The following is a 69,628-nucleotide window of genomic DNA, read 5'->3' as shown; positions in this document are numbered from 1 at the left end:
CACAGGCATGCAAGTCCCAGTTACCATTATGCATCTCTGAGTTAAACTGTTTACAGCAAGAGCTGTTTTACGTGGATGGGGAGTGGGAGGTGCTTTATGGCCAACAGGGAATCTCAAAGCCTGGGCTTCTGCTAAATGTGCCAGGGGGCTAAAAAAGGGGTGTAGTTCCCAAATGGTCAGTTCAGCACCATTCCTGAGCTTGACAGTCACTTTAAATTAGCATGCAATTTAAAAATAAGTATTACACATGACGGTTATCTCACAAGGAACATGTAATTTACATTTTGAAACTCACACTCTTGGTTTTGATGTAACCCGTAAAGTCCCTGCTCTGCGAGGCCAGTGGACATTCCTTACTGCCTTTAACTCATTCACCTCTACCTGTTTCCAGGTGATCTTTTTTATCCTTCATCATATTTTGGAAAAGCAATTCCACAGGACAAGAGCTCATAGTAAATCTCTGGTGCTCGTGCCAAGGAGGACATGATAGACCTGACAAGTTGTGGGATCCCTTTCAGCAACCAGGAGTTGTATCATTCATCCAGAGACCCCTGACAGTCATCTCGAACATTACGTGCCCTCGCGCTGCTTTTTAAATCCTATAGATGTTTAAAGAAATGCTTTTATCTTCTTTGATCTTCTGCAACCATGCAAGTATTAACATACACAATGCTCACAGAAAGACACTGGATAAAATGGTTATTTTTAGAATTTCCTCACTTCATAAAACAGTACAAGAGCTATGATGCCACAAAGAACTCTCTATGAATTCTTCTTATAAGCAAACAGAGGAAGTGTAAGTTTAGGAAGAGACAAGGAGTTCAGAAGAGGCAATTCATTAAAATACTAGATTTAGTAGTGTAAGTAAAAATATATCCATAAATACTGGTTTTGCTTTGAGTCAGCGAGAACAGAAACTAGATTTTATGCCACAGGTCAGTCTTAAACTTGGGCAGAAATGCCTAACACTTCATAACCATCTATGAGTCCAAGTTTCATTTGAGATAAAAAGCAACAAAGGCAGTGAACTATTCAATTCATGACCAACTTTCTGGCTTCTGGAAAGATTTGTTTATGCTGTTACAAAAGCAGGGTTTAGTTGAGTAATGTATTCTTTGTTTGAGATTCCCACTATATTATTTTGTGGGTTTAGGAACATTTCAGCTTCTCTCTTTTCAGTATTACCTATTCTGCCAGTGAGGAAGCAATGAAGTCACAGCAGAGTTTAAAACCACTGGCCAGAAGTTGTCCTTGTGTGCTTTTCCCCAGTTCCTAGGACATGTTGAAGAACTTTCTTATGAAATGGAGTGTCAGCCATCTGACTGCAGCTGGCTTGGGATGGGACCTAATGACCACGAAATGCAGTGGACAAAATAAGTGTGTTGGAAATGGTTTCTGAAGGACTATCAGGAATTTGTTTGGGGGCTTTCTGGAAGCATTGCCATGTTGAGTTCTGTTGCTGTGTGTTTGAGGAGTAACTTCAGCTCTCTGTAGATCACCACCCTTCCTTGGCCTGCCTTCCACTGAATACTCCCAGTTCTCTTAGGGATAGGGATCCATAAGAGGAAACCCAATAAAATGGACAAGCAGCTTCTAATTTCCCTCTGGCTAGATTTTACAAGATGTATTTGGAGACGTTTAATAAGCCACAATCAGAGATTCTCAGACTGACTTGTGTCCCAACACTGTGACTTTATAGGCGCTTTTTGACGGACTCCAACCTACCTGTAGTGCTGCAGTTGTGATTCCAGCTGCTGAACGTGTATTTGCAGATGTGGCACCTCGTTAGCTTTCTCTTCCAGCTCCTTCACTTTGCCAAGACTGTTGAGGACGGCGTGTCTGGCCTCTTCCACCTTCCTCCTCATCTCCGCCTGCTCCCTCTTCAGGTTACAGTTGCAGTCTTCCAGGCTGACCAGAGCTTCCTGAGAGCTCTTCAGCTCCCTCTCCAGCACCTGATTGAACTTGAATGCTCCTTCAATCTGCCCATCCCTGGAGCTCCGGGTGAGCTCCATTTCCTTCAGGACACTTTGGAGGCACTTGGTCTGGGAGTGCTTCTGTGTTGATGGTCTCTTACTCCCTACGAAACAGGTTCCCTCCTCTTTATGGCTGGCATGGCTCTTCCACAGTCCCACCTGTAATGACCAGGAGCAGAAAGCAGGGAGAAATTGATGTGTTTTAAAGCAACTGACATTTTAATAAAGACTGAAAATGGCTGGATCGTGCTTTGTTGGGGTTTTTTTTGAATCACATACAGTTGATCAGCAGCTAAAGCTACTTGACCTTTGCCAAACACAGAGACAAGGAAAAGATCTCTGGAAAGTAGTTTTTAATACCTAACTATACATTTAGTATTCAAACTACTCGCTATTATGTTATTGCACAAGTTCCTGTATAGCTTTAATGTCATTACTGTGGTCTGTACTCAGAAGTCAAGTAGTGTGCTGAAAAAGATATTTCCCATGAAGTTGTGTTCAGAAGAAGAGAGCAGGGAGCAGCTGGGGGGTGTTCTGGAGCTCTCCTCTTTGTCCTTTTGATTCTTCCTGGGGCCTCAGACTCGTGACTTCATGTTTGCTTCAGATTTCCTTTCCCCTTTCAGATGAAAATGGTAAAAGTGGCTTTGACCTGCCATGATGGACGTTGTGAAGAGAAGCAGCCAGCTAACGCAAGTGGCAGTGTCACACATGGAGCAGTTCTGTGAGTCCTGTGTTAGTACCAAATCAGACCTGATCAGACCTGCCAGAACAACTGGTCCATGCTGCCCTTCACTGCCCTGCCTGTTCCACGCTATTTCATGGCAGAGTAAATTAACTGCTGTTAAGTGTGTATGTGTTTCACTCGAGCCAGTACAGCAGAACCAACAGAAACCAGCCCCAGAATTAATGGGGCTCTGCAGAGGAGCCCAAGACTGTTCATCAGCCTGCCCACAGAACTGAAATCTTGTGACCACGCTCTGAAGAAAATGTACTTCTAAGGTTTCTGAGGCACTTATGACTGAGGCACTGTACGTGCTTGTACAGCTAAGACTCCAGAAGTTCTTTCCCACTTCAGGAAAAAGCCTGCAGTGGTGCATATCCAGTATATGGTATCAGCACATCCTGACTGAAAGTGCAATAGAAGCAGCAGCTCTGTACGCTTGGGTCTGTTAAGCTGAACTCCCCTACACTTTTAACAGAGTGCTCATCAGCCTGTCCCATAGCTACATACAAGGGCACACTGGTGAAGATACGTTTCTCCTTAAAGCCTCCCTGCAACTAAACTTTGCTAAAAAGTTAATGCCGAGGATGAACGAGCAACTTGGGTCTCAGTCTGGAGGTGGAGGGGTTTTTAACACTGACTTTCCGAGAGCAGCATCTTTCCTGAAGTACTTGGGGCCACCCGAGCCGCCTCCGGGAGGCCGGTGCAGAAGCCGCCCCGGACTCACCTGCAGCGCCAGGCACCGCGCGTCGCTGCTCTGCAGGGCGGCCCGCGTGTCCTCCACCAGCTCCCGCAGGCTGCCGTTCTCCTCTTCCAGCTTGGCCATGCGGTCCTCGGCCTGCTCCAGCGCCACGATCTCCTCGTAGCACTCTCGGGAGCAGGGCCCCGGCGGCCGCCGCTCGGCGCTGCCCGCGGCTCCGCGGCTGGCGGGGTCGGCGCGGCGGCGGCGGGGGCTGCGCAGGCGGATCTGGGTCTCGATGTGCTCTCTCTCCCGGCCCGGCGGCAGCCGCGGCCCCGCGCCGCCCACGCGGGTGCTGAAGTGGCCGCAGAGCCGCGCGTGGAACTGGCGGAAGGTGAGCTCGGCCGAGAGCCCGTCCCACAGCCCCGCGCACTCCTCGGGGTCCGCCGCCTCCTCCAGCCCCAGCACCTGGCACAGCGTGCGGAAGTCCTCGCCGGGGATGCGGCCCGCCCCGGCGCAGTCCAGGTGGTGGAAGATCTCCTGCAGGTACTGGTCCAGGCCGGTGGCCAGCACGACGACCTCGTTCTCCACGCCGCGGTCCAGCCCGTAGTGGTAGGCGAGGGCGCTGGGGCGCTGACCAGCCACTGCGTGCGCCGGGCCGGCCACCCGTAGGGGTCCCAGCCCTCAGGCGGCTCCATCGCGCCCGCCCGTCCCGCGGAGCTGCCCGACCATCCCGAGCGCCCGCCCGCCCCAGAGCTCGGCCCCGGCCCCGGCCCGCGGCGGGGTGGGATGGGATGGGCGGGACGGGTGGGGCGGGGCCGCCGCTGCCCCGGTGCTGCTCCAGCACTGCTCACGGAGTGCCCAGCTCGCCCCGCAGCAGAGTTGCCATCCCCTTTGTCCGTCAGGAAAACGGATTCAGGCAAAGCGGGCAGGTGCCACCCTGCTTGGTTTGTGTGCCAAGCCTGCGCCCCAAGCTTGTTTCTGATTTCTTAAGTAATTTCTCCCTGCTTCCTCTTTAACAGCAGCAAGACAATAGCATCGCACAATCCAGTTTGACAAGTGAGGCTTGTGAACAAGTGAGTGCTTCCACGAAATTAAAAACCCAATGCGCCTGAAAGTCGACCTTCTGTTCGCTCAGGCTTCCTTACCTCTGTAGATGAGGTGACTTTATGGTGTAGGTATGTGGGTTTTAAATTGTCTGTGATAGAGATGAGTAAGTGCTAAACCTGTTCAAATGCTGAGCTGCCCAAAGCAGTGATTTTAGTCTCTCTTTGGCTGGGGAGTAGGACCGGCGTTGTTGAACGCAGGGAGCAGCACAAGCAGGGCTCCTCCAGCAGCAGGGACACACCACGAGCCAGAGGGGACCGTGGCACCAGAGGGGACCGTGGCACCAGCCGTGCCCAAGGTCTGAACAGGGTGGCAAAGTCATGTGGTGCTAAGAGGCTGCATTAACAGCCCAGGCAAGGCATGGGCCTGGGCTGGGGACCATTCAAGGAGTCCTGTCAAGAGTAAACCATTCTAAGATTCTCTCTAGGACAAAAAAAGGAGAAAACCAATCCAGCTGATACGTGAGGAAAGAGAATTCAAGCTCATTTGAAACACTGGTTAATACAGGCTTGGGTTTCTTTTGAGTGAACTGACGCTAATAAATGTTTGCTCACATGTGGTGGGGTTTCTCTGCAAATAGGCTTTGATGATTCATCTGATCACATTCGGCTTTGCTCTTTAAGATAAATTGAGCACCTGAGTAGCTATTGTTGAGGAATGGAGACTTGTTTGTAGCTTAGTATTTTCTCAGGATGAGCCGTACATTTTAGCAGAGCAGGAAGGTAAAGGAAAGGTTTAAAAGCTTTCCCTCCTGAAGTGACACACTTTCAGAGGAGCCTGCAGAGGAGAAGTCCTCTCAGCCACTGCCAGGGCTCTTTGCCTCCTCTGCAGGCTCAGTATTCTGGGAGTTCCATGAGCCTCAGCTGCCACACTATTTCCTCAGAATATTTCTTGCTGTGCAGTACACAGGAAGAATATTCTGTGCTAGATTGTCCTCTGGGCTTTGAGGTAAATCTCAGGAATTCTGGTGATTTTCGTGTCCAGATGAACTTTTTTTAGCTAGTAAGGAAAAGGGAAGAGGTGCCATCGAAAATTAATTGCTCAAAATTTGAGTGGCCCAACCACACTACAAATGAAGTCTAAACTGAAGAATTTTTTATTTTTTTTCTGCTTACAGGTGGGGTAAAACATGCAGTGCTATTGCAAATAAAGTTCTTCGAAGAGATTCAGCCAGCACTCAGCGGCATGAAAATCAAAGCAGCAAAGGATGAGACAGGGCACGGGAAGTGTCTTCAGCCCTTCCTGTTGTAGGTACAACAGTCGGAGAACTGACTCTAGCAGATGCCCTCTTATGATCCACTAATGCAAGCGGGGGTCGTGATGGTTCATTTATCGATCTCAGAGTGTAAAAGGACACCAGAGATTTCAGTTTTAACCAAAACAGTGCACCTTTATTAAGTGCCCACAACACAGTAATGTGATAGAAGAGAGAAAGAGAGAGAGAGAGAAAGAAACACAAAGTAGAGAGGAAGAAAGAGAGAGGGGGGCAATAGCTACCAATGGATGCGACGAAGTCCTCGTGGTCTTCCACCAATAGATTCGTCTTCTTTCCGTGGGGAGATCTCCGACTTGGTTATTTCAGAAAGTCCCTTTATAGTCCTTTTCAGAAGCGAGGGGCAGCTGGCCAAGAGGTGGGGAAATCTACAGCTATTGTTATGGGGTCCGTTGTTTTGGGAAAACAGGTACAGGACAAACACACAGGACAGGTGTGCAGGACAGGTGTGCAGGACAGGTGTACAGGACAGGTCGTTCCTTTCCGCTTCAGCGCAGTCCTTCCCACCTGGGCAGCAAGAACGGCGCAGTCCATTGCGACCTGCACTAATTTTCCTCAGGAATGCGTCCCAGTTCCCAGCGGGCACACCCGTAGGCAACACTTGGCAGACATCCCACCTCAGCCAGGCCAGGACTCCTGTGTTCAGTCTCTGTTCTCGGCGATGATCGTGAGGCAGATGAGGGATCTTCGGACCGTCTCTTACACCACCCCGTGACTCACGATTGTCGTCAGGAGAGCTCTATCTGCACGATTTTGTAGTGTCATGAAGTCTTCAGGACTCGTCAATGTTGGTAGCATATCCCGGAAAAGGGGTAGAGAAGATAAGAAAGGAAGGGAAAGAAAAGGAAAGAAAAGGAAAGAAAAGGAAAGAAAAGGGAAGGGAAGGGAAGGGAAGGGAAGGGAAGGGAAGGGAAGGGAAGGGAAGGGAAGGGAAGGGAAGGGAAGGGAAGGGAAGGGAAGGGAAGGGAAGGGAAGGGAAGGGAAGGGAAGGGAAGGGAAGGGAAGGGAAGGGAAGGGAAGGGAAGGGAAGGGAAGGGAAGGGAAGGGAAGGGAAGGGAAGGGAAGGGAAGGGAAGGGAAGGGAAGGGAAGGGAAGGGAAGGGAAGGGAAGGGAAGGGAAGGGAAGGGAAGGGAAGGGAAGGGAAGGGAAGGGAAGGGAAGGGAAGGGAAGGAAAGGAAAGGAAAGGAAAGGAAAGGAAAGGAAAGGAAAGGAAAGGAAAGGAAAGGAAAGGAAAGGAAAGGAAAGGAAAGGAAAGGAAAGGAAAGGAAAGGAAAGGAAAGGAAAGGAAAGGAAAGGAAAGGAAAGGAAAGGAAAGGAAAGGAAAGGAAAGGAAAGGAAAGGAACAAAAAAGAAGGAAATAAATAATTTTTTAATCAGAATACACATGTAATTTTTTAATCAAAATACCTCTAATTTCTTATCACATCTTATTTTAATACTTGTGTAATTCGTCTCATGTCAATAACCTTGGATGTGTCTACAGTGGACGGGGTATTGGCTAAATTATGGACATCTATTATAGATGTCAGCTGTGTTAACCGTTTCATCATTCTCCATGATGTATAAGACTGCTGATAAAGCAAAACCAATCAAAACCAAAATCAAGAGAACAATGATGGGATGACACAATTTGTTCAGGACACCTGTAGCAGTAGGTGACCACCCAAAAAGAGTATCCCACCACCTGTGTTCAGCATCTTTCTTTACCCTTTCTAGAACACGATGTATTTCTTTCACATTGTGATGAACAGTTACCAAGATTTTCTGTCCATTTTTCTTGATCTTTTCTAAAATTTCAATTAAATCTTGGTGAAGCAACAATTGCTTTACCAAAGTAAGGTTCATCCCAATGGGGGTAGGCAATAATTGGTGGATCAGTGTGTAATTGGACTGTAAAAGGTGATAAGAAGTAACTGGGGCTAAATATGAAAAATCACATCCTATGATTTTAGTAAAGTTACAAACACAAAAATTTGAATGATTTTTTGTATCTACTACTAAATTTTCTACAAATACTTTATCACAAGCAGTTCTTAAGCATGCACATCCATTACCTATATAGACAAGCACTGTTTCAGGAATCTCGTTAGGATGAATTTCAAAATGACAGATATTTTGTTCTGTATCTAAACAAATGTCTTGAGCTCTAATTGCATTACTTTCACAGATGAACCCTTGTTGTTCTCGGACAATACAAGTTTCTAAATTAACAGTTTGCCACTTCTCACCAATTTGACGGGCCCATTCTCTATGCTCGAAAGGATAGAGAACAGCTCCATCATGGTTCAGCCCTAGTGCAATGACAGGGAATACCAAATGCACTGAAGCATTGCGTATGGTCAGTACAAAGGCTGTGGCTGTGTTTGTGATGGGATTGTAGGTAAAATTTACTAAGTTCCACCAGGATTGGAATTCTCTTTCAAAATCAGTGGCACTGTCCCAGATTATTTTCCAAATTTCAGTAGGAAAAGTGCCTTCTTTGCCTTCTCTTATAATTGAGGCAGCAACTGACTGCATCCATAATTGAGCCTGGATGCAGCTGAGAGCCAAAGAAATGTTGTTTTGTGTAGCACCGAGTGCATCAATTATCAATTTGTGGTCATTCACATTTACCTTTTCCCAATTTGGTAATATGTTTGATAACAACCACTGATGGCTTCCCAAGGCTAATAGGGATGACTGCAGTGGTTGTTGTATTTTAGTCAAATCTGTAGTTGTGGCAGCCAATTTATTCATTAGTACTTCTGAATCAATACTATTTAAGATTCCCAGTCCTGTTCCCACAACACCGCTTATGTCTCTTTGCGTTCGTTTCTTTGAAGGGTTTCACTTTCACAACCAGGTTGTCCACCCCTCGAAGGAAGTTTGCAGAAAAGGTGAACAAGCTGGCTGAACTTCTGAGACATTGTTTTGCATCAGCAATTTGACTTGTTTAAGGGACCATGCCGGATTCTTCATGTCCCTCGGAGTTCTTCTGTGAAATGCAAACACAAACAGAGCCTGCCACCAAAGGCAGAAAATTAGAATGATGGAATTATCCAGCGTGTATGTATCACCAGCTTGGGCACTGCCTTCCCCCTCTGTGATAATTCCTTCACCTGAGGAGGTGTGCAGGGCTACAGCCTTGTATTTCCACACCTTTCCTTCTCGCTTGGCAGAAGCATCCATAAACCAAGAATTTGCTGAATTTGTTCGGGGGAAAAAGGAGGGGCTACTTTAATGACTGAGGCAGGTTTGTCTTGGCTGCTACCCAAGTTTTCAGTCTGTTGGATTGCCAGATCTTTTACAGCTCCTTCAGTTACTGAGAAGACGCTACAATAATGTTCAATCTGAGCATACCACTCCCTTCCTGAGGCCCTCTGGGCCACCCCGTCAGGTGGGGGGGTCCCAGTAGAGACTGCCTTAATAACTTTGAAAAGGCCTCTCAAAACAACTGGTTGTTGTTGTGCAATCTTCTCCACTTCTAGGAGAGCTAAGCTAACCACAAGCAATCCTTTCTCCCCGGTAGTGTATCTTTTTTCAGCATCTTTGAAGCCACGGGAGCAAAAACCTACAGGCCTCGTCGGACCCTCAGGACCCCGCTGCCATATGTGTACTGACAGCCCTGAGGAGGCAAATCCCCATTCCACCTGGAAAGGATCTGTAGGGTGAATAGGGCCCAGGGCTTGGTGAGCTGTTGCTTCAAAAACCAACAATTGCAATGCTTCTTCTTGAGAAGCACTCCATTCCCATTTTACCCTTTTCTCAACAAGTTATAAAGAGGTCTGGCAATTATGGAAAAATCTGAGATGTGTTTTCTCCAGAACACTAATAATCCTAAAGCATGTTGGAGATCTTTTTTGGATTCAGGCATTTTAATCTGATCTAAAGAGGTTAGGGTATCAGGTGGGATACATGTCATACCTCCTTTCCACCAAATTCCCCAAAATTTCACTTCATGTGAAGGGTTTTGGATTTTTTCGGAGGTAATTTGCAAATCAAGGCTTTCTAAGTGGGAGATTATTTTCTGTTTGGTATCTCTCACTCCTTCTATTTCATCTCCCACAAGGATATCATCAATGTATTGATAAACAGCCACATTGTCAGCTTTGGGTACTTTTTCTGACTCTTGGGCTGAAGCGTGATGAGCCAGGGTGGGGGAATGTTTGTACCCTTGGGGAAGCCTAGTAAAAGTGTATTGCTGTCCTTCCCATGTGAAAGCAGAACGGTCCATATCTTCTGGCTGTAAAGGTATCATAAAAAACATGTCTTGGACATCTATAGGTGCCATGATTGAATGAGCCTTTTCTTGAATCAATGTTATGATTTCTGCCAGATTTGGGACGGCTGCTGTAAGAGGGTCTGCGTTGGCATTTAGCCTGCGAAAATCTATTGTCAGCCTCCACTTCCCATTAGGCTTTGGCACTGGCCACACCGGAGAATTGAAAGGAGAATGAGTATGAACTATTCCTCCTTGTTCTCGCAGCTCCTGTATCACTGGCTTGATACCCTCTTTGGCACCCAGGGGAGGGGGTATTGTTTCACATCAGTTACTTTGCTGAATGGTAGGGAGGGTGCGGCTTGGAGCAGTCTGACGTTAAAACGTGGTGTGCCAAAAGACCACAGGAGACCCTCTGAGTCCTCCCACTGCCTCCCAGGAAGGGCATTCATCCCTAATAAATTGGTTGGAATATCTCCAATCATCATATGAATAGAGAGTTGGTTTTCCTCTCCAGGCAAAGTGAGCTTGACTAAGGCCACATCCATAGATTCTGTCGTTCCCAAGGCATTTAAAACACAATATGGGTTCTTTGTTGGGACAATTGCACACCTCTGGGCATCTTTCTTTGTCAGCGCAGAAATTTGTGCCCCAGTGTCAATCAGAAAAGTTACAGGTGCCCGTTTAGGGCCTGTAATAGTTGTGACCATTATATCGCCTGTTTTATTTCTAGTCAGCATTCTCAGGTATACCCATGCTCTGTCTCTTCGCCCACTGACAGGAGATGGAGGGTCTGGTTTCCCCGGTTTTGATCACTGGTTAGAATCACTTTGTTGCTTTTGTACTTGAAGACAGAGGAATGCACTGCCTGAGGAGAAAAGGGCAGACAGCCCCGTTTCTTTAGATGTGAAATCACAGAGTACATGAAATCATGAAATGTTCTCGGGTTTGGTTTTTTAACAAAGTGTCTTGTTTTAAAAGTCACCTGTCTGCTAAGGAAGGCGGGAACCTTCCTGGAATGGCAAGAAGACTGCTCTCTCCAAATCATGATAACTTCGAAAATGATGGGGCTGAAAAAATGCAGGCAAGGAGTAGCAGTTCTTTAGTACAGAACATGCCCGGAACAAAGCCCAGCACAAACCCAGGGAGGTTCCCCCGCCGAGGGCCGTGGTTGCCCTTTGCTGTAGTTCCGGCCACGCCCGGCAGGGGCCGCTGGCGGCTGCGGCGGGCGCGGGGCGGGGCCGGGATCCCGCGCGGCCGGCGGGGGGCGGGGCTAAGGCCGCTGCGGCCGGCGGGGGGCGGGGCCAGGGGCACGCGCGGCCGGCAGGGGGCGCTCCGCTGCACGCTCGGACCCTCAGCGGGGCGGGGGCAGCGGCGGCTCGGACACAACGGAGCCGAGGGAGCGATTCCCCGGGCACTCAGGGCACGGCGGGCACAGCCCGGCTCCAGGCGGAACACCGTGCACCGTCTGTGCGTTCCCGAGCGACAGGGAGGCAGGGAAAGCAGGCACATTCGTTCACATTGCCGAATTGCAGCCTAGCAAAGTCCCGAAGCCGAATGCACAAAAGCTCCCGCAGCAACCACGCAAGCGACTGCCCCGATCGGCCGGCGGAAGGGAAGCAGGCAGTTTTACACCGCAGTCACTGAATTCCAGGATTGCCGTAAGTCTCACCCAGAGCGTACACCTTTTGCACGATGTGCGGCTGCCTGGGCAGCCTTTAAAAACACGTGCCCTAAAGCAAAGCCCTTCATCCTCCCCAAGGTTTCCTGGCTGCCAAACCTAAAGATACAGTGACAATCTTTTTGGTGCAAAAGATCATGGGATAGATACCTTGTGGTTAGGAACCCCCCCAAGCCGGTGTCCTTCCAGGGAGTTGGAGAGAGAGGGAAGGTCCTCCCCGAGCCTCCTTTTCTCCAGGCTGAGCCCCCCCATCTCCCTCAGCCGCTTCTCCTCAGACTTGTGCTCCAGAGCCTGCCCCAGCTCAGTTCCCTTGTCTGGACATGCTCCAGCACCTCAAAGTCTTTCTTGCAGTGAGGGACCCAAAACTGACCCCACGATTCGAGTGGGGCCTCAGCGGTGCCCAAAACAGCAGGACAGTCACTGCCCTGGTCCTGCTGGCCGCACTGTTGCTGACCCCGGCCAGGATGCCAATGATAGAAGCGAAATGGCCAATCAAAATTTATAAAGAAATGACATTTATTATGCGACCGAAATATCGGTTTCAAAAGCCACTCCGAGCCCGGCGTTGGAGCTGGGTGAACACGCATAGATGTGATCTCTATCGCACCAGACATCCCAAGTTCACGCCTGCTGCTTTGGCTGGTCCCTTCTTATACAGTTTTTGGGTGAAGTCCGAATTAATTCTATTCTTCTCGTATTCATGAAGTTTTCCTGTCCCGGAGTTGGGCTGCACAAAGCCTTTCCTGGGTCTGATGAATCGTCCATCCTGGGTGATGAGTGGGTCATTTCTGCTGATGGATGGGCCATCTCTGGTTCCTGGAACAGTTATTTTTAGTTCCCGGAATGTCCAATTCCTTATCAGTTGAGATGTAGATACCAGAAGGTGTTGATCAAATCGTCATAGTGCAAATGTCCCGGTGATAAGATCCAACCCCACCTAGGTCGAATCCTCACTTATTGTGAGAGAACTTCTTTTGGTGGTGTGAAATTTTTCTCTCAGCCAAGCTGGTGGGGAGGGGTTAAAACTTTGTCTCTACATGGTCTGATTACATTCTAGTTTTATATGTAACAGCACGAATTACATACTTTATTTATAACACCAATGTCCTTCTTGGCCACCTGGGCACACCTGGGCTCGTGTTCAGCAGCTCTTGGCCAGAACCCCCAGATCTTTTTCTGCGGGGCCATTGGAAATTGCACAGAACGGTCAGTGCAATGTGGGGAGTTTAGTAACAACTGCAGGCAGCCCAGTCTGATTTAGGGACTCTGTGGCCGCTTTGCTAACAAGTCAAGGCGGCCCAGTTCCCCTGAAGGGCTCTGTGGCAGCCTAAAGAAACCAGCCCGTAGCGCTGCAGGGGGATGTTGTGAGCCAAGTGCAGGTGTAAACGATGTCCTTGGACACCGATTCCCGCTCTTGCAGAACGTTTGGGTTTCTGCAGCGATCCCTCCTGGCCGGCCGTGCTGGCGGCGCAGCCCCGGAGGAGCGGCCGCTCCGCGCGGGCCCCGCGGCCGCCGCTCCCCAGGGCCCGGCCGAGCGCTCGGCGCGCGCAGCGGGACAGGGGGCGGAGCCTGCGCCGCTCGCGCCGCTCGGGCCACGGGCGCAGCGCGCGCCACCAATGGGGAGCCGCGGGACGGGCGGGGCTCGGCGGGGATTGAGCGGGGCCGCGGGGCGGGGGCGGGGCCCGGAGGGGCCGGGGCCGCTGAGGGGCCGCGGGTGCGGCAGAGCGGGAGCGGCGGCGGCGGGGCGGGCGCGGGCAGCGGGCTGCGGTGGGGGAGTGACCCCCGGCGAGGGAGTGACCGAGCCCCGGCGGGGGACTGACAGAGCCCCGGGGAGGGAGTGACCGAGCCCCGGCGGGGGAGTGACCGGCCCCCGGCGGGGGACTGACAGAGCCCTGGGGAGGGAGTGACCGGCCCCCGGCAGGGGACTGACAGAGCCCCGGGGAGGAGCGGCCCCGGGCGTGTGGGTGGGTGCGTTCCTTCCTTGCCGGGGGTGGGATTGGGCCTGGAAGGAAGCCAGCCGCGTGGGCAAAGGGGAGCGGCGAGCCGCCTTCCCGTCACATGGCTTCTGCAGAGAAGCCTAGGGACTACTAGAGGGAGTGGCCTTCAAATGAGACAGTGGGGATTGGGATGACACATTCAGGTTGTTTTTTCGCTGTTGGGGTGGTCAGGCGTTGGCACAGGTTGCCCAGGGAGGTGGTGGTTGCAGAGGGTACGGTCAGGCTCAGTCAATGTGCAGAGAATGGATCAGGGTGGCGGCCATGAGGGAAGTCAGTGCGTAGTTCAGACTATAGGATGGTGATCTTTACCATAAGAAGTGTTTGATCAGAGCAAAAGAAAGCTGTAGTGCATGTTGCACAGAGAGAATCAGGTGTTGCCGAGTAAGTCACTCTCCATTCCCACTGATTTTTGCTGGGATGGGATTCTATCTTGTTTTCTGTGGTGTAAATGACATCTATGGAGCAAGGAGTCTGGGCAAAAGCATCCAATTGACAAGGTGCAGTACAGGTAATGTTATAGCAGTAGCAACTTGTCAAATTAAGAAAGGCAGTTAAGTTTACAGGATTTTATTTCCAGAGGTTTATGAGAATGTGGTGAAACTTGTTTTTTCCTTTTGCCTGTATGTGTAAGTAATGAGCTGTATATTATCTATGCATCTTAAAAGAAATTTCCAGTTAGCAGGAAGTTTAAGGGATTACTTTGATATCATTGCAGTGCTCCAAGCAGTGTCCCACTAATGTCACCCTTGAAAACTGGAATGTGAAGGACCAACAGCTTGCTCATCTTCATGCCTGGGTCCCTTTGTTGCATGCATGGCAGTGCTGTTAAATTTGTTTCTTCCAGAATTAAAAAAAAAAAAAAAAAATTGGAGGATTGTTGGGGGTGTGTATTGGATTAACTTTTGTCCTGATATTTCCTATTTATTGCTACTCTGTGGTCAATGTCACCTCTCAAGTTTGAAGATCCCCTCTCAAATCTCTGTAGTATGCTGGGAATTTCAAATATAGAAGTGTCAATATTTGCAAAAGATTGGGTTAACTAAAATCGAATGGGAAAACACAGCCAAAGCTTCCGGTAATTACTTGGAGCAGTAACCAAGTTGTTTGGTTGGATGATTGTAGGAAGAAAAGTTACAAATGCTCCCTTGAGGAGGGCACAAGAGGCTGAGCAACTCCCAGACTGCCTTAGATCTGCCTAAGGAAAAGAATCCATGCCAGTGCTGTGGTGTATAACCATTGTGGATTGTCAGCATTCCATTTCCGGATGGAATGGAGTGGGGAGAGGGGAACTTGCAATACCTCTGGGAAGGGAGGATGCCTTCCCACCTGGGAAAGCTCTGTCACAAATGGCATTTCTGAGCTCAGGGCTCCATCTCTGCAGCATAAGGGTGGTTGCAAAGGAATGGGATTGCTCGGTTCCAGTTTCACTCTGACCGTGAGAATGTCAACAGGAGAATGTGCTGTTGCCTCGTGGTGGCAGCCAAACTATTTGCTGCTCTTCCTTAGCAGTCTGAGGTTCTGATCATGTGTTAACCGAGAGCTGCACTGCCTCAATTGGTTCTATTCAATAATGCAGAGCCTTCACTCAAGGTTAGAAGTGATGTGCAGTTGAAGATCAAACTGTAAGAGCATCTTGTCTCGGTTTGAAAGACAGGTGTCTGCTAAGGAAGGCAGAAGCCTCCCTTGAAGTGGCAGATGTAACCCCTTTCCCTCTGAGTTATTATGATTTTGAAATCAAGGGTCTTTAGGCAAAGATGTGGGAAATAGGAATAACAGTTCTTTACTATATATATAGAGAGAGAGAGATAGATATATAACCAGTCGAACAAAACAACAACAACTATGACAGTAACAGCAAACACAAACCCAGTCCCAGCCTTCTCGGCTGTCAGGCTATTTCCCCTCGGGTGCAGTTCCGCTCGCAGCCGGCAGGGGCGCTGGCGGCTCCTGGTGAGCAGGGCAGGTGCGATGGTTCCCCCACGGCTGCAGGGGGCGCTCCGGAGGGAGCTCAGGGAGCACGCAGCTGCTCTGGTGCCCTGGGATCCCGGGGAAGGATGGAACAAAGGCTTCACAAACCCTGGGCAGCCGGTCCTGGACTCCCGGAACAGCAGGCTGGAATGGCAGGCCGGAGCGGCAGGCACAAACACAAATCCCGGGTGGCAGACGAGATGTATCCAAAAGGGGAACCCCCCGGGGCTCCAGGCAGGCAGGGTGAGCACGGCTACAGCGCAGCGAAGGCTCGAAACAGCAGCGATGCAGGGCGGCCACAGCCCCAGCCTCCAGCAGGGCAGGGAAAGCAGCCTTGGGATCCCGGTGTTGTTTCCAGCAGAAAGGAAAGACACTGAAAAACAGGAACCAGCAGCTCCTCTCTCTGCAGCTTCTCCCCCCAGATGCTGAGAGCGAACTGCCCCACACCCAGGTGAAAACAAAGGAGTCACCAGGCCCATCTCACCCCTGAGGGCAGCTGTTTTGTCTTTCTTAAGTACAGTCATTTGTGCCCTAGCAACATGCATATGGGAGAAAATTCCTCTAACAGAAAAAAAAACTAGGACTAAACTAAAACGCCAACACATCTTTTTTCTGCTTTATTTCCTACAGGATAAAGTCTCAATGTGTGTATCAAATCAAAAGCTGGCTTTACTTTTAAATGATGGATACAGATATATGTTATCACTAGTGGGCAGGTAATGAAACTATTTATTTTAAATTATGCTATCCAAACTTTAAAAATATATTTTCCATTAAAAATGCAAAAAATTTTTGCCGTCCAAGGAAATGTAAAATGTGTGTTTTATCATCTTCCTGTAGTATAAATCAAACCAACAAAAACTATCTAGTGTCTGTTGCACCAGCTACATCTCTATAAAGTAGCCTGGAAAGATTGGAGAATCAGTACAAGAATAAACCAAAGGAAAGGTCTTCTGAGAAGACAGGAAACAGATGAGTTCCGAAGGGAAAAGTATAAAAGAGAGAAACAATTGCCAATGTTTTTGCAAAAATAAAAAAGCACAAAGATGTGTGGTTACATCTTGTAGCTAGAGGATCTGGAGAATTGTATTGTATATTTTAAAATTCTAATCTGGACAGAGACAATGTGTAATCCAGGTTATGAACTAATAAGAGTTGTAAGAGTTATGAGGCATAGTCACGATAAAAGTTGTGAGAATGAGCTGAAACAAACTCTGTGTCCACTGTAAAAGAGTTCCAGAAGAGATGATGAACTCATGGCTGGCACAGAGCAGTCGAGTTACGAAGCCTTTCTTGTTTCAGCAGGATAGAGAAAAGAGGAGGCCTCCAGTAAGGCGCTCCCAGAAGCCAGAGGCAGAGCAGCGATTGTCCTGGAGCTGCCAGTTCCCTGACCAAGGTTCCAAGAAGGATGGGGCGGTACCAGAGGAGAAGACTTTGGGTGTGGTGCTGGACAAAAGCCTCCAGCAGCAAAGGCAGATGTACCCATCTGCAGGGCACTTAGAGCCATCAGCAATGGAGAAGAAGGATGAGGATGAATTGCACAGGTCGGATCCTCCTGACAGGAGATTTGACCATAGCCAGTACCCTGTGAGAGCTGCAGGACTGGAGACAGAGGAAGCCCTTTGGACAGGACTGGCTGCTCCCTCAGAGCTGCAGCTCTCAGCAGAAGCGGCTCATTGCTGAGGATGCACCTGGCCAGGAAGAGGCTTGCAGAGGAGTAGGAGTCCAGCTCATTGCAGTCAGGGAATGGCTGAGGGATGTTTGCCAGCAGCAACTTTGCTGGAGGTGCCAGTTCCAGTCCGTGACTTGCAGGATGCTGTGGCGCTGCCATAGGAGAAGGCCTTTGGCCAACTCCATGGTGCTAGAGAAGGTCCTCGCGCAGCAAAGGCGGGTGTTTGCAGCTGCAGGGAATTCCCTGATGTCAGCAGTGGAGGAGCAGGATGAGGAGGATCTCCACACTTAGGATACTTGTGGCAGGAGCCTCCATCCCTGCCAGAGGCCCGGTGAGAACTGCCGGAGCACAGACGGAGGAAGGCCTTTGGACAGGTGCAAGGTAAGAATGATGCACGGTCCCCAGTCGTGGTGTGAGCAGGAACATTTCTTCCAAGCATCTCTGGCTTTTAGAATAGTTTCACTCTCAGGTTTGAATAGCGTGAGCCTGGAAAGCCAATAGTCTAAATGTTCAGATGTCTGCTACCCAATACTAGACATGAACTCAAGTCTCTCCTAGCAACATCAGGCTTTTTCCCTAAGCCAAGTGCTGGGAGGAGAATTTCTTCTGCAAAACTCCTGTGCTTCTGCTGCTTGTTCCATTTTAGAAAGTTTCTCCATCGGCCCTGCCTTGATTGAATAGTCCTTTCTCTTCTAACTAGAAGCTGCAGGTTCTCTTCTTACAAGTTGTCTTTGTTTTGTTTGCCCAGAGACAGGAGTCCCTGCTCCCCCAGAGGCACGGCGATGTAAAGAAGCGGCTCGTGGCTGAGGATGCAGATGGGCAGGAAAGGGCTGGAAGTAAGAACTGGAGCCAGGCCGTGTCCAAGAAGATTTCCCCAGAGAAAAGCATCCCAGCAGCAAGTGACCTGGAGCTGCCAGTTGCCAGTCCATGACTCCAAGGATGCTGTGGCGCTGCCAAAAGTGAAGAGCCTGAGAGAGCTGCCAGACAAGATCCTGCAGCAGGAAAGGCAGATGTTGGCAGCTGCAGGGAATTCCCTGACGTCAGCAGTGGAGGAGCAGGATGAGGAAGATCTCCAACCTTAACCCTCCTCCTCCTCGTCCTCCAGCACCTCGTCCACCGCCTCCTCCTCCTCATCCTGCTCCTCCTTGTCCTCCTCCTTGTCCTCCTCCTAATCCTCATCCACCTCCTCCTCCTCCTCATTCTCCTCGTCCTCCTCGTCCTCCTCCTCGTCCTCGTCCTCCTCCTCTTCCTCCTCGTCCTCCTCCTCTTCCTCCTCGTCCTCCTTCTCGTCCTCCTCGTCCTCCTTCTCGTCCTCCTCGTCCTCCTCGTCCTCCTCGTCCTCCTCGTCCTCCTCGTCCTCCTCGTCCTCCTCGTCCTCCTCGTCCTTGTCCTCCTCGTCCTCCTCGTCCTCCTCATCCTCCTCGTCCTCATTCTCCTCCTCGTCCTCCTCCTCCTCCACCTCCTCCTCCTCCTCCTCCTCCTCCTCCTCCTCCTCCTCCTCTTTAACCGCCTCCTCTTCGTCCTCGTCCTCCTCCTCCTCCTCCTTGTCCTCTGCGAAGGACGAGGGAAGATGCGGACAATCAATATGATTGGTAGGCAAGCTTCGTTTATTAGTGATTCAGCGGTTACATTTATAGCGGGCTTTATTAGCTAATCATAGTTGTCTTTAGTTGATTGGATAATTCTTAAAGGTTAAATTTTCGTAGCTCTGCCCAGCTGTGGTTAGGGCTGTAACTCACATCTGTGTTTGCCTAACTGCAAGATCCTGTCATTGTCTAGAAGGCAGACTCACGGTCCTGCTGACCATGCTCATTCTTGTGGTTAGCTGCCGAGCTTGCAGCAGCTCTCTGCAGTTCTTAGGTTTCATGCCCTCTTTATTGCAGCCATCCTTCCACACGCTGTGTCACAATGGCCGCTGGCTTCCACGAGTCCCTGCAGTGTCCCAGTGGGCCCGTGGCTTTAGGAGTGGGTGGCTAGGAGTTGGTGCCAGCGGCTGGGGGAGAAGCAGCAGGGACTGTGTGCGGACAGTGCCATGGCCACTTGTGTGGCCACTGGTGTCTCTGTGCCAGGCACAGCCGTGGTGTGTAACACCGGCTCTGGGTCCTTTGGCTGTGCAGGTGGCAGTCACGGCCTGGAGCAGGGCTGCTCCCGGGGGACAGCCTGGGGCAGGAGGCTGCTGGAGATTCATTCCCCACATGCTGCAGCTCCTTGTCATGAGGTGCTCGGAGTGATTGGAAAGGCTGTTGCCAGCAGGCAGTTCTCTGGGTTCGAGCTGTGGAGCTGTCAGCGGGAATGCAAAGGCCAAGCTGGTGAGCCTTTTTTCCTGGTGCCTTTAGTGTGTGAGCAGTCCCTGGTGCCGTTGTCTTTGGATCCTGAGTGTGGGAGAGGCAAGGCTTAGGATGGTGCGTAGAGCTGAGAAGGGAAGTGCCGAGAGCAGCGTGTGTGCTACTGCTTTGAGGGGTGCAGTTGAAGTTGTAGGCAGCAAGAGCTTTCTCAGCTGGCCCTTTTGTGAGCTCTGCTTTTGCCAGATGACTTCCATCTTACCCTCTTACCATCTTAGCCTCTCATTTTTGCATATCCCAAACCCCCTTCCAAACATCCAGCAGCTGCTTGTAAAGAAGAAGTCCAAGAACAAAAAGCCAGTGCTGCCTCTCATAGCCCCTTTGCTGTCTATGAACTAGAGGAAAGAAGCTAGTGAGACGCACTTTCTTTCTCAACTCCATAGAGCACATCCTTCTCTCAAGGTGGCAGAGTCCTTGGCGGAAGTGAAGCATCTGCAGCTGCAGTTCAGACTGAGAGATGTGCCAGGACAGGAAACATTTGCTGACCTTCCCTGTTCCCTGTGCAACATGATTCTCGCATCCCAGTCACTTTCACACACCTTCGGTATCCCTGAGTCCAAGCAGCTAAAGCTCACAGAGACAGAAGTGTCAGGAAGGAAAACGTTCCAAAAGCACCCCCTTCTCTTATCAGCATATAAATTGTGCACAACAGGCTGCGGCACCGAACCTTCCTTCTCAGATAGACATGCCATCACACTTTTCACTCTTGCAGCTCGGTTGAAAAGCTCCAGCAGCTGCTCCCGCAATAGCAAAAGGTTCTAGAAGTGAAAGCCAGTTTGGGGCTGCACCTTCTCCTTGCCGCATGTAAGCCACACCAAACTCCCTGATGCACTCTGTCCTCCCCTTCTCAAAGGAGTAGACGGTGGCATCAGGACACACCTGTGTCCCAGCAGCTGGGTGCCCAGCCGGGAGCGGGAGCAGGGCTGGGGCTGCTCCCAAAGTTGCCCCGCCCCAATGCCAGAGCCGGACATGGGCTGAGGGGGGGCGGGATCAGGCTTTATTGTCCAGCTGCATGCCAGGAGTGAGCACAAAATCTACCTGCATTCTCTGCAGCATGCCATCCTGGAGCAGAGCCATTCCCAAAGGAGGCCGCTGGGATGTGGGGGAATGCTGAGGGCAGGACAGGGGGCTGACAGTGCCCAGACTTGCTGGGGCTGTGCCCAGGAGGCCCCAGAGCCTCAGGACAAGGTGTCTCGTCTAAGCCCTTGGTGGAAGAGACGCTGCCATGACCCTGGGCACCAAGTCTTGGCTTCTCCTGGGCACTGCCAGCCCTGCCAGGGCCCTTGGCCATGTCCAGCACAGCTTGTCCTGCGCTGTCCCACCGCTGCTGCTGTGTCCCTGCAGGCTGCACACTCCCATCTCGCTGCCCCACCACCAGCTCTGCCCTGCCACCTCCAGCCCTGGCCTGAGCTGTGCCCAGCCTCACCCTCTGTGCCTTGGGCACACACACATGCCCTGAGCTCATCCTCCCTCTGGGTGCTTCTGCCCCCACGCTGCCCTGGGAGGGACATTTCCTCCTCCTCATGCCCAGTGTCCCCCTGCCCAGCTGCTCTGTGGGGCAGTGCGTGTCTCTCCTGCTGTTCCCTGCCTCCCAGGAAAGCTGTACCATGTGGGGCACGGCCCTTCCAGCAGCCTCCCAGCCCTTCAGCCTTGTTGGACCCTTTCCCCTGAGCAGACAGCAGCAGCATCTCCGTGCTCTGCCCAGCGTGCTCCTTTCGTCACCAAACTGCGGGAAAATAGAAACTGTCCTACACCATCTCTGAAGTGTTAGAGAATCAGGCCCTGTGGAACCAACGAGCCCTTGGGACACAGGAGGATCTCATGTAACCAAGGGTCAGTTCTGACACTGCAGATCCAAGGAGATCCTTGTGACACTCTGGGGCCTTGTGGAACCCTTCTGCCCTGGTCTCTGCACCAGGGAGACCCTTGTGCCACTACGGGACCTTGTGCAGCCAAGGAGAGCATTGTGAGAGTGCGGGGCCATGGAATCAAGGGACCATTGTGACCTTGTGGGGCCTCATGGACTCAAGGGACCATTGCCACACTGTGGGGCCTCATGGAATGAAGGGTCCATTGTGACACTGCAGAACCAAGGACACCATGGTTACACTGTGGGGCCCATGGAACCAAGGCACCATTGGGACACCCCGTGGCCTCATCCTCTTGAATTTCAACAGATCTGAGGGATGGCAGGACCTGCAGGCAGCACTGAAGGATTCTGGGAAGAACCTTTGATCCCTGCTCCAAAGGAAATCAGAGAAAGACCCCTGGTAAGATAAAGGCACCTTTTCCTTTCCTGCTGTAAACTGTTGACCTGCCTGTAAGGTGCAGCAAAAGCTTTGCAGGGTTTGGTTCAAGGTACCCAAGGTTGGAACAGGGAAGTGTTTGAGTCCCTTCTAAGAGAAGGGTTGGAGTCTTTGTGCTATGGCTGCCTGGGATCCATGGAACAAGTGTGTTCTGGCAGACTCTGGGACCTCGAGAGCAATCCCATCCAGGAGCCAGCACTGGACCTGCACCCTGGTGGGAGCAGCGTGGTACGGCTGGAAAACGGGCAGCTGGGTGTGCAGTGGGAACCTCAACCCAGGTCATAGAAGCCCAGGCTTTAGCTTTGAACACAGCAGCACAAAAAGCAGAATGAATGACCTTTCCTAGAAATCACTGAAGGAAAAAGGGTGAACATATGGACTGATTTGAACTATGGGTTTGGAATAATAGACGCCCAGGGAGCCACATGGAAGGAAAGGGCACAGAGGTCTCCAGTGAGTACAAAAATAAATCAGTCACCTACTGCAGAGTGTGCCAAAGCCAAAAGAAGTGGCCCTGATGCCCTTGTAAAGCCCATGGGTTTGGAGACTCCCCAGTTAATCCAGGGACTCCATTGGCTGACCAAACAGCTCAAGAGGGTGCTGAAAAAGCTCTCCTTGCACTAATACCTAGCAAAAACTTGAATGTTCTGCAACAAAAGCCAGATTCCAGTGATCAGGACAGGCAGTCAGCCCCATCAGCAGCAGCTACGGAAAATCCCAGCAGGTGATTGGTAACCCCGTGTGGGCAGGTAATTGGAGCTCCACAATTAATGTATAATGGAACTAAAACATCAGGAAACACATTAGGAAATGGAGAATATGGTGGCCAGTTTACAAAGGCATCTAGTAAGCACAAAAATGGCAAAAAATAATAGATCAGTTGTTGAGAAAGATGTGATTGGTTTTGAAGGAAGAAGGCTGCCTCCAGGGTTCGTTACCTGGGAATCACCAGGTGATTTTGGCCAACTGGTTTTGCAGAACTGCCCAGGCAGAAGGGGGACTGGCACATTTTGGTATTGGTGGATCCTTTTTCTGGATGGCCAGAAGCTTTCCCATGTGGCACCAACAAGACAAGGGAAGTCTCAGAAGTTTTGCTGAAATGAATATTTAATAGCACTGGGACTAACTCTTGTAAGCCTTAAAAGGTGCATGGTTCTCAACAGATCATTGGGGCTGGACTCGCCTGTACATCCTTTCCAACCAGGAGATGCGGTGTACATCAGAACCTGGAATTTTAGAACAATCCAGCCAAAGTGGAAGGGACCATCTCAAGTCCTCCTGGTAACCTACCCTGCACTCAAGGTAGAAGGAATCAAACTCAGGGTTCATCACATGCGGGTAAAACCAGCAAGCACACATTAAACACAGCAGAAACAAGACTGTCTGACACCATGGACTTTGGGGTTTTACATCAATCCTATTGTTTTAGATGTTGAATAGGATTTTCTAAGGGGATACTCTTTATTGGATCTAGATGATCAATTATTGTGTAACTATAATAAAAATAGAAACGATGTTCCTGACTTCTGGGAAGGGAAATGCGGTTTTCAAAGTCAGTGCAAGATGTTGGCAGATGACAGAATGTGACCCCTGTAACAGCTTGTTTGCCAACACCAACCTGTGCAGAAAATCCAGTTCCGTGGGGAGCTTCAGTCAGCAATTTGACAAAAATCTGGGAACACTTGTGGAAGGAAATAGCACCCAGGGCACCTGGACAGGGATGGAAGGAGAATATTCCTTACCATGGACACATAAGACCGATACTGCTGAGAATTGTAACATTTCCAAACTGGATCTGGAAATTACCTCAGGAAATATTGATCAGCTGACAGATTGCACTGATAGCCCCTGGGGCTGTCAAATTCCAGCAGTATGGAATCACCCTCAGACAGGACAATGGGAATGTTTCCAGCCAGTTCAGGGGTGTCTGGGCTGGGAAGGGAGCCCAGGCCTTCCACGGGACCCCTTACAGGTGGGTATAAAATATCCTGATTTAACAAGGTCAAGGCCAAAGGATCCCAGGACAAAGGAAAAGTGGGATTGCCCTGGGACAGACACTTGAGCTGTTTGGAATCCTGAGGTGCAGCAGCTCCTGGCTGTGGCCCAGGCTCTGAGGCTAGGCTGTGTTTGTAGGAATGATTCTGCCTTTCTCAGTGACACCTGGGCTCAGCCAAAAAACAGCGAGCCTTGGAGAGGCACAGAGTGTCAGCAGGATGCGGTCAGATCCTTAGGAGCCCCAGGATGGGTGGGAAGTGATGGAATTTGGAGCACACGTTTGGCCCTGGGAGAATCAGGAGCACCATGGACACTGGGGGTATTAACGTTCCGTCCCTCGTGCAAGGAGTCACCACCGGGAACCCAACTGTGGGGAAAGGTTAAAGGGGATGGAACTTGGAAACATCCCAGTGCGGGAACTACAGCGGGATGGATTTTAGAATTCATCTCTGCTCCGCAGAGATCTGCCTTTAGGAACAGAGCAGCCACACACCATTGGGCTCTGCAGATGGAAACTTGAGTGAATGCAGCTCCTTTGGGGCTTGCTGAAATAAAGGAACAATTGCCAGCCACAGCTAAAATGACTTTACAGAGCAGATTGGCTTTAGCCCTATTGCTGTTACATGGACAGGGAGTATGTGGATTCTTGAACTGAAACAGCAACACTTGTGTGCACATTCCAAATGTGATGCTGGATTGGATGATCGGGTAGAGAGGATAAAATCAGTTGCTGCATCCAGCAGGGAATTAAGGGGAGGATTAGACAGTAACTGGATAAAATATTTCAAGGACTTGGATTTTCTCTGACTGATGGTTGGCCTGACTTTTGCAAAGTCTAACTGGGATCCCAGCAATACTTGTGCTTGTGACACTTGCTTTGAGCTGTGTAAAGAACATGGTTGTGAAAGCAGCTGAGGAACTCGTGGGATGTGAGTAAAGGAGCAGAGTGAGGCTTACGAAGGCTTGAAGGGAAGAGAAGCTTCCCAACCCTCCAAGGGGGGAAATTTGCCAGATGAAAAACCGTTTGCACCTGGTGGGTTCATACAATGCTTCTTCTCCAAAAGCCACTGGCCATGGAACCACACAAGGCTGATTCTGTAGGCAGCAACCAGCCCAGGTGTGCCAACTTTCACCAGTTTACCGGGCAGTCAGGGCTGGCTTTGGGGTCACCAACCACCAGGGACCCCCAAAGAGAGCCCCAGGGCAGAAGAACGGATGTGCAAAGGGGTGGGGGAAATATGCAATGATTTTGGGGAAATGATTGTCGTGTGTGTGTTTATTGTGGGACAATCTGGGAATGAGTCTGTGAAACACAGTCTGCAAACAGGAACATTCCTGACCTCGGCACACATGACTTTGGGAGGGGCTCTCCCCTCGTGCATCCGGCCCAATAAAGAATGCTGCTGCTTCGTGCTGCGCTGGTGCTGAGGAGGTTTTGTTTCCCTGAAGTTTTGGTAACACCTCTGTGCCTGTGTCACAGAGCCACAGAGCAGCTGTGATGTCAGAAAGGGGCTGTGTGACATCACAGGGTGGCTGTATGACATCATAGAGTCTACGGCGACATCATGGAGCAGCTCTGTGACATCAGAGAGTGGTGCTGTGACATCATAGAGTTGGCTGTGACATCACAGATTGGGCTCTGACATCACAGTGCAGAGTTGTGACATCACAGAGATGGCTGTGACATCACAGGGTGCTGGTGTGACATCACAGTGCAGAGTTGTGACATCACAGATAGGACTGTGACATCACAGGGTGCTTGTGTGACATCACAGAGTGGTTGTGTGACATCACAGGGGAGCTGTATGACATCATAGAGTCTGCTGTGACATCACAGAGCTATCACAGTGATATCACAGAGAGGACTGTGACATCACAGATGGGTGGCATGACATCACTGAGTGTCTATGACATCACAGGGTGTCTATGACATCACAGGGTGGCTATGTGACATCGCAGAATGAGTTGTGACATCCCAGGTTGGCTATGGGACATCCCAGGGTGGCTGTGTGACATCCCAGGGGGTTGGATGCCATGGCAACCCTCATCAGTTCCAGTTCCCTTGGAAACCCCCCCAGGACCCATTGCTGCACTCAGGGTCCGTGGCCACTTGCCCGCAGACCTGTGGCTGCCCTCGGCTGCCATGGCAGCCCTCAGGACAGAGCGGTGCCGGGACTGGTGCCAGCTACAATTGCACTGACACTCGCTGATGCCACGGCAGCGGCCACAGGGACCCGTTCCTCACTTTGGTGCCACGGACACCAACGCTTGGCCCCGCTGCCATGGGGATTGGCACGGTCACCTGCACTCAGGGCCCGTGGCCGGGCACTGCTGCCATGGACACGGGCACTGACCCCTGGGCCACAGTCGGCTGCCGTGGCCACCAGCCCAAGGTCCCATGGCCAGGGCCGGGGGCATGGAAAGGAACCCGTGGAGCCGTGGTGATGGTGGATGGCCATGGGGTGCTGCTGTGGGCTGGGGCAGAGGGAATTTCCTTGCCAGGCCTTTCTCTGGGGCTGTGTTTGGCTCTGTGCTGAGCACAGCGTTGCTCACACGGAGATGGTTTTGTTCTTGCTGAGCTTGCACAGAGCCAAGGCCTTTCCTGCCCCTCGTCCGGCCACGCTGGGGAGGGGCTGGGGGTGAGGGGGAGCTTGGCAGGGGTCACAGCCAGGACAGGTGACCCCAACTGACCCCAGGGATATCCCAGACCACAGGACATCATGGCCAGTGTATAAAGTGGGGGGAACAAGGAGGAAGGGGGGGACATTTGGAGTGAGGGTTTTTGTCTTCCCAGGTAACACTCAGGCAGGATGGGGCCCTGTTTTGCCAGTGGGCAGGGTCAGCACCAAAGACACAGACCCTACTGAAGGTATCGTGCAATTTATAAAATGCAAATCTGCAAAGAATTACAAAAGCATAAGCTCAGCAAAGCACATAATCATTAGCAAAGAATCACAGCAGGAACAGCTCAGCAATGCCCCCAGTCATCAGTGCCAAAGATTGCCTGCAGTGATTAACCAAGATCCAGCCCCAGTGACCCTCAGACTTTACCATCACCCAGAGCCACCCATCAGCTGGGGGAAGCTGTCCCAGCCAAGGACTGGAGAGCCACTCCCGGACACTGGGAATTCCTGCAGCTGCCTCCAGCCACAGCTGAGGCTCCAACCCCGCTGGGAGAGGGCCCAGCTTTGACAGTGCTGGAGAAACAAACTGACAGCACTTCTAGTGCGGGAACATCTGCTTTCATCCTCCTCTTGGCTTCCTCCTAAGCCTGGCCAGGGCTCAAGGAGGAGCCAAGGGAGTTGACTTTGACCATACAGCCCCAAACAAAGCCAAATGGGGCCTTGTCTGGCTTCTAAATTCAGAGAGGTCAATCCACATTTCACCCATGAACAGACACATGGACATATCGCTAATAAGATTTTATTTATGAGTGTTGGGGTTTTAAGAGATCTAGTTGTTTTTTCTGTTAAAGGAATTTTCCCCCATTCTGTTACTAAGATACAAATCGCTGGGTGCTTCAGAGAAGACAAAAGACCTGGCTACTCTTTTGTTTCACCTGGGTGTGGGGTCAGTTCGCTTTCAGGGTCTGCAGAGAGAAGCTGCAGAGAAAGGAGCTGCTGGTTCTTTTTTCGGCCGTTTTTCTTTCTGCTGGAAACAACGCCGGGATCCCAAAGCTGCTTTCCCTGCCCTGCTGGAGGCTGGGCTCTGGCCGCCCTGCCCCGCTGCTGTTTCGAGCCTTCGCTGCGCTGTAGCCGTGCTCACCCTGCCTGCCCGACCTCCAGGGGGGTTCCTCGTTTGGATACATCTCATCTGTCCTCTGGGATTTGTGCTCGTCCCTGCCACTCCAGCCTGCCACTCCAGCCTGCTGTTCCTGAGAGTCCGGCCGGACACTGGGATCGGCTGCCCAGCGGTTTGTGAAGCCTTTGTTCCATCCTTCCCCGGGATCCCAGGGCACCAGAGCAGCTGCGTGCTCCCCGAGCTCGCTCCGGAGCGCCCCCTGCAGCCGCGGGGGAACCATCGCACCTGCCCTGCTCACCAGGAGCCGCCAGCGCCCCTGCCGGCTGCGAGCGGAACTGCACCCGAGGGGAAAGGGCCTGGCAGCTGAGAAGGCTGGGACTGGGTTTGTGATTGTTTGCTGTTACTGCCACAGTTATTGTTGTTTGTTTGACTGGTTATATACAGAATAGTAAAGAACTGTTATTCCTATTTTCCCACATCTTTGCCTAAAAGCCCTTGATTTCAAAATTATAACTCAGAGGGAAAGGGGTTACATCTGCCATTCCAAGGGAGGCTTCTGCCTTCCCTAGCAGACACCTGTCTTTCAAACCAAGACAATGAGCGGATACAAATAAAAGTTTTGACTGGAAGGTTCATCAAGAGGTCAGCTTCCGGTCAGGGCCTGTTGTTCAGGCCTCACTTAGGGCCTGGTGTTCAGGCCTTGGAACTTCAATTGCTCCTTTGACCTAGAGATGAATTACAAGTTCAAATAATTCTTTCAATTACAGAGTCTGAGATTTAGCTATTAGGCATAAAGACATCGCCTCTTGTTCTCCAATTAAGTGGAGTTCAAGTTCATCACTCAGAGCTACAATTCACATTCCTTTTAAAACATGACTAATTAGTTGCTATTCTCTGTTATTTATCAAATCCCCCTTTTTTCTTGAGACCGTGTCTCTTTTTAGACAAGTCTCAGTGCTCCATTTCCCAGCACAAAGTGTCACAACAGCTCTGACATGGAATCATAACACACCAAGTGCTCACACTGCAGTGATGACAGTGACTGCCACAAATGCATTTCGCAGCAGCCTCCAGTTTGGCAGCCCCAAAGCCAATCCCTGCAAGAAGAATTTTCTTCTTTCTGCCACTCTTCCACTGCTCTTTCCATTGAGGTGATTCCTGACTGTTGGACTTCAAACCCATCCCTGACAGAAGTACAGCATTCCTGTCCTAGAATAGCCCAGGCTCCTCCTTGGCCAACAAGCAGATAATCCAAGGCCATGCGGGTCTGCAGAGCCCCCATTCGTGTTTGCTGGAGCTGACAGGATGTGCTGTTGGATATTTTAACAGTATCATTTGCTGCTTCTTCTAATAAGCAGTTCAGCTCGTTAATGTGAACTCCGCAGGACGAGGCAGCGCACATGGGGCACAGGGTGAACCAGAATCTTTGGCTTTCTGAAATCCAAGGCACTCTTTGGGTGGGAAATGTTCTCTGGGCCCCAACTCTTCCTCGTGGTTGTTGCTGAAGTACCCTAAAGGGAGGCATCAATATTGCCTGGCAACAGGACCCAAACCATCCTTTAGGTTGCCATTTATGGGCATTGTCTCTGCACACCCAGCAGGTCCCACTCCCAGTACCAAAGGTCTGATTTCTGATTTCCCACTGTTGGGTTGCTGATGGATCCAGGGCTCCTCCCTGTGCTCCTGTTGTGTCCCCGGTGCCATTGGGCCAGAGGAGTTTCACAGAGGCCCTGCAGCTGGGAGCGGTGTAACATTGACACTGACCAGCTCCAGCACCCCAAGTTCTACTGACATTGATGGTAAAGCACAGAAATCCTTTCCCATTGTGGCCTTTAACTATTGCAGGGTTTGGTTACTCCTGAAGGGAAATGGTAGTGAATCCTGTAAAACTGATAATTGCATTCCTTTGCTCACAGTTCTCTTTAACTGTCCCTGCACTGACTCCGTTACGAGTCAGAGCCCATTGACAGAGTTCTGCCACCCCGTAGGGTGGGCCCTCCAAGGGAATCCCATTCCTCCCAACTTTAGTTGAGAACATACCCAGCAATTATTACACTGACTATTTTGGCTACTTGGGTATTTCTATTTTCATTAGAACTTTCATGACTAATCCTTTGGTGACACTCTAGAGGTGTCTTTGGCAAACAAAGATTCTGGTTGACTCTCAAGATACAACTTACAAACATAAGCAGTACGTTAGTGACAGTTATTCATTCTTTTTCCTCAGTCTTATTCTGGTTAGGAACAATAATTCCACTGTCCATGGAGCTGGCACCTTTTTATTCTAGAATTATGCACCCAAGGTCTTTTATTGTTTAACTTTACTGTGGTGGACGTGGTTAAATAAAGAAAAGCCCCCTGTAATCCTTTTATCTGCTTCTCCACTGGCTCCACACACGTTTATCATCCTGTGTAAATATTTTTATATTCTTTTATTTTTTCTGCTAGTGAGTCTTTAAACTCTATTCAGCAACTTCAGGGGAACTGAAAAGTTCTATTCTTTATGTCATTTTTCATCCCGGCTCCCCGCAGTGCTCCAATTCCTTCCCAGTGCCATTCCTGGTGCCCTGGGAAGCCGCCAGGACCAGGCAGGGGCTCCCGGCCGTGCCCCTTCCTCACTCTCCCGCGGGAGCCCCGGGCTCGTTTCCTGTCTCGGGGGAGGCGCTCCGTTCCTGGAGCACCGCTGCTTTCGCTTTTTCAGCGGTTTCCCAGCACTTGCCGTAAAAACAAGAAGTGAGGGGAGAGGGTCGGACAGTGTGGGGAGGTGCAGCCCGTGTGCAGGGAGGGGGTGGGGGCACAGGCAGGGATATAACCGGGCTGAGCCGCGCTGCTCCCGGCCCCGCCGCAGAGCCGCTCGTTCGCAGCCTTGTCCCAGGTAAGCGCCAGCCCCTCGCTCCCACCCTTCCCCCGCGCTGCTGCTTCTGCTCTCAAAATTAATGTTTCTGAGCCCATGAGATCCTAAATCTCTGGTTTGGAGCGCCAAAGCTTCCTAAATGGGTGTGACGGAGTTCAAAATCTGCTTAAATTGGTCTTTCGGAACCCACGAGATCTTCAAATTGCCGGTTTTGAGGCAAGAATATCCCCAAATCTCTCTCCCTGACCCTTGCTTAATTAATGTTTCTGAGACTCGGAGCTCCCTAAGTGGTTTTTTTTCTGAGCCCAAAGCCTGAAATCGGTGTTCTGGGGCCCCAAAGCCCCCAGAATTGCTTATTCTCGGCTGCAAAACTCCCGAAGTGACTGTTCTGGCCCCAAAGCTGCCGAAATAGGGGTTTCTGAGCCATGAAGTTCCCGAGATCAGTGTTGCAGAGCTCCGACCCCCGTAATGCAAGCCATGTGCCCTGTTGGCCATCAGCCCATGGGGTTCACTGCCAGTGCTCCCAGTGCTCCCAGTGCCATTCCTGGTGCCCCTGGGAGGCCCCCAGGACCGGGCAGGGGCCGCCGGCCGTGCCCTTTCCCCGCTCCAGCGGGGCTGCCCCGAGGAGCCGCTTCGTGACTGGACCTCCCCGGTTTCGGTTTCAGTTTTCCAGGGATTTACGGGAAGTCGGTGTAAAAACAAGAAACGAGGTGCTGGGGGAGGAGCCCGTGGGGGTGGGAAATGGACATAACCGGGATGACGGAAAGAGCCAGACCGTGAGGAGCCCCGCGGTGCTGCTGCCCCTGCTGCGGAGCTGCTTCTTCCCAGCCTTGTTCCAGGCTGCCCCAGCGCCAGACCCTCGCTCCTGCCTTTCCCCACGGGTTGCTCCTTCTGCGCCTGAAATTCACGTTTCTGAGCCCAAAAGCTCCTAAATGGGGGCTACTGAGCCCCAAATCTGCTTTAATTGGTTTTCTGGAGCCCTAAAGCTCTCTAAATCGCTTTTTGAGCTGAAAATATCCCCAATTCACTCTCTATGGCCGCCAAAACTCCCGACATCATTTTTTCTCAACCTCAAACGCCCTAAATCAGGGTTTCTTAAGCCCAAGATTCCCTAAATTGGTGTTTTAGAGCCCCAGTGCTCCCTAAATCAGTGTTTCTGAACCCAAATGCATTCTGAATTGCTGTTTCAGGTCCCAAAAGCTCCCGACGTGGGTGTTCCTGAGCCCAAATACTCTCAAAACTTTTCCATTCTCAGCTGTGAAGTTCCCTAAGTGGCTGTTTTTTGAGGCCAAAAGCTCCTTGAAATGGTGTTGCTGAACCCCAAGGGATCCTCAATAGCTGCTTTTGAGTCCAAAGTCTCTGGACATTGATTTTTTCTGAGCCCCAAAGCTCATGAAATGGGTGTTTCTGAGCCCTGGGGCTCCCCAGGTGGCTCTTTGTGACCTCCAAAGCTCCCGACATGGCTTTTTCTGAGCACTGCAGTTCCCTAAACATGTGTTTCTGAGCCCAAGAGCTCCCTAAATTGGAATTTTGAATCAAAAGCTGGCTAGAGAGGACTTTCTGAGGCCAAAAGCTTCCCAAATCAGTGGTTTTGAGCCAAATGCTCCCTTAATTGGCCTTTCTAAACCCCAAAGCTTCCTGAAGTCTGGGCTGTTTCTGAGCTCAAAGTCTCTCTAAATCATTGTTTGGGACCCCATAAGCTCCCTGCATCACTGATTTTGAGCCCAGTAGGTTCTGAATGGGAGTTTCTAAGAACCTGAAATTGCTGGCTTTGAGCTCAGAAGCTCTCTACGTAATTTTTTTCGGAGTCAAAACCATCCCTAAATGGTTTGGAAGGCTGTGCTTGAACGTGGGTGGAACGCAGGGGAAGGGGAGAGGCTCTGCCGGAGGGAGTGGCAGGGAGGATGAGGACGGGAGGTGTGAAGAGCAGCTTGAAGACACGGAGGAGATCCTCCACAGGATGGGCAAAGGTTGACTGACTTAGAGTGAGCAGTGAAGGGCTCAGAAAGGGGGACAGTGTCTTGGCAGTTCAGAAACTGCTTGACCAGGGAAAGTTGGCAGAAGAGGCCTGAGAGCAACCTGGAGAAGTGTCCAGGCCAGTGAGCAAGTTCCCCTGGGGAATGGTAACTGGCCTGGCATTCACGGGCAGGCCAAGCAGCAGGGCTCCAACAGCGTGGGGGATCCTGGAGTGACGGCTCAGCAGAGCTGCCTGGTGGGTGAAAAGGGGGGATGCTCACGGGGACCTGGTGGTGGCCCACAAGGAAGAGCTGGTCAGGGATGCGCTCATCAGTGCCAGCCTGGGCTGTCACAGCCGGGACATAGTGGGGTCCCAGGCACCAAAGGGCAGGGACTAAGGCCAGCAGCAGAGCACAGAGCTGGGGATCCAGAGGATGAACTCGGGGTGTTGAACCAGGTGGCGGCAGGGGCAGCACCTCCGAAGGGTGAAGGAGCTCAGGAAATCTGATAGGCCCTACAGGGCAGCCTGTTCCAAGGGCAGGAATGGTCTCTCCAAGAAGCCGTGAGTAAAGCACTCCTCTCTTGAGGTTCTTGGCTGAACTGAGCGAGCTCCAGGGGGAAAAGGCAGCACATGGGAGGTGGAGCACATGAGCCAGCAACACAGAAAGCCAACAGCACAGCCCTGGGCTGTGTGAGCAGGAGCAGAGCCTGGGGAAGGGTTTAACCCCTGTGCCCAGCACATTTACACCACACCTGCCCAGCAACAGCGGGGCTGTGGCAGTCAGGAACCTCTGCACTGGTGGGTCACTGGGGTGGGAGTCCTCCAGCTGTCCTTCAGGTGCTGGTGGGATTTCCCTAAGAATATCAGTGTCTGCAACAACAAAACCAGCAATGAAAGCGTGACTCTGCCCAAACAGAAACATCTGCAGCAGAGCAATCTGCACCTGCAGTCGCCCCTCTGGGCAAGGCCAATGGAATTGTGATTGGCAATACACAGCAATGACCCCCCCCTCCTCACAAGGCTTCACGGGCCGTGACCATTCCCTGGGTTGGGCACTGCTGGGGCCCCTCAAATGCTGTGTCCAGTTCTGCCAGAGAGAATTGAATGGGAAAAAGACACTCCCTGAACCACCCTGGGGCCTTCACTGGGCTCTGCTGAGCCTTGAAGGAGCCCTGCTGCTGTCACCAGAAATTTGGGAGGAAAATAAAAACCCTCAAACACTGTATTTGAAGTGATGGAGAATCAGGCATTACTTTATTCTGGCTCGGATGTGCCATGGAAAATATTCCACACACACATGCCTTTTACCAGACTTTCTGCAGATTTGTACAGCAAAAATCTCAAAGCAGTTCCCGTTCATTGGTCCCAAATGACACAATTTTTCTAATAGTTGGTTTCTTATTGGCCACGGATTCCTTTGCCTCTAATGCTAATTCAGCCCCTCACTCCTTGATTGCCTTATTGGTCTTTTCCGGACCAAGCACCTCCAACCATGCCAGGGGGCAACATCTGGGGTTGATGTCTGTCGATGGGCGTTGATAGTTGTTATTTTTTGTGCATCTTCTGGGCTACTCCCAGTCTGTTGAGATATTAAGCTCATCCTGTGAGGAGTGGTGCAATGTCCCCCGAAAAAAACCTAAAATTCCTTTCCCCAGGGCAAGGGCAAACCAAGCCTGATAAGAGAACCAAAGTAAAAACTTTCAAAAGTTCTGTTATTTCCAACACTGCCCTCCAGAGCCCCCAGGGCTTTCAGTGTCTTTGCCTCATCAAGGCCCAGCGTTGCTGCGGAGGGTGGGGGACTGGTCAAGAAGGGTTGGAGGGAGACCACAAAGTTAATATTTCATAGAATTCCCGTGCAAAGTCTGTTGTCCCTTCCCGCTCACAGTCCGTTGGTGTCTGGCCAGCAGAGACCTCACTGAGAATGCAGAAGAGAGAATTTCTTCTTTTTTTTTTTCCCCCGGCTGTACTTTTTCTTTCTCCCCCCTTCCCCCACTTCCTTTAACTTTTCCTTCTCCTCCCCTCTCTTGTCTTTCCCCCCTTCCTTTTCTTTTTCCCCTCAAAGCTTCAGCTTTGGCTCAGGATTGCAGATCTGGCACCACATAAAATAAGTTTCCTGTCTAAACCAGTGTTCAGGGCTCCTTCTGAATATGAGAGAGAGACAAGGAGAGACAAGAGAACAATTTCTTTCTGACTGTGAGAAGTGGGGTGACCCATTCCTGGAAGCACAACCATCTTTCCATGAGTGGTGATCTGAGCTAAATGTCTGCGTTCATCACTTATCAATAGCAGAGGCCTGTTCATGGCAGCACCACGTGCACATCATCTGTTCATTGTGACTGTTTAGGAAGCCGTCACTCTATTGCTCTGCTTTCAGGAGCAATAACCCTCAAATACTGAGTGGTTGATGCCACTTACATTCTTTCCCTCCTTTCTGACTAGAGCAGATTAGGAAAAGCAGTCTGAAGAAACAGAGCAGGGTTCAATGCTGGGGTTAGACCCGAGGGACACCGACAGGCCCTGGGGCTGTGACTTCTGATGGGTCCCTGCTGGCATTTCTCTATTTCTAGTCCTCAGTGGAGCTTTCTTTCTCAGCCAGGTTTCAACTCCTCTTGAACACCAGGAAAGCTTTCTTGACGTGCAAGATTGTTGCTTTTGGCAAGGAGTTTCTTAATTGACTCCGTTTGACAGGGTCCTCCTCCTCCTTCTCTGGAACATGGCCCTTGGCAAAGAAAACAAAAAGTCACAAGGAGCAGACAGCACAGGGAAATGGAGTGCAAGAAAGAGAGGGAGGGCAGAGCACAGCAGTGAGCTGTGCCCTGAGTAGACCTTTCCTTGTTTCTGATCAATCCCCATTTGTGCCTTCTGCCTTCACCTCGTCATTGCTGCTCTGATGGGTTGGACTCGGTGAATGGGTTGGACTTGGTGATCTTGAAGGTCTCTTCCAACCCGGTGGTTCTGTGGTTCTGGGATCTGGTCAGAAGGGACAGGTGCTTTTGTTGGAAGGGCCAGCGAGGCCATGCTTTCTGCAGCCAGTTGTGCAGAAGAGGATGTTAAGGGAACTCCCCAGTCTGACCATTCCCGCGGCTCTCTGGCCATCACATTCCCACCACCAGAGACTTTCAGTGCTGGGACCAGAGTCCCTTTGCAGCGACGGCTCCAGTGCCCCAACGGGCCTTGCTGGACTCCCCACAGTCCTCAATCCCACACTCAGCCGCTGTGTCCTCCCCAGTTGCAGCCCAGGTTTCCCATGGCAGAGTCTCAGATGTCTCCTTCCATAAAGCCATTTCTTCCTGGCACAGTAACACAGAAACAGCCTGAGCTGTTTCCCCAACAAAGGAACCCCTCAGTTTTATTCCCTCACAGTTTGAGGGCCCAAGGCTCAAGTCTGGCTTTCTCCTGAGCCCTTGGCTCCTGCCGTGTCTCTCAGTGTCCCTCCGCCAGCTGTGCCAGTGCTCTTGGGGCCCTTTGTTGTGCTTTGTTGGCAGTTCATGGGCTCTTGTCTCAGGCTGCCACGTGGAGCTCGACCTGCACCTGGCACTGCAGCTGTCCCCAAACCACCTGCACCTGTGTGTTCACTGGGTGTTCACAACCAGGAGGAGGGGAGGGTGGGAGTGAGGTGGTTTCAGTTTTGTCTTTGTTACTCGCCTTGCCGCTCTGTTGGGAATTGCCAGGAAAGCAAAGCAATCGTCCCCAAACGGAATCTGGTTTGCCCATGATGGCAACAGGTGAGGGATGTCCCAGGCTTTATGTGAGCATTTCAGTTGTAGTTTTTCCTCCTGTCCAGTTGAGGAGGGGGAGTGAGCAGCTTGGTGGGCATCTGGCAGCCAGCCAAGGTCACCCCTGTCCTTTCTCCATCGATTTCTTCATAGCTGGTCAGGATAACCTCCAGGATCTGAGTCTGAAGGAATGGACAATGGTCCCTTTCCTCTGCAGAAAATCATAGCTGGGGTTGAACACCTGGTTCTGCACTCTGCAAAGGCAGAAGGTCTTTATTCTGACCAACGAAGACGATGTGTGTGGCTCTGAGAATTCTCAGGGAGCTCCAGTGCAGCCAAGATGGGTTTGGGACCAGCTGGGACTACAACAGAACATTTTATTATTGCCTTCTCTTCTGTAGTCCTGTGCCCACCACAGAAATTTTGCTCCCCTTTTCCCTTGCATTGCAGAGTGAACCTTGAGAAGAGGACGCAGGAGGCAGGAACTGAGGACATGGCAGGAGCATTGGGTAAGAGCTGCATTTCTTCTGTTAGACAGTGATGGCAGGGAAAATAGGTAATTAAAAAAACCCTGTGTAGATCAGAGGTTTGAGTAGTATAAGGGACGTGTGTGTTCCAAAAAAGCTCTTTAATGCATTCTTGAAATCCTTGGGGAAATACCACAGCAAAGTTTCCCTTTTTTCATTTTTCTTCTTCTTTTCATGTGAACCTAATGGCGAGAAGTAAGGAAAATACCCGGATCCATAGGTAAGTGTGCTGGATCCCATTCTTTTTGTCTGTGGCCATCCTTGGGAACCTTTGGGATGCAATGTGTCATCCCTGAGAGGAGTGAGGCCAGTGGAGGTCTCTCCCCCAAGCACATTACCTGCAGAATGCCTTCCAGAGCACAGCAGAAGGCCTGGCCTTGGCTTGGGATGAACTGAGGAATTTGGTCAGAGTGGTGACCTTCTTTGACCACAGACACATCCTACCCTAGCAGGGGGTGTTGCTGAGCAAGGCTTTGAGGAGTCAGGCTGAAATGAATGTGCCGAGGGTCACTGAAGGGAGCTGGGGGTCCCTCTCCACTCCTGGAGTGTGAGGCAGGACAGTCTCACCCTCTCGTGGGTGGCTGTGCTCTGGTGGGACTGTGCCGAGGCACCTGTGTGGTGCCCGAATGCTGTGGCAGCTGAGGCAGCTTCCTGGCCCAGGAGAGCCTCAGTGGGCCCCAAGGGTCAGAAACCCCCCAGCACTGCTCTGGGGCTCCTGGTCCACAGGACCTCATGGCTCCTGGGCCAGCTGCAGGATGTGCTCTGCCCCAGAACTGCTCAGTGCAGTCCTGGAGTTCCTTAGGAAAAGGTCCTTGTTGAATGTTCCTTTTTTCTTTTTCATTTTATTTTCATATGAACCTGATGTCCAGGTGTCATACTGGGTGCATTCCAAATTATTTCTAGAGCTGGAGAATGGATACGCAAAAGATTAAGTAAGTGTGCTGGATCCCATTTCTCTTGTCTGTTCTCATCCTTGGGAACCCTTGGGATGCGATGTGTTATCCCTGAGAGAAGGGAGGCCAGTGGGGGTCTCTCCCGAGCACGTTGCCTGCAGAACCCCTCCCAGATCACAGCTGCAGGCCCGGCCTTCGGGGTGGGATGAATTTGGCCAGAGGGACATCCCCCTTGGATGACAGACACGTCCTGCTCTAGCAGAGGGTGCTCCTGGCAGTTGGTAACGATTTCAAAGCCGTAGCACATCCCTTCTGGGATTTCCTTTCTTTTCTTGGACCTGAAGGAGGAATTTCATCCTGGGCTTTCCTCCAGGGGCAAAAGGCAGAAGCCTTTCTGTGCAGGTAAGTGCCAGTCCTTGCCCAGACTACCTGGAAACGAAACCCTGCCAAGCAAGAAGGAGATCCAGAGGCCTGTTGTGCATGAGGGCCCTGCACAGCCAGATAAACAATCCCACCTGTCCATAAATCCCCACTTCCAAGGGCCTCCAGCCTTCCTTTGTTTATTCCCTACCCCCATGCAGATGCCCAGAGCCCCAGGCTCCCAGGGGACAGAGCTGCCCCCGCAGTGGGGTTTTCCCAGCACAGACCAGGACAGCCTGGAGGAGAGGAAATAAAAACCCAGCCTGTGGGAAGACCCAAGAAGAGACCCTCAAGAAGGGACTTTAAAACAAAGGATTTGATTGTCCTCAGGCAGGATGGGTGGTCTCCCCTTAAAACGAGCAGTGCCAGTTTCTCTTTTTCTACAGGAGGGAGAAAGAGGAAGAAGACCACAAAGGTCCTGGACTCCAAGCTGAATGAGAACCTCCTTTACCTCATGAAACAAATGGAACCTATAAATAGAGTATTCAAAAAATTACAAAAATTCAAACTTTATGATCTTCAGCTCCTCAGAGCAGACCTGGAGAAGATAAAAGGTGAGCAGGGCTATTGCCAAACAGACTTCCATCTCTCTGGCTGCTCTACAGCCCAACCACGCTGAGAGCTCATCCTGTTCAGCTGTTCAAAGGGGACAGGGAGGGGCCTGAGAAGAGACCCTCTGTCAGGGAATGTTAAATCAGAGCCTTTGGACATCCTTGTGTCAGAGAACTGGTGTCCCCCTCAAGGAGGAATCATCAGTGACCCAGTGACATCGTTCTTTCTTCACAGGAAAGGAAAAGGAGGAAATCGCAAGGGCCCTGGAATGCAAGTTGCAGAAGAACCTCAGGAATCTCTGCCAAAGCATTCACACACTGGAAGAAAATGTACATGAATGGCCGGAGTCCACGAAGCTTAATCTTGAGCTCCTCAGAGCAGACCTGGAGAAGATACCAGGTGAGCAGGGCCATTCCCAAGCAGACTTTCATCTCACTGAAGGCAAAAGCTGCTCTACAGCCCAACCACGCTGAGAGCTCATCCTGTTCAGCTGTTCGAAGGGGACAGGGAGGGGCAGTCCTTATGTGGGGAACAGCTTTGTGATCCATGGCACTGAAACACCTCCATGCTGAAGTGTTCTCTGCACGTGCAGGGGGCCAAAGTCCCTCTCGTCTCCCTCATCTTTGCAGAAGGTGTGTGCTGGGAGTTCTCTCATTGCTTGATACTTGTTAAGGTTCTCCCCAGGAAGTCCTGTCGCCATCTCTCTCCCTTTCCCCACTGCCCTTCTCCTGCTGCCCCATTGCTGGTCCCACACTGGGGCACATGTGAGATCAGCCTTGTGTCCCTATTGATGATCAGCGGGGAGAGGATCTTCCGTGAGCAGAGCCTGGACGTGTCTGTGAGCGCAGGGCCTGTGGAGAGCAGCTCTGCTTGCCAGGAGCTGGTGCTGGGAAGGAGAAGGAGTCAGCTGGGGCACAGACTCCAGTGTGGGCCTGGCTGTCCCCAGATGGTGCCCCTGGGCCTGCCTCAGGCAGGACACAAAGTGCATTGGGAACAGCCTCTTGCCCCCAGGGCAGGGAAAGCTGAGGAGCGATCGGCCTTCCCTGACCGTGGGTCCTGTTCTTGCTCCAGCTGCAGTGAGCAAAACCATGGCAAGGAGCAGCCCAGAGCAGTCCAGGGAAAGGCCTGGAATTCCTGCTGGCTCAAGCCATTGTGGGCTTAGAATTAAGCCTGTGGCCTACTTTTCAAAGCTGGAGCCCTGTTTATTGAGCTACAGAAAGCACAAATGAGAGGTTGAAAAGGGATGAAAGTTTGCTCTGATTTCTTGTTCCCTCCCTGCTCAAAGTCAGAAGGCAAAGGGAAAACCATGTCCAGATTGTACCTCCATGGCCAAATGGAATTCCTGGGAGGTGAGGCTTTCTAAGGGGGAATGAGGAAGGATAAAAACCAAACCCACAGGAGCGCCCTGAGAAGAGACCGTCTGCCAGGGATGTTAAATCAGAGCCTTTGGACATCCTTGTGTCAGATAGCTGGTGTCTCCCTCAAGGAGGAATCATCAGTTACCCAGAGACATCGTTCTTTCTTCACAGGAAAGAAGGAGAAGGAAATTGCAAGGGCCCGGAATCCAGGTTGATGAAGGAATTCCATCATCTCTCCCAAAGCATTCAAGCTCTGGAAGAAAATGTACATGAATGGCTGGAGTCCACAAAGCTTGATCTTCAGCTCCTCAGAGCAGACCTGGAGAAGATACACGGTGAGCAGGGCCATTCCCAAGCAGACTTTCATCTCTCTGAAGGCAAAAGCTGCTCTGCGGCCCAACCACGCTGAGAGCTCATCCTGTTCAGCTGTTCAAAGGGGACAGGGAGGGGCCTGAGAAGAGACCCTCTGTCAGGGATGTTAAATCAGAGCCTTTGGACATCCTTGTGTCAGATAGCTGGTATAGGAGAAAGGCTCAGGAAGGATGTCTGGACTTCAGGCGGCTCTCTTGCAAGCTGTTTATTGCATAGACAAAGTTACAGCAGCTCGGGGAGTGGGTATCCAGAGCCAGCCCTACAGCTGCCAGCTCCAGCTGTAGGCATACCTGAAGCCGCTTGCTGTTCAAGTTACAAAGCATTTTATACTTTTCTTTGCTGGGTATCTTGATACATAACAACCAATAAGCCCCATCCACAACACCTTGACATTTGCCTATAGCCTATCATAACTACTACCATGACCATATTATAGTCATTATTATCCAATCACAAGAGTAAGTAAGTTACAATTTAAGCTTAGAGTGGAAAATTCTCAGACCTCTCTTCTTGCTACATCGACCTTTCTTGTTTGCCTGCCATATCTCTCTTTTTGGTAAAGACATGTTTTCTATTTACTTACGCTCTTCTTGGGACTCACTTACTTGGTGAAAAACATGTCTTTGTTTGTAGTCACATACCTTTGTCCTCTTCCTAAAAATCTCCTTCCAACTCATCTCCAACCTTTGCATTCTCAGTTATTCAGTGATCACTGGTTCAGCAAAACATCTTTTACTCTATATCAAAACTTGCTTTCATTTCTGTCTCATCCTCAGTTTCTGCATTCAGAGATCTTTCTGCCAAACCTACATACCTCTGAAACTTTCTTACCAAACTTTAATCCTTTCCAACAAGCTGGTGTCCCCCTCAAGGAGGAATCATCAGTGACCCAGTGACATCTTTCTTTCCTCACAGGAAACAAAGAGGAGGAAATTGCAAGGGCCCTGGAATCCTGGATGGAGAAGGTATTCCAGCATCTCTCTCAAATAATTCAAACTCCAGAAGAAGCTTTGGAAGAAATTCAAACTCCAGAAGAAGCTTTACGGAAGAGGAAGGGGTTCTGAAAACATTAGCTTCAGCTCCTCACAGCTGACCTGGAGAAGAACCAAGGAGCAGGGTCATTGCCAAGCAGACTTTTCATCTCACTGAAGGCAAAAGCTGCTCTACAGGCCAACCACGCTGAGAGCTTGTCCTGCTCAGCTCCTCAGAGGGGATGGGGAGGGACAGTCCCTATCTGGGTAGAGGCCCAGAGAAGCTAACTTTAGTTATGGGATGCACCTCCACAATCCATCCTGCGACTAAAGTCAGCTTTTCTGGGCCTCTCAGCTTTTGTGATCCGTGACTCTGAAACAACTCTGTGCTGAAATGTTCTCTGCAGGTGCTCAAGACCCTCTTTGTTCTGTTGCCTTTGAAGAGAGTGTGTAGGTACAATGTGATGTAGTAAATGTATCCAAGTCCTACCCACTTGCCTTCCTCATAACAGAGTGTTGTCTCCCGTGGCCCACAGATCCTGTCTGGGGAGATGGAGGGAGAGGATCCCTGCTCTCCATCCTGCCCCGCAGGCCTTTGCCAAGTCCTCAGGAATGCCCACAGAGCCTGTGCTCTTTCCCCAACCTCCTGCAGTCAATCCATCCAAACCAATTGAAAGAACCTGAAAGAACCAGCACCAGTCCAGGCTCAGGGCTGACCTGCTGGGAAGTAGCTCTGCAGAGAAGGACCTGGGGGTGCTGGTGGCCAAAGAGTTGTCCAAGAGTCAGCAATGTGTCTTTGTGGGCAAGAAGGCCAGTGGCTACCTTAGGAAGAGCTTTGCCAACTTCCAAGGGAGGAACAGCCCTGGTGAGGCACATCTGGAGCTCTGTGTTCAGTGCTGGGTTCCTCAGTTCAAGAGAAACCTGGAGCTCTTGGGACAGGCCTAACTGAGGACTACAGAGATGATCAGGGGACTGGAGCATCTCTCCGGTGAGGAGAGGCTGAGGGAGCTGGGCCTGTTTGGTCTGGAGGAGAGAAGGCCAAGAGGGGACCTCATCAATGGACAGAAGTGTTTGAAGGGTGGGTGTCAGGAAGATGGAGCTGGGCTCTTCTTGGTGGTGCTGAGTAATGGGATGAGAAGCAATGGGCAGAAACAAAAACAAAGGAATTTCCACCTAAACACAGGCAAGAACTTCATTACCGTGAGAGTGACTCAGCACTGAAACCAGTTCTGAGAGAGATTGTGGAGACTCCTTCTTTGGTGATACTCAAAATCCAACTAGACATAAATCTGCCTAATGGTCTCTAAGAAGACCCTGTTTGAGTGGGGAGTTTGGACGAGAAGACTTCAAGTGGTCCCTTCCAATCTTAGCCATTTGGTGATTTGTGAGGGTGGGAAGGGCTTTTTAATCCTCTCTATTCTCAAGTGAGAGGACTCCAAGGAATGGCTGGAGCTGCGTCAGGGGGGTTTAGGTTGGCTATCAGGAAAAGGTTCTTCCCCCAGAGGGTGCTGGGTACTGAACAGGCTTCCCAGGGAGTGGGCACGGCCCTGAGGCTGCCGGAGTTCCAGGACCATTTGGACAACGCTCCCAGGCACAGGCTGGGAATGTTGGTGATGCCTTAAAGACCCTAGAAATAAAACAACACACTTTTGCGATAACACAAGTATAGGAGCCCGGCCTTCATTAAACCACCCATCCTCTGAAACGTGTGCTGAAGCTGACACGTGGCCAGCCACCCACCGGCAAGGGCACGCTCCGTCCCCAGGATGCTTTCTTTCTGGCCAGGAGGGAACAGAGCTGTTCATCCCACATAGTTCTGAGCTGTTTCCACTGTGTGCTGCCCAGAGGTATGAACAACTGCTGTGCCTTAATTCAAACAGCCCGAATACACACACATCCTGCGGGATGTCGTGCAACGCCTTGCGAGGGCGAGCTCTGCTCAGAGCCTGCAACTGCAGTCACAACCATAAATCAGATACAAGGACTAAAGATGTGCTCTTGGAAACGGCCGAAATGTCAAAGGGTAAGGACATCTTACAGTTAAATTTGCAAAACAAAACAGCCTTAACACACCATCTGGGCACCTCTGCATAAATTTCTGCAAGAGAGTCTTAGGACAGAAGTGATTGGAAGACTGAAATATTCAGATATAAAAGCTTTTATGCCTCCTGTGTGGTTTATCTCTCTTGCGAGGGTCACTCATGGCATGAGTGATCATTAAGTGATTGCTACTATGTGACACTTTAAATAGTAGAAAAACAAAGAGAGAAAATAAACATATTTGGAATTTTGACATATATTTGACCAATAAAGCTGGCATACGATGTTGGGCTACCATTTAAATTAAGATTCCCCAGATAGGATTATTTTAAAGTGTTCGTATGGTGAGGTCTGATTTGCTGGAGCACTTGGTTATTATCTGCAACAGGGATGAAGAGGACCTGGGCTGAGGTGCTATAAAACACTAAGTTCTGGGAGAAATCAGTGTACAGGCAACTCCTCAGGCTCCTTCAGCCAGACACTTTGAGCACCAAAACCATCACATCTCCTTCCTCCAGAAGAGATCACATCATCATATTTTCTCACAGGGAGACTAGAACAGGAATAGAAACACCATGCCAATGAGGGAGCTGGAAAACCTCCCAAGGAAACTGCTGGAGCTGTTTTCAGAGCAACACCTGAATGATATGAAATAAATAAGGCATGTGAGCTACAAGAAATAAAGCACAAGCTTATTTAGGAGCATGCTCAATGAGCACAGACCCTCCTTGCAGTCTACTTGGAAACTGAGACAACCTTTGAAAATCAGATGAGATAAGCCTATCACCAAGAGGCTGGCTGGAGAATCCAGGTAATCACCAGATCCAGAACTATCTCCATTATGAAGTCTCAGTGCTCTTTCTTTTCTCATACAGCATAATTTTACTCTTGATTCTGAAGAAGTCATGCTGTGTTGCTGCTGACTTAAGGAAAATAATTATGATTGTCTGAATGTGGGAGAACCTTCTTTGAGGGTTGCAGAAATTGTCAGCGGAGGAGAAATTTTAAAAGAAAAAGGAGAAAAGATAAAATAATTGGTAGAAGTCCAACAAGGATCAACAATTTCAGCAAAGAGTGGAATATTTTGCAAAAGGCATTAAGCGTTTGGTCAATACCTTTGTACAAGAGGTTGTTTCCCTCATGCTGTTGGCAGGGGAGAACTGAACACATTTGCAGAACTTAAAATTTATGGTTTGCACAATGAGGGGGCGGAGATGGAATACAAAAGGTATAATTTTGCCTAGTTCACATTTTTTTTCAACAGAGCAATAGAAGTTTCAGGCATTTCAGAAGCCAACTACAAAGTATCTCAATTGCTGGCAAGACCAATAAGCTGTTACCCTCTGAGTTTGGAGTGGTGGCTGGTGGTGGCTTTTCTAAGCAGTCGTCACAATTATTCCCTTTGTTCTTCCCTCGATCATTAACGTAACACCCAAAGGCTAAGAGAAAAGCCCTTCAGTGTTGTATGCAATGACTGTGTGGCACTAGAAGGAGCTACTGTGAGCTGACAAAATTTCAATCTGAAATCAATTTATTAGAAAAGGAAGTTCCAAGCAACTTTAAATTCCATCTATGCAGCAGTCAGGTTATCTATCACAACGAGGAGGTGCAGTCCTAGAATGCAGCTTGGCTGAGCTCTCATTTGAGCTTTCCTCCAGCCTTCTCCTTTATGCCCCCTAGCCAGGTTTTTACAAACATGAGCTTGAATTACTGTAATATAAATAATGGGCTCAGTTTCTTGACTTTTTTCAGTGTTAAACCTAATGCATTATAGATGGCTGAAAAGGTGCTTCAAAGGGACTGAACTTAACACCATTCTGAAGCTCCGGCCTGCCCATCTTTTTTTAATTTTGCACAGAAAAAAACCCCAAACCACAAACATATATACATATATGGGGGGGGGGGGGGTGTATATGTATGTATGTATGTATGCATGTATGTATGCATGTATGTATGTATTTATTTATTTATATGTAGCAGCTCGCATTTAAAATTATGCCCTGCATCCCCAATATCACCACTGTCTATTTGGCTTCAAATGCCCCTTGGTATCACTCCTCCTCTCAGTCAATAAAGGCAACCTATTGCAGTCCTGCATTGCCTCCCGGCTCTGTCTCAAATCTCAGGTTGCCAGAAAGAAGCTGTTTCTTGTGGGAGTGTGTTTGCTTTAGTTCAGTCCAGGTCTCCCCTCTATGTTCCTTAAGTTTGGTGTACCCCAGTTGGCGCCCCCCTTGTTTTATTAAAATCACCCTATATGTCAGTCTTGTCTCCTCCCAGGACCCTGTCTGTCACTCTGGCACCCCTCCCAGGCTTCTGGAAAGTTCTAGCCAGGGGGCCAGGTGACTGGTCCTGGGAAAGAAGTCCCTCCCTTCCCCTGTTACAGTTGGTTCCCTTATGTGTCCCTCGTTCTGTTTGCCACACCCTTCCCTTCCCTGCTTGGTTGTTCTGTACTCCCCCCCCTTGTCTCCCCCCCCCATAAAATCCCCTGCACGAGATCGGCAGGTGCGCTGAGTTGGGCACCCCCTGGGGGTTGAGGTCCCCCCCCCCGTTCGGAGGACCAATAAACTTTCTTGATTTAACCCAACTCTGAGCCTGCCCCCTTTCCTCCGCCATCTGCCTTTATCGCCACGGTCCCTTGGAAGGACCCACGAGCCAGACCTCTGATCCCTCCGATATCAGAGGCTGGCCCCCGCAGCCTGCTGTGTCCCGAGCTGACCGGGCTGAGTGGGAACTGTTCCCAGAGGACACAAAGGCAGATTCTTCCTCCAGCTTCACAGATGCTAATCCTCACTAATCACATCTCCTCTTCCCTTGCTTCACATTTATTACATAAGTCACTGGGCTAAAGGACAGGCTGGTCAGGAGAAAATGGGGCAGTGTTACATTTAAATAGAGAGGTAGTGAACTCAGGAAGTGCACCCAAATGAACCTGAACATCATTATTATTGTAACCCTGACCCTTCCTCTCCCTGCTCTTTCCTGCCCCACACGTGCACACACACACGCTTCTCCTCTCATGCACTGACTTCTGTCTCCAGTCAGAGCTTTGCTCCTAAGGACGGGGCCGTTGCTTTCACACAGTCTGTAAAATCCTCAGCTCAAGTGCCCTCCAAGTAAAGAATAGTCTGACATCCAGGCAGATACCTGGATAAAATTAGTCTCATTCCCAGTAGGAAGGGATGCTCCTTAAGCAGTGCTTCAGTGAACGTGACCAAAAGGCTTCTCTTACTTATTTTGAGGTGATCTTTCAAATAGAGACAGAGGTAGAGGAAACAGACTGATGAAGTGTGAATAAAACTGTAATATTGCTTCTGCTCATTGCATATCCACTTTATAATGTATAGATCATGCATTATAAATTAAAAATCGTAACCTGCAATGTGCTAAAGCTCTCAGCTTTCGTAAGCACTATATATCACATGAACAAAAACTCTTTCTTATTTGACTTTTCTAAGACATGTCACAATCATCCACTCATTAAAAAATACACAAGATGAATAAACAAATATGTTTTGTTGGCAGTCATTTCACAAAAAATACAAGCTAGTTGGTTCTTCCAATCCAACTGGTTCAAGGTAGTTATAAACTCAGTGAATTAACAAGTCCAATACATTTAAAAAATCAAACCCCAAAGTCACAAATTTAAATTTGTTTTGTATGCTATGAAATACATCATCCTTATGCTCATGTTGTTACTCAGAACACAACTCAGGACCATGCAGGGATGACTTTGCTACCAATAAATACGCCAATGAACTAAGACACTAAGCCGTAGCTCCCCTAGAAAAACCAGACATATTTTTACACAGTTTGTCAGTGGGGATTATTTAGTTTGAGCAGAGCTTTGTGCTGATGTACCTGGATCTGGTCCTCTGAGAACTGAACTCTCTGAAACCACTGCCCTGCACCCAGTAAACCAACTTTCCTTCCATTTCCTTTAGCATTAATTTTTCCACTTTTTCCCCCCTAAGCTACATCAAAATGAGGACTTCAGCTTCCAAGAGTTTCTTTGTTTCCAAACATTTTCAAAACGAAAGTATTTGTACACATTTTGCTTTCTAGCAGATTACCTCAGTGGCTGAAGCTTTTCTGTGTTCAGGTGCTATCACTGAGTTTCCCTCAGCGGGTTCAAACTGAGTGGGCTGAGAGGGTGAAAGACTGAGACACAGAGCAGCGGCCACACAAGGATGATGTGGAATTGTCAGATTTGTATTTTTGCATTGCATTCAGCAACTGTAAGAGAGGCCCCACGCACCAGAAACAGTGCTAAGAGGGACAGAGAAAGTGTGGAGAGGAATAGATCACACACGACTCTCCACTGCACACAGAAAGAAATGCTTTGGGCATAAATTATAACACATCTTTCTGCTGGGGTGAGAGTTTCTTCAGGGAGGTCTCACACCAGTTCATTATTGTTTGGCATTACTTTTCCTGCTTGCTAACCAGATTCCTGAAAATTTTTCCAGGGAAAAGATTACCTGTGACAGGCTGGAACTCCTTCAGAGGCAGGGGAGCATCTTCAGAAGAGAGACAGCAGCCTACAGCAGATGGGTGGTGACTGGGGCACTTCTGCAAGGAGCAGGGAAAAACATCCAGGCCCTGGGGAAGAGAGAAATTCAGGCTTTTTCTTTAACATCTTAGAGGGGATTAATTAGAGTTTATTATCATTCAGATAGCCATGAAAAATTGGTGGGCAGAGAGCAAGGAGTGAACAGTGCTCCTGCAAGGACAAGCGGGCAGAGGGGATATCTGTTCTCAGCCTTTTTGACCTTTATTTTGCCCTACCATGTAGAGCCAAAGTTTTCAATTTCTGAATCTTGTTCTTCTAACCATCTAGAACTGAGAGATTCCAAGTGCAGCTGGTAGATATATCTCTGGGAAAAGGCACAAGAACCTTCACATACCCCACTTCTACATGGCAACCTGCAGGAACCAGGACAGTGGTTGGAGATTCCGTCCAAGCCATCAGACATTGTAAAGCAAAGAGCGTTGAGTGGGTGCCACTGTCAGTAAATTCAGTAACCAGAAATGATCCCAAATAGTCACCATTTTTTGGTCTCTAAACTACAAAAAAATCAATCAATCCCTAATGACTGACTCATATTATGACCCTTAACAGGCATCCAGACAAATAATTGTAGGTATTGCTTTGGAGAAAAAAAAATATATGCCTTACAAAAAGGACAGCAATACAGAGGAGGACTGTTTGTTGATTTAAAAATCAAACTAGAGATTACCTTCACCCTGAGTTCTCAATTCTGACTTTCAGGTATGTCTTTTACCGTAAGGATCCATAAACTTTCCCAAATAATTAGACAATATTTCAAACAACTAACAGTATTTTATGAGACCTCATAAATAGAAGTGGACTAAGTTATATCTGACCAATGCACATATTGTCCATTTCATAAGAAAACTATATTTAGCACTTACACGTGCATTGAAATGCTCAAAACGTGTGCATTTTCAGGTGATAAATAGCTTCTTTTCAGCACTGACATGAGCTGCTCTCATTTGGGGAAGGCCAGGACGTACATCAGGAGGAGAGCTGTGCTGCACCAGCACAATGAATGTTAAGTGCAAATACAGGTGGCTACAGCCAACGTGCATTCGTGGCCTGTAGCTCACTCGTGCAGCAGCCCTGCACCGTGCACCACAAAAGCCGGGCGGTGCCAGCACTGACAGCACATCAGAGCACAGAGTCAAATACGGCCACCCTTCCAACAGGAGATTTCAGGAATCCAGTATCCTGGCCCAGACCCTTAGAGTAGATAGGGGCTGGAGAAACTCCAGTCTGAGAGGAGCTCTTTCAACTTCTTTTCTATTTAAAGCCCAGTGTGCTAAGAAGCTTTACTAAACCCTAGAAATGAAGAGTGTCCAAATATCCTGCATTTCCAATTACTTATATTCAGTCAGTCCAAACACTTGCCACAGCGTTAAACTCCACCCAAGAGTCTGGCTCATCATACCTCATTCCCTGGAATACCAGCTTTAGAAGAGGATAATTCTAGGTCAAATGTTAGAAGTCAAAGCCCTTAAAACAAAAACAAGAAACAACAAACCAAAAAAAGTGAGGGGGAGAGCAACAATAATTTTCTCAAGTAAACACTTCTGCATGTGTCTTTAATACATAAATCTGGCAATGCATCCTTCCAACTAACAGCCTCTGCTGCTATGAAATAAAATACTGACAGGTAATAGATATATCAACCATAGATGTGAATTGGTTCACTGAGATGTAATGATCCTGGATTGGATTGTAAAAGCCTTGTCCAGCTTTCTACAGATGCAGATTAAGCAGATGAAGAAAAACAGGAAAGTGGAAGAGCAGCAGCTCTTTAGTTTAGAGCAGCAGCTTCCAAACACGGTGGAGGTACCACAGGTTTGCCTTTTCTGCCTTAGTGACTCGTGGGTGTTTTGCATTTAAAGACGGCAAGTAGGACAGAGCAAAGCAGTCTGCAGTCACCTGATAAAGGCCTTGAGCGTCCTGCTAGAGCAGTTCTGCACTGCCCTGTCCAAGGTGATAAGTAATCAGTGCCAGAGCACAGCTCTATCTCCAGGTCAGATGAGGACTAGTATCCCATTCAAGTGTTCCCAGCCCAGCCATACACCCAGCTCTTTCTCCTTACAAAATCCTCTCTTCCTCCTCCAGACATTGTGGGGTTTTTGCCCGTGTAGCTGTAGTAGCAGAACAAGTATCAGTGAGATTGCTGGAACTGTATCAAAGTACAAGGAAAATAAAACAGTTCCAGGAGTATTTTTACATGGGAGCAGTTCTTTCATCCAGATCACAAAAGAGTTCCACAGTTTTGCCTCCACAGCTGAGGTAGCTGGGTGCTGCAAAGCAAAGGTAGAGTAAAAATGCACTGAGCTAATCACATCACTGAATTTTGCACACAAATCCATGGCCAATTGCAAAGATCAGTGAAACAGGAACACCAACAGGCAGCTAGTAAACTGTGGAATTCACCACGCAGGGTGGGGAGCAGACAGCGACTTTGGAACTACAGTGCCGTCCATAAGATATTGTTTTCCTGATGATTTTTGACATCTCCCTGTTTAGTGCTGCCCGACGTTTCAACAATGAGCAAAGAATTAAATTTTATCCCCCCCAACATATCCATGGTTGGGCTAATTTTCAACTGATAGCAATAAATAATTTTCATTGTACAGAGCCTTTGAGGGTTCCTTTTCACTGCTGGAGTAGTCATTTGACAAATTAGGAAGTGGAATTGCACACGGATAGGATAAAGAGTCTTGTGGCGGCAGCAGCAGGGAGTCAGAAGAAATTTAGAAGATGGGTGTCCAAACAAATTCCTTAAATTAAGCAGTTCTTGCCTAGCTTGCCCATGTGTATTTATATTACAGCTGAACTGCAGGTAGGATTCATAAAGCTGCCCCTAAAACAGGCTGGACAGGGAGCTGGGGGACTTAGAGGCTGTGTTTGTTGTGAGGCCACAGTTGACTTCAGCCGCCCTTGGGAGTTCATGACTTGTCTTTGTTCTCTCACAGTTGATATTCTTGCCAGGAAAGGACAGGAACAAGGAATGCTGCCTCACATAGTGCAACAAGTCAGATGCTACATCAAGAATCTGCTTGCAATTCCAGAATCTATTTTCACCAGATTTCAACTTTAAAAAAGAAATCCTTCTCCTGTGATTAGGTTCCAGTCCAAGTTACAACAGGCTACAAGGAACCAACACCAGCCGAGTGCTTTGTGCTGTAGGAGCCTCCTTCCTAAAGGGAGAAGCTGAAAGAAACGTGCAATAGCTTCCCAATGACTTGCTGGGTTACAAATGCTGCAGAGCTGTCTCCTTTTCCACGGTGCTAATTGCTTCCCATTTAGAAAGAAAACAAACAAACGAACAACCTTTATTCTTCAGCTCCCAGAAGGGCACCAGAATATGCAAAGTGCCAATCTACCCCACACACTTGACATACTTTCTCTGCAAGAAAGAGGAAGAGTTAATTGCTTGTGGAAGTTACTGAAACCTACCTACACATTCAGTATCCAAAAACGTGGGCAGATCTCGCACGCACTTTGAGGAGAATAAACTGCAGTCAGAGGTTTTGTAAAGCAAACTTGAACGGACTTCTTGGCTAGCTTGCAATTCACGGCCACATCTAGCTGTTGGTAATACATGTCAGGAGAGTATCACTACTTCTAGCTAAAGATGACCAAAACATTAAATCAAAACTCACACTTTCCCTAGAGGTCCTACCCATATTCCACCGACTTTCTCCATTTCAGCTCTGCACCAAAATAAAAATAGAAGACACCAGCCAACAATGGGGAAAATATTTCAGTAAGGAAAAGAGATGAATAGAGAAGAGTCATCCCTTGTGAAATGAAAGAGATTTCATGTTTCCATCGATGTTTACATTGAATGCCCTCTGCCTTTTGCATGCTGTCAGGCACAGTAAAACTGAGCCGATGTATATGCAAGAATATCAAGTAGTTCTGCCTCAGGCCAGGCCAGCTTGAAACTCTTCTGTTTTGGTTTTTTTTCTCCCTTGATGTTATAGTTTTAATACTATTTATGCACATTCTTAGGGTGGGGCAGGGGGAGAAGGGGAGGATAAAAGAGAAATATTTGTCCCTTTGTCTGTCTGGAGGAGAAGATGGATTTTGGTTTTTGTTTTAATCCAACTCCTCATGCCCTGTGAAATCTTCGCCGTCTCAGAAATACAGCTCCTGCTGAAGTACTAAACCAAGGCGCCTCAAAGGTCACAATCTCCTCAGCATGATTCCTTTCTGAATTAAGATATTTGCTGAAGGATACCCACAAAAGCAATAGAAACAACACACTGGAGACCATAAGTTAGGATCTGAAGTTAAGAAGATGGAACAAAGGGGGGGGGGGGGGGGGGGGGGAGAGGGGGGAATAGAGAAAAAAAATGTAATAGAAGAAAAAAATTGAAACAAAAAAGAATAAAAGCAAAAATAAAAGTAGAATAGCTTATACAATAAGATAGGATAAAGTAACTATGGAAGAAGAAAATAACGGCAGAGTTGATTCTGTTGGGACTTTGGATTTCTTCTCCAAGCTCCGAGCTGGGTCTGAGCCAGGAGCCGGTGGGCTGGGAGAGACATCGCTGCTGAGGGGCTGAATATTTCCGAAACTAAAGTGTCAAGTGACACCTTGAGGTTCCAGCAGTCCCCGCGCACACGTTCGATTCCCTCCTTTCAAGCCGAAAGCTCAGCTCCACTTGTGACTCTGCTTTGTAGCGATGAATGGAAACATTCGCAGCAATTCCCGTCGAAAGAGCCCGGCAAGGTTCGTGTCGGGAGAGCTCCCTCGGGGCAGCCCTGGCTCCTGCCCTGCTTGAGTCCCTCTCGAGCCCGCTGTGCTTTCCAGCTGCTTCGCTCCAGCTGCCCCAAATGCCCGTGAATTGCACGGAACTGGAACAGATGCGAGTCCTCGTGGCTCGGGCTAAGGGCAGGGAGAGGTCACTCAGGGATCGCCATCGCGGCCACAAGAGCCCCGACGTGGGGAGATGAAGTGGATTTGGGACGGAGCGAATCAGAACAGGAGAGTGAGGAGAAAAATAAACCCTGGTACAGAACCTTCCCCCGACCAAATCTTTCTCCTTGCCGGAGTTCACTTTATCCCCGGCTCCTCCCTGCTGTGCCCAGCGGGGCAGGGAGAAGGGGTGGGAGTCGCGGTCAGTTCGTGCCGCTGCTTCCCCCTCGGGGACAGGAATCCGTCCCTGCTCCGGCGCGGGGTCCCTCCCATGGGGTCAGTCCCTGCCCTGGCCAGCGGGGGTCCCTCCCCAGCCGTGCGGTCACTCCCCGGCCCGGCCCTGAGGCGCGGGGCAGTCGCGGGGCAGCCGCGCTCCGGCCCCGTCAGCAGCAGCGCCGCTTCGTGCCGGGCAGGAGCGGCAGAAGGAGCCGGGCGGCGGCGGGGGCTGAACCCCGGCAGCAGCGAGGAGGAAGAAGAGGAAGAAGAGGAAGGGGCCGGGGCCGCCTGCGGTGTCCGATCCCCGGCAGCAGCGGGGAGGCCTCGGGCAGCGGCGGCGGGCGGGGCCCTTTGGAGCCGCCCCGAGGGCTCGGTGCCGTCCCGGGCCCCTGAAAGAGCGCTCGGTGGGACGGGCGGGCTGGGAACGACAGAAAAACCCGAGAAAAGAAGAAAATCCGATCAAAAAGCCGCACCGAGGGCCGTTTCCGCCGGCCCGTGGCACTGAAGGAGCTGCACCGAGAGACCGGCGAGGAGCCCGGCGCTGAAAGAGCCGCAGCGGAGGGCGGGGATGGGAGGTGCGAATGGAATAAAAGAAGGAGAAGAGAATAATAAATTCTAGCAGAACTGCACGGGGAGTGGCGGCTGCGCAGCGACTGAAAGAGCTGCAGCGAGGGAGCGTCGGGGCAGCAGCGCGGGGTCTCGGCCGCTCCGTGTGACCGAAAGAGCCGCAGCGAGGGACGGGCGGGGCGCGGCTCGGATCGAGCCCTCCAGCTGCGCCAAGAGCGGCGACCCCGCGGGACCGCGCCGGGGCCGGGCGGCGGCGGCAGCCGGAGCCGGGGAAGCGGCTTGGAGCGGCGGAGACGAGCGGGGTGTTCCCGTCAGCTCCGCTCAGCCCTCGGGCACCGGGGGGTTCCGGGGCTTGTTCCCGTCAGCTCCGCTCAGCCCTCGGGCACCGGGGGGTTCCGGAGCTTGTTCCCGTCAGCTCCGCTCAGCCCTCGGGCACCGGGGGGTTCCGGGGCTTGTTCCCGTCAGCTCCGCTCAGCCCTCGGGCACCGCGCTGGGGTCGCCGCGCACTTTTCCAGCCCGGCCGCCGCCACGGGCCGGGCCCCGCGGCTCCCGCTGCCGCCGCCTCGTCCCCGCCGAGCCCAGAAAGCCCCGAAAATCGCTGCCATGCACTAAGGAACCTTTCCGTTCGCAGCCAGGGGCGCAGAGGGGGGATCCTTATGAAGTCCCCTCCCCTCAGTCCCTCCTGGGCACGGCCGGGCATTAGCGCAGCTCCCGGGGCTGTGTCCCGGCACCGGCTGCTGCCACAGGGCACGGGGCTACCGCGCTTGGGCATCAAACGTGACAGATTTGGGGAGCAGGGACAGCCAGAGAAACCCTCGGGGAGCCCTCGGGAGCCTGGAGCTGCACGAGGGCCACAAAGGATGCCCTGGACACAGCGATGGCCCCAGCAGCGGCTCTGCCCCCCAGCACGGGGCTGTGTCCCAGACCCCACGCTCCAGCCCGAGGTTTGGGGGCGGCAGCGGAGCTGCTGGACGGAGCTTCCAGCCCCGCCAGCCGCAGCTCCGATCCCTTGGGCCGTGACGCCGCTGACGGGTGTCCGTCGGCGCTGGGGGTCTGTCTGTCAGCTTTTGCAATCCAGATTCCAATTGTGAGAAATGAGTGAATGATAAATGTTGTCTTTCTCATCTATGATTTTAACATTTAGAAGTGATGATGTGCTATGTAGAAATAGTGTTAAGGTAAACGGCTGTTAAGTAGAAACGAGATTAAGGTAAATTGTAACTTCGAAATAGTTGTAATACGCTAAGAAATGTATGAATAAACACATGGTAATAAATGTCTTTTGAGCTGAGAAACTACAGAGCCAGGAGCCGAGATATCTTAGAGAAACAAAGAAGATAAACCGCGTGCATGCCAGGAAGACTGTTCTCTCCTCAGAACTCACACCTCCCAAGGGAACTGGCAGCTGCAAATGAGGCTGGAGACTGGGGAGGCACCGGAGGGGGGTGCCTGCCTTCAGTTCTGAAGCGATCCCGAGCACCGAGGCGGCGGCGTGCTGGCGGAAGGGGCAGAGACCGGACAGGAGGGAAAGTTGAGTGAAGTGTAAATGACTTTCTGGGCTTCATGAATATGGAACAGTTTAAGAGAGTCCTTAAGTCCACAGTAAAATGAATGGAGGGCGCCTCTGGCAATATTGCCAAGCTCCCCAGCGCTGTGATTTGCCCTTGTTCTACTAATAAATGTTCAATAGTATATTGCTAAAAAATTTAGCTTTTGTATTCATTTTCTTCAGAGAGAGAATAAGAGAGAGAGTAAAGAGAGAGAAAAGAGAGAATACAGAGAGAAAGAGAGAGAGAGAGAGAACAAAGAGAGAGAGAATAAAGAGAGAGAGAGTAAAGACAGAGAGGATAAAGACAAACATTGCTGCTAAAGAAGGTCCGTGCAGTCCCAAACGCCTTCGCACACCGGCCCCAGTGTCCGTGCTCGGGGCTTGATTTACCAAGATATGAATATCGATCTAATATCGATATCCAGCTGAGACAGACAAAAGCTCTCCAACAGTTTAGAGTTAGAAAGTGAATGTTTTATTGGCGCCGGACAGCGGCGTGGAACAGCTTCCTAATGGGCAGTGTCCAGGTATGAACGGTTACAGAGTTCATTCATCCACAAAAGTGATGAATATCCGAAATACAAATACATATTTCTAACAGTGACCCCTCCCATTCTCCGCTTCGTACGGAAATGAGCTTTAATGTCATTAAGCATGTGCAGTGCGTGCTCTGAATTGAGTCGCTGCTCTCGAATTGGGTCAGTGGTCCCAGACAGATGAAGCAGCTCATCTCCCTCACTTGGACCTTTTTTGCCTTTCTGAACTTTAACAATCTTAATTACTTTAGTGACCTCCAAATTTCCTCTTGCCTGACTTTTGAATAGATTCCCACAGAGGGAGGAAATTGGGAATTGTCCTTGTTCCCTACACCAACTGATCAATGTTTCTGTTCCTCGTTCTAAGCACAGCTAAACAAACATATAAATGACAGATCATCAATTATTCCGTAACCAATTACTAACATCTTAAAAACCATTTCAAATCTAGCTCTCTTAACTATTTTAATTAACTCTAGTCCAGCTGAAATTCTTTCTTATTCTAACTCATTTCAACACAGCTAGCCTATAACTAAAATCTTTACGTTTCTTTTAAATCTATGTGTCAGGGTGTCACCATGGCCACGGGGCTGCCCCAGGGCAGAAATCCCCTGCGGAGACACCGGGACCGGCTGTGTGAGATGGGACGCCAAACACACCGGCTTTAGTCTCTTTGGGATGAAGAAGTGAGTTTTTCAGTCTATTTGGGATAGAAAACTACTTGTGATTGCATCAGCCTGTTATACATGGGGTTTAAAAAGCATAATAAATACTAAAAAGGAATAATGATAAATAGCTGTGGTTCAAAAGGCATAAAGGAATTAGGAGGAACATATCTACTGACAGAAGATTTAATAAAAACTATACTATAAAAAAATCTTCTGCAGTGTTGTCAGTGGGTGTTCTTGGTTTTTATTTTTAAATTTTGTATTTCTCGTTTCCTCTGATCTGCTTTGATTTGCAAACATTGAAGATAAAATGACCAATATCGGGAAAAAATCAAAAGTTGGGTGCAAAGCCTCAGAATGAATGTGGAGCTAATGGAGGATTCACGTGCTTTAGACACGTGTGTGCACAGGTGCAGAAAAGCATCGCTCCTTTTGGAGGCTGCATTACAGCACACGGGTGGTCAAATCAGATTGACTCCTGTTTTCACAGGCTTCCCGGGCAGCACTTACCAAGGATCTCCCCAAGCCCAGTGAGTGATCGAGGACAGATGAAGCGGCGAGCTTGGCCTGCCTGGCCGCTGTTAGCCAGCCGCGCTGCGAGCAGAAAGGCCGGGGCGGCGGCGGCGGCTTCTCCTTCTCAGCGCCCGCATGAAGAGAGGCGCTGAACGGCGGCTGCGACCGCCCGCGCAGGGGCAGCGGGGCCACGGGGCCGGCAGGGCAAACACGGCAAACGATTGCCCGGGGCAGCACCGAGACCAAATCAACTTCTCCGTGCTGCGAAACCCTGCAGAAATCCTGCAACTGCTGGCATTTGTTGTCAATGGCACTCAGGAGCAGCAGTTAACCCTATAGCAGCTATTACATTGTACGGGAGGTTATGATCCAGATTATATAGGTATAACTCAAGCTGTATTAGCATCTTGTTACTTTGACCCCAGTTATAATGTTAACTAGTTAATATCTGCATAGAAAGGTTATTCTTAAGGTGTTTACACATCATTTACAAGCAGCAGTTTTTTCCTCCTAGTCATAGAAAGAGGAGGAAGTGAGGACATGTAGAGAAAGACAACTTGACAGCACAAAGGTCAGTGGAAAGAAAGAGGGGCAGGAGATGCTCCCAGCGTCGGAGTCGAGATTTTCTCTGCAAGCCATGCTGAGGACTGGGATAAAACAAACTGTCTCCCTGGGATCCATGAAGTCCACGGGGGGATGCAGAGATCCACTCCCAGCCCATGGGAAAAGGTGCTCACAGCGGAGCGGCTGGGTGCTACAAAAGCTGTAATCCAGGAGGAGACCTGAACAGGGAGAGAGGGCTCCTGCTTCCAGAGATAGAGAAAGAGGGCCCTTGCTTCCAAACTGAAGCAGCTGATCCTTAAAAGACTACACCCCATGGACTAATGACCACACCTGCAGTTTTGGGAAGACTGTTTTGCCCGTGGGAGGGACTCACGTTACAGCAGGCTGGGCGGGACTGATACTTGTGAAATTAGAAACGCGCTGGAGAAGTGCACAGAGAACTGTCTCCTGTGGGAAGGAGCCCATGGCAGAGCAGAAGAAAGAGACTCCCCTCCCTGAGGGAACTGAAGAAAGACCTCGAGTGATGAACTGGCTTAAACACTGCCAGGCTCTGTCTCCTTGCGCTGTCAGAGGGAAAGAGGGAGGGGATGGGGAGGAAAAAAAGGTGTTTGAAAGGCTTATTTTCTCCTCATTATCCTACTCCGTTAATAATAAATTGACTTTATGCCTTTAAGTTTGAGCCTGTTTTGAACTTAGAATGTTTTTCTCCCAATCCTTATCTCAACTCATGAGCCCTTTGTGATGATTTTCATGGCTACCTGATATTTGAGACAGTGTCAAACCATGACAGTGGCCCTTGTGTTCCATGTGGCCCCTCTCTGTCACAAGTGACCCTTGGTTCCATGAGATTGTCACAATGGTCCCCATGTAGCCCTGAGGCTGCGCTGTGTCACAATGGACGCTGGATTCCACAGGAGCTGGCAATGGCCCAGTGGCACCTGCGTCCTCTGAGGCCCTGCCTTGTCAGTGGAGCCGTGTTTCCATGAGATTCCATGTTGGCACAGGGGCCTGCTGAGTTCCATGAGGCTGCGTCGTGTCCCAATGGACAATCTCGCTGCCCTCAGCTCTGCGCTGCCATTGCCAGCCCTGCCCTGACCTCTGCCCAGCCTCACCCTCTGTGCCTTGGACACACACACATGCCCTGAGCTCATCCTCCCTCTGGGTGCTTCTCCTGCCCCAGCGCTGCCCTGGGAGGGTTCATTCCTCACAGGAGCTGCTGTGTTTGTACTGGTGCATTTTATAGCTCTGCTTCTGCCTCTCTGTCACTTGTGTCTCCACAGAGCTCTGCAGGGAGAAGATTCATGGAATGACAGAGGTGGGAAGAGCCCCCTGAGCCCCCTTGGCCAGGCTGTGGCTGGGCTGGAGTTGCCTTTGTCCAGAGCAGCCCCTGGGCTGCTGTGCTTGCCACTTGTGGCTGCAGCGGGCTTGGTCCCAGCCCAAGGCTTTGGCTGTCCCTGAGCAGGGCTGGCCCCGCATGAGGCGTCTCTGCAGCCCCCCCAAACCATGGGCTGGGGGTGGGCAAGTGTTCCCGAGGGCACAGGGAGGGGACAGCTGGGCTGGACTGACCCAAGGGATCTCCCATTCCATGGGACGTCATGGTCAGCAATGAACTGGGGAAAGGAAGGGCGAGAGAGGGTGTCTGGATTTTCTGTATTGATCCATTTGTCTTCCAAAGCAGCCACTCCATGCACTGAATTCTTGCCTCCCTGTGGTTTCTTTGCTTCTGCATTTGGCCTTTGCTCTTTACTTCCCTGCCCCAACCATTAATCTCTCTTCATGGTGACTCACAGTTTTCTCAGCTTATTTTCTCCCGGTGCCTGGCTGGGGAGGGACAGTGCCAGAGACACTTGGTTGTCACTTGATGGACAGAGAGGTTTTACCACGGTCACCTTGCCCAAGCCTTCTCTTATGGGCACACCCAGAAGCGTCAGGGCTCTGTCGGGTGCCCACCCCTGAGCTAGGCTCATGCCCTGCTCACAGCCCCAGGGCTGCTCAGGGACACGAGTCCTTCCCTGGCACGCTCACAGACAGTTCATTGCAGCACGGGCAGGGGCTCCCTGGGCTCTGCTGCCGCTGCCAGAGCCTGGCAGGGAGCTCAGCCCTGCGGGTGTCACCCTGCCCTGCCCCTGCCCGAGGTGCCCCACGGCCGCAGGGATGGGCACGGGGAGCTCTGTGCACAGGAGCTCATCCCAGCCCCGCATCCAGGGGGTTCCCAGGGGACGGCACTCTCTGGGAACTCCAGGAACAGCTGAAGGTGTTTGTGCTCGCTGGGTTTATGTCCCCCCCCACACACAGGGTGTTCAGGGCTGTGTCTTGTCTGTGCACTGCAAACACGGAGCCCTGACCCGGTCCCTGGATGTCCCTCCATGGAGGGAAGAACAACCTCTGTGAGCTGGGCAGAGAGGCCCCTGCTGGCAGCGGCGCTGGCTTTGCCAGGGCACTGCTGGGTGCCCCCACCCTGAGCACTGCCACCCTTTGCTGCTCAGGGCTGGTTTCCTCTCCAGGGTGCTGTGTTGGGTACATCCTGGAGACAAAACTGGGAAGGAGATTGAAGCTTTCAGGCCCTGCACTGGGGAGATGCCCTCGCATGATGGAAATGCTGCTGCAGAGCCCAGCTCTGTCCCAGCAGTGCCCACGGCCTGTCCCTGCCTGCAGTCCCTGGGCAGTCACACAGCAGGACTGGGACCCAGCTGACAGAGCCCTGAGGCCTGAAACCAACGCAGGGGCTCTGCAGGGGAGTGTGGAAGGGAAGGAAGAGGAGTTACGGAGGAGAAGTCCTGGGGCTCCCTGGCAGTGCTCTCCTGCTGGGACTCTTTTCTCCCCCAGCTCTGCCCAGAGGCACCGACCCTGCAGCTCCAGAGAAGTCAGGGAGGAAAGATGTCAGGGAAACAAGACAACACAGGCTTCTTTCTTTTGTTCCAGCACACACATACTGTAGTGCAGCTCCCCGTTTCTACAGTCTCTGGGTCACACTGGAAAGGCAAATACCAAATTAAAAATGGAACAGACAAAGATTTTTGTGTGAGCAAATTCACAGCAGCGTAACACCTGTGTCAGCAGCAACAAACACAGGACACAGAGTGGGCATTAATGAGTCACATCAGAGCAGCTCTGCAGGAGAATGAGAGTTTATTGCTGCTGAAAACCAGCCGTGATCCTTTTCCTCAGGGCATCCCTGAGCTCCTGCTTCCTCAGGCTGTAGATGAGGGGGTTCAGGGCTGGAGGCAGCACCGAGTACAGAACTGACACTGCCACATCCAGGGATGGGGAGGAGATGGAGGGGGGCTTCAGGTATGCAAAAAAGGCAGTGCTGATGACCAGGGAGACCATGGCCAGGTGGGGGAGGCACGTGGAAAAGGCTTTGTGCCGTCCCTGCTCAGAGGGGATCCTCAGCACGGCCCTGAAGATCTGCACATAGGAGAAAACAATGAACACAAAACAGCCAAATACCAAACAGACACTGACAGCGATGAGCCCAAGTTCCCTGAGGTAGGATTTGGAGCAGGAAAGCTTGAGGATGTGTGGGATTTCCCAGAAGAAGTGGCCCAGGCCATTGGCCTGGCACAGGGGCAGGGGAAATGTATTGGCCATGTGCATGAGAGCGTAGAGAAAGGCACTGGCCCAGGCAGCTGCTGCCATGTGGGCACAAGCTCTGCTGCCCAGGAGGGCCCCGTAGTGCAGGGCTTTGCAGATGGACACGTAGCGGTCGTAGCACATGATGAGGAGGAGGGAATACTCTGCTGAGATGAAGAACAGAAAGAAAAACACCTGAGCAGCACATGCTGAGTAGGAGAGGTGCCTGGTGCCCAGAGGGAATTGTGCATGGCCTTGGGGACAGTGGTGCAGATGGAGCCCAGGTCGCTGAGGGCCAGGCTGAGCAGGAAGAAGAACACGGGGCTGGGCAGGTGCTGGCCGCAGGCTCCGGCACTGATGATGAGGCCGTTGGCCAGGAGGGCAGCCAGGGAGATGCCCAGGAAGAGGCAGAAGTGCAGGAGCTGCAGCTGCCGCGTGTCTGCCAATGCCAGCAGGAGGAAGTGCCTGATGGAGCTGCTGTTGGACATTTCTGCACTCTGGACTGTTGGAAGAAGGCATTGACAAGCTGGGACAGATTCCCCTGAGTCAATCCTATGCTATTTTCTTAGGAATCCCCTCAAAACAACTTCTCCTCCTGTGACAGAACTTGGCTAAGCTTTTTGATTTCTGAGCTCAGGTTTGTGCTGCTGCCTCATCCTCAGCGTTGCTCTCAGCCTGAACACAGGGGGCCCAGAGGGAAAACAGGGCTCCCTGTGCCCCAGTGCAGTCGGACCTGCTGGTCCCCACACAGGTGCCCTTTGCTCATTTCACCTCCCTCTATTTCCTGGTGATTGTACTTAAAATGGGCTTGAAAAATAAAGTGACTTTTTGAAGGCCCCAATTTCAAAACCATTGCTCTAAACCCTTCTTCCTTTCCCTGTGCAGCTGTGGTTGCTCTGGCTCTCTGCTGCCTGCAGTTGTGCCTCCTGGCAGCTGTTTCTCTGGGTCCAAGGCTTGTCCCTGCCAGTGCTGCCAGAGCCCAGCCCAGCCCTGGGGGCTCAGCTCTGCCCTGCAGAGCCCTCCCAGCACAGGGCACTGCCCAGGGGCATCTCCCTGGCAGCAGGGCCTGAAGGGCAGCTCAGACAAAGGGAGATGCTGCAAGCCAAGGTGCTGCTGGTGCTGTCTGCAGGCAGAGGAGTGTGAGGAGGCACTTCCTGAGGGAGATCTGAGGCAGAGCTGCTGATCCCCAGGGCGGCAGTGCAGGAGTCTCAGTGACACAGACAAACCTGAGAGCCCCTTTCCCTTCCCTTGAGGAGAAAGCTGAGAGCAGCTCTGGCCATGCAGCACCACCTCCCCAGCAGGAGGAGTCTGCCCTGAGGGGGGCCGCTCCTTCCACCTCCAACTCCTCCCCACAGCCCATGGGGAGCTCCCAGGCAGGCTGAGAGCTGCCCCTGGCAGGTGGCAGATGCCCTGGCCTGGCAAAGAGCCCTCAGGGCTGCAGGAGCTGCTCTGCAGGACAGCCCTGGGCACCCCTGGCTCCTGCCCACCTTCAGAGCCTGCAGCCGGCCCTGGCAGCAGGAGCCGTCCTGCCCTGTCCCTCTGACAGTGCCCAGGGCAGCCCCGCTCTGCAGCACATCCTCCCCCAAGGCAGGAACGGCAGCAGAGCCATCCTCACAGCCATGGCAGCTGTGTCATGGGCCAGCTCTAGAGGATCCCTGCAGCCAGAGACTCACTGTGTCCCACGCTGTGAAGGTTTCTCCACGAATGAGTTCAGAGCTGTCCTTCCAGCTGCTTTAGCTAGCTCTCTGCTCACTCCTCGCAGGTACCTGCAGGCAGTGCCCTCAGCCCTGCTGGGCTGGCAGAGGAGCTGCTCCTCAGCAGAGCTGCCTCTTTGAAGCTCTCCTTGGTTGCCAGGAGCTTGAGAGTTCCCTCTGTGCCAGGAGCCCGGCCCAGCTCAGCAGCACAGCAGCAGTACAAGGACTTTAATGACCCTCTCGGGGCTTTGGTGTTGTTCACATCAGACTCAGTCCCTCAGAGTGTCTTCAAAACACTTCTCAAGAACTCAAAGATTCAAAGTCCAAAGTTTCTTGAACTTTTAATGGGTCCCATCAGGACACGACTCAGGTGAAAGTGTCCCCAGGTTCCAGTGAGAGCAGAACTCTGGAGGCAGCGATGGCAGGTGGGGACAAGCAAGGGAAAGGTGTCTCTGGTACTGAGCAAACCTGGCTGTGTTCCCTGAGTGCAAAGGGCCAAGGCCTGAGCCCCAGCCCCTGGCAAGGCAGATCCTGTCCCTCCCTCAGTGCTCAGGGCTCTTGCCGGGGCACTGGGAAGTGGGGATGGGCAGTGCCCAGGGCAGCACCATGGGGCGGCCCCTGCCAGGCTGCTGGGCAGGGACAAGGAGGCACTGAGGCCCCAGGGCTGCAAGGGTCACTTGTCTCCTGCTGGCCTCAGGGCCAGGGCCAGCAGCCGTGGCCAAAGGGCTGCACAAGTTGGCTCTGTCAGGGCCTTGCAGCTGCTGCCCATCCCTCTGCCCTCTGCAGCCCAGGCTGTGCCACGCTGTCCCTGCCCTGCGCCTCTGTCCCTGCAGGCTGTCCTCATCCCCCCGGCTGCCCCACCTGGCTGGCCCCTTCCTTTGCCGGCAGCTCTGTGTCCTGCCTGCCTCTGCCTGGCCACACAAAGCCTTGGGCTGCTCCAGACTCCTTCTGGGGGACGTGTTGCACCCCAGCCCTGCCTGGGAGGGAAATTCCTTTCTCCTGGTGTCCACTCTGGGGCTCCCCAGCTGCCCATCGCATTCATTTTCTCTTTCTCTGCCTGTTCTCTACAATGCCAGAAGGATCCACCATCTCTGAAACCTCCCTTCAGTCCCTCCCGGGGCTCTCCTCTCCTCTCCTCAGTCTCCACTCCACAGAGCACAGAGCTCCTTTGTCCCTATACAGTGGTCAGGTGCTCGAGGCCAAGAGTGCCCGGACAAGAGGGATGGTTCATTTCCCCAGGAAGGAAACCACAGAAGCCCAGTATTGAAAGATGAAAGGCGGCCACCAGAGGCCATGGCCAGCCAGACCGGTTATTCTCGGCAGCTTTTGTCTGGGAGCAATCCTTGGATAGATGGAATCTTGGAGGCCAAATTCCAATTTTGGCCATGGGCAGCTGGAGGAGAAGGATAGTTCTGTTCCACAGGAAGAGAAGCACAGCCCCAGCGTTTCAAAGGCAGCTGAGAGCTGGCCCTCAGGAAGCCAAGGGAAGCTGGACTTGTCAGTCCTGGCAGATTTTGCCTGGGAGATGTACTTGGATATACGGAATTTTGGACCTGGATTCCCAGTTTTTGGCCATGGACACCTGGACTTGAAAGATGTTTTTTTCATGGGAAGAACAGCAAAGCCCCGCAGTGTTTCAAAGGCAGATGAGAGGTGGCCCCCAAGAGGCCAAGGCCAGCCAGAGCTGTCTGTCCTGGCAAATTTCATATGGGAACAATCCTTACATAATTAAATTTGGATGTAGAGTCCCAGTTTTGGCTGTGGGCCCCTGGAGGAGAAGGACAGTTCTGTTCCATAGGAAGGAAAGCACGGAGCCCCAGCGCTCCAGGGCAGTGAGAAGCAGCTCTCGCCATGCCAAGGTCATCCGGAGCTGCCAGGTGGCCCCAGGAGCCCAAGGCAGCCAGAGCTGTTCCATGGTCCCTTGGTTCCGTGCGCCCTGCAGGGTCACAAAGGTGTCCTTGGTTCTTTGGGGCCCACAGTGCCACAGTGGCCCCTTGGCTCCATGGAACGCCACAGGGTCACAATGGTCCCCTTGGTGCCACCAGCCCTGCAGGGTCACAACGGCCCCTGGGTTCCACGAGGCCACGCAGGGTCACAGTGGTCTCCAGAGGAAGGGCAGCAGCGAGCCCCAGGGTTTCAGGGGCAGATGAGACACAGCCACCAGAGGCCAAGGCCAGCCACATCTGTCTGTCCTGGCAGGTTTGTCTGGGAGCAGCCCTTGGATATTGGGAATTTGGGAGGTGGAACTCCAATTTTGGCCATTTGTGCCTGGACAAGCAGGATGAGTCTTTTCCATAAAAAGGAAAGCACAGAGCCCCAGTGTTTGGAAGGCAGGTGAGATCCGGCCCTCAGGAGGCCAAGCCAGCCAGACTTGATGGTAATGGCAGCTTTTGTCTGGGAGCAGCCCTTGGATATCCGGAATTTGGGAGGTGGAATCCCAGTTTTGACCTTGGGCACCTGGACAGGAAGGACGGTTCTTTTCCATTGTAGGGAAAGGGTGGAGCCCCAATGTTTTAAAGGTAGATGAGAGGTGGCCTGTCGGGAAAGGCGCGGGAGACGAGCTCATGATTTCATGATCGGCAAGCCTCGATTTTATTGTCTTTTCATCTCTTATTTATACAACACTTAAACAGCTCATACATATTGCAAAACCTGAGCTCATGATTGGTCATCTTCTCTCGTGGGAACAACACACCCCGCGGCGATGGTTTCCTCATTCCAGTCTGCTCTGGCTTGTGTCCTGTTGGACACCCTGTTGATAAGAAACCCCTTTTCCCACGACAGGCTGACTCCTACATCCTGCAAGGCTCTATCTTATCATGTCCTCTACTGCGCAGCCATTCCTCAGATAAGCTCTCTACACTTCCCCCATTTTCTTTATGTGCTATCATGCTCAGAGTTGTTGTTTTTAGCAGTACCCTCTTGATACAAGTTAGAGCGCAGCTGAACAGGACTAATCCTACCAAAACCATGATCAATAAGAGAAACAATGTTTTTACCATGCTTCTTACCCAACCACCCAATCCCAGTTCACTGACCAGCCCATCTAGGCCAAAGAAACCTGTATCTTCCTTAATTTTTTGAGAGTGATTTATAAGCTGTTGAATCTCTGCATGAATAGAGCGAGAATGATCATTTAGATCCATGCAGCATAGTCCCTCAAATTCTTCACACCCGTGTCCATGAGCTAACAACAGAAAATCAATAGCAGCTCTATTTTGTAATACAGCATGTTGGACTGTGCTTAAATCATCTGCAAGCGCGGACAGTACTCTACTTGTTCCATTTGCTTGCTTCACTACCCAGCAGCTTAATCTCTCTATATTGCGATGAGCTCGAGCTGCTTTCCTTGTCCTTTTTCTGGTGTCTGTGAATGCAGTAATGGCATTGCGGATAGGCTTATCTTCTCGCAAGGGTTTTGAAATCCAGTTCCATGCTCCTATCCACTGTAATGCCTTGGGAAACAGGGGACCAGTCTGAATTTTAGCTCCTGAGGACAACAGTGCTTCCGTGAGTGATGAAGAATTTAGCAAGTACCAGTCGAAGGCAGGTTTTTCCATTGGGAGATTGATGCACTCAGGTTCTTGTCCTCCAATTTCCAAAATGCGCAAACGTCCTTTCTTAATTAAATTAGCCAAATTTTCAAGTTTTGTGGTAATAGTTTTCCATTGCTGCAGCTGTGGTGATATCCATTCTAAAACTGTCAGCTCCCCCGTTTTCTTTAGCTGCGTAATTGCGCCGAGGAGGTGAGTTTCAGAATTCCAGATAGTAAGAGAGAGGGGGATGTCTGGATTAAGACGCGAAACAAAACCGTCTGTGATACAGGTGGTGATTTGTTGTAGAGCTTCTTGCTGCTGCGGCGTTAGGTGTACCGGTGCGCATGGATCTGATCCTTTTAGTAAGGGACGGAGCTGGTCTAAAAGAACATTAGGGATTCCTACTATTGGCTTCAACCACTGCAGATCACCTAACAGTTTTTGAGCGTCATTTAAAGTGGTGATTGAGGCTTGGATATGCAGTTTTTGAGGCTTCACTCTTTGATTGGTGATGACCCATCCTAAATACTTCCACGGGGAGGATATTTGAATTTTGTTAGCAGCTATTACTAAAGACCATTCTTGAAGAGAGGAGGTAATAAGCTGAATTTCTGTTTGGTCAAAAGGCTCCTTCTGCGCAAACAAAATATCATCCATATAATGATAAATGATGGTCTGAGGTAACTTTTGTCGCAGTGGTTGCAACGCTGCATCGACATACAATTGACATATGGTGGGAGAGTTGCGCATTCCCTGCGGCAATACAGTCCACTCAAAACGTTTGTCTGGTTCACCACGATTAAGAGCAGGCAATGAAAAGGCAAATCGCTTCGTATCATCTGGATGTAGTGGAATTGTGAAAAAGCAATCTTTCAAGTCAATAATAAGAAGAGGCCAATCTTGTGGCAACATTGCTGGATTAGGGAGTCGTGGCTGCAGCGCTCCCATAGGCTCCATACGAGCATTGACAGTTCGAAGGTCTTGTAGCAGACGAAACGTGCCATTTTTCTTTTGGATGACAAAAATTGGGGTGTTCCATGGGCTTGTCGACGGCTTAAGGTGTCCTTGTTGAAGCTGCTCATTGACTAGAGCGTGTGCTTGAAGCAGATTTTCCCGTTTTAAAGGCCATTGCTTAACCACTACAGGGTTATTGTCAGTCCATCTTAGTGGCAGCGGGAAATTCCAAGCAACGGCCCTTAGCAGAAATGGAGATCATCAGTAAGCACAAAACTCATTTGGGCCAATACATCTCTTCCGATGAGGCAGTCAACTGTGGGGGGTAGAGGGGCGATAGAAAAAGTTGCGGTAGTTTTCTTGCCCTCAATTTCTACAGTTATCAGCGGAGATTTGTGTGCTAGTTTCATTTCTCCGACACCAGTGATGGCTGTCATTGCTGGCAGAAGAGGCCAATGTGAGGCCCATGTGTTCACATCGACAATGCTGGAGTCTGCCCCTGTGTCTAGGAGGCTCTGTAACGTGATTGTTTCTCCTTTATAGGTTAGGGCACACGGCTTCCGTGGACGGCTATTAAGATCGATGGTGAGCAAGGTTAGTTCCCCAGTTGAGCCGTAGCCTGTATGAGCATTTGGTTGAGCCTGCAAGGGTTGCATGCCTTGTGTGGCTTGAGGCAAAGGTACAAATTGAGCTAGTCTTTGGCCTTTAGGAATCCTTACAGGTGGATGAACAGTATAAGCCAGTATGAAGATATCACCCTGTGAGTCAGCGTCCACCACGTCTGGTTGAACGAACAGTCCTAGGGCAGTGGCAGATGATCGGCCAAGAATCAAGCCTCCTACTGGTGTACCATTGAGGCAGATGGGTCCTGTTAGTCCTGCAGGGATGTTATGGATTTCAGACGTCAGGAGATCACAGTCTACTGAGGCTGCCAAGTCCAGGCCGAGGCTGCCACTTGTTGCTGGCTGGAGGCAGGGCAAGGGTTTGCAGCTGCTACTTGTGTCCCTGCGCGGCTGCTGGACACGCTGCTCCGGGAGTTTCCCCGCTTCTTGTTACGGCAGGCATTCGAGTTATGCGTGTTGGATTGGCATTTGTTGCACCAAACTCCGGATGCTGAGCACTCCCGACGAAGGTGGCCCGACTGGCCACATCGATAGCATCTCATTCTGTTTCCCTCTGGAGGCAACCGGGGGCGCGTGGCTGCTGCTTGGAGGGGAGCAAGGGCGGCCATTACCTGCGTCTGAGCACTAGCTGCTTGTTCCTTCAATCCCTCCCCCAGCTTTTCTAACGCGTGGACTAAAAAGGCTTGAGCACCTGAGGGCAAGGTCGCAGCTTTATCTAGTAATGCCTGAGTGGTCCAATCACCAGGTATAGAGGTAATCAAAGATCTGGTGCTAGGGTTGCTATTTTGCAAAATGCACTGTCTTAAAATGGCATCTTGCATATGGTCGGGTATCCCTGCCCTAGAGATAGCATCCATAACCTTATCAACAAAGGAGCTTAATGATTCATCACGACCCTGCTTGATGCTCATATATAGGGGGGTCCCTCCCGATGTCCTGACTTTATCTATTGCTCTCTTAGCTACTGCCATTGCCTCCCTAAGTTTATGTGGCCCTAGTCCAGCTTGAGCTTCAACTCTGAGGTATGGGCCCTGTCCCGTAAGCTCATCTACAGTAAGGTCTGTTAAGGGGTCCCCCTGGGGTCTGGGGAGATGTACTAGTTTGAAAACAAACCAGTGAGAGGCACCAAGTCAGAATAACAATTTAATGGAAATTAAAGAAAAGGAAAAGAAAGTAAAAGAAAACACTGACAGAGTCAAGATACAACCTGAGTCCCTATTAGGCAGGGTAGTGGTAGCAGTCTGGTGGAATGGTGGCTGCAATCCTCTGAAGTGGTGATCCTGTAGTAGAAGGGGTCTGCTCTTCCTCAGAAAATCCAGGGGTGTCTGTGTAGCTCCTGTCCTCTGGAAATCCAGTGGAGCCCCCTCTTTGGTGCTCAGAGTCCCAGTTATATCCACGATGGGATGCTTGGTTCCTCCCTCTGGGTGGAGCATCTCACAATGGGGTAATGAGTCACGAGGCCAAGTGTTGATTAGGCTCATTAACAGAAGATAGTCTGGAGGGAGTTATCTCTGAGTCATGCAGCAGGACAATGATGGGCCATTAACAGAAAGATAGTCTGGGGGGAGGAGGCAAGGAAACACTGCCCCACCTGATTTCAACAGCTCATGAGGATGGTAATAGAATACCCCTCAACCCAGGACAGGAGATTAGTGCTACGTGCCGCTTCCTCTCTCCACCTTGCCTCAAAAAGCAATCTCTGAGAGGGGGTGTAAATGAGTTTCGTGATGGCCAGGATATCGGCAGGCAGAAGAATGTGGGCATTAAAAAGATAATCTAACATCTGCTTAGCTGGTTCACTAGACACCCCAAAGCTACTGACTGTTGCTCTCAGCTGGGACAGGAGTTTCCAGTCGAG

General features: G+C 50.7%; 2 protein-coding genes, 1 long non-coding RNA gene and 1 pseudogene across 5 annotated transcripts; 1 reads left to right on the top strand and 3 right to left on the bottom strand.

The window, feature by feature from the left end:
* Positions 1 to 1,721: 1,721 nt before the first annotated feature.
* Positions 1,722 to 4,086, bottom strand: LOC138100426 (EF-hand and coiled-coil domain-containing protein 1-like). Its single transcript, XM_068998270.1, is given in 3 exon segments — positions 1,722 to 2,132; positions 3,422 to 4,006; positions 4,009 to 4,086. Coding segments are annotated over 3 exon segments (1,059 nt in total). The 5' UTR covers positions 4,072 to 4,086.
* Positions 4,087 to 30,373: 26,287 nt separating this feature from the next.
* LOC138100365 (uncharacterized) lies at positions 30,374 to 45,212 on the top strand. Of its 3 annotated transcripts, none has more exons than XR_011146811.1 (7): positions 30,374 to 30,528; positions 36,631 to 36,927; positions 37,577 to 37,639; positions 38,407 to 38,574; positions 38,807 to 38,971; positions 40,102 to 40,265; positions 41,218 to 45,212. XR_011146811.1 is itself a non-coding variant. In XM_068998187.1 (6 exons), the coding sequence occupies exons 1-6, from the start codon at positions 36,521 to 36,523 to the stop codon at positions 40,143 to 40,145; spliced, it is 633 nt and encodes a 210-aa protein (XP_068854288.1). In that variant the 5' UTR covers positions 33,526 to 36,520; the 3' UTR covers positions 40,146 to 40,266. The 3 variants fall into 3 exon arrangements, 1 of the variants encoding a protein (XP_068854288.1); XR_011146810.1 differs by lacking the exon at positions 30,374 to 30,528 and having other exon boundaries at positions 33,526 to 36,689; positions 36,904 to 36,927; XM_068998187.1 differs by lacking the exons at positions 30,374 to 30,528; positions 41,218 to 45,212 and having other exon boundaries at positions 33,526 to 36,689; positions 36,904 to 36,927; positions 40,102 to 40,266.
* LOC138100366 (uncharacterized) lies at positions 41,318 to 50,207 on the bottom strand. Its single transcript, XR_011146812.1, has 4 exons — positions 49,506 to 50,207; positions 48,218 to 49,347; positions 47,792 to 47,912; positions 41,318 to 41,396 (listed from the first exon to the last, which is right to left on the bottom strand). It is a non-coding gene; the product is annotated as an uncharacterized lncRNA (long non-coding RNA).
* Positions 50,208 to 60,512: 10,305 nt separating this feature from the next.
* LOC138100405 (olfactory receptor 14J1-like) lies at positions 60,513 to 61,451 on the bottom strand (annotated as a pseudogene).
* Between the last annotated feature and the right edge of the window lie 8,177 nt (positions 61,452 to 69,628).

The sequence above is a fragment of the Aphelocoma coerulescens genome, chromosome 31 (assembly GCF_041296385.1).
Source record: "Aphelocoma coerulescens isolate FSJ_1873_10779 chromosome 31, UR_Acoe_1.0, whole genome shotgun sequence".
Taxonomy (NCBI): Eukaryota; Metazoa; Chordata; class Aves; order Passeriformes; family Corvidae; genus Aphelocoma; species Aphelocoma coerulescens.
This window is presented reverse-complemented; position numbering and strand designations above follow the sequence as displayed.

What these genes read in the sequence shown, in the direction of transcription:
- LOC138100365 (XM_068998187.1), top strand. Translation starts at nt 36,521, where the DNA reads ATGGGTTTGGGACCAGCTGGGACTACAACAGAACATTTTATTATTGCC. An exon ending in ATGGATACGCAAAAGATTAA is followed by an intron (nt 37,640 to 38,406) that starts GTAAGTGTGCTG and finishes CTTTTTCTACAG; the next exon opens with GAGGGAGAAAGAGGAAGAAG. An exon ending in AGACCTGGAGAAGATACCAG is followed by an intron (nt 38,972 to 40,101) that starts GTGAGCAGGGCC and finishes CTTTCTTCACAG; the next exon opens with GAAAGAAGGAGAAGGAAATT.